Source organism: Nansenia antarctica (assembly GCF_963989245.1).
Source record: "Nansenia antarctica genome assembly, chromosome: 2".
NCBI lineage: Eukaryota > Metazoa > Chordata > Actinopteri > Argentiniformes > Microstomatidae > Nansenia > Nansenia antarctica.
The window spans coordinates 63,772,844-63,828,675 of record NC_137675.1 but is presented as its reverse complement, the minus strand read 5'-3'; the positions used below and the strand labels follow the sequence as shown (position 1 = coordinate 63,828,675).

The 55,832-nt window shown below is 43.0% G+C and overlaps 4 protein-coding genes across 4 annotated transcripts; 3 read left to right on the top strand and 1 right to left on the bottom strand.

Moving 5' to 3' along the window:
• Positions 1–2,414: 2,414 nt before the first annotated feature.
• On the bottom strand, positions 2,415–5,779 carry LOC308150426 (G-protein coupled receptor family C group 5 member C-like; the record flags this gene model as incomplete). Its single annotated transcript, XM_080523260.1, has 4 exons — positions 2,415–2,447; positions 2,610–2,732; positions 2,891–2,991; positions 4,798–5,779. The coding sequence occupies 4 exons, from the start codon at positions 5,777–5,779 to the stop codon at positions 2,415–2,417; spliced, it is 1,239 nt and encodes a 412-aa protein (XP_080379386.1).
• Positions 5,780–11,832: 6,053 nt separating this feature from the next.
• On the top strand, positions 11,833–19,521 carry btbd17b (BTB (POZ) domain containing 17b; the record flags this gene model as incomplete). The annotated part of the gene is made up of 3 exons (XM_080524151.1): positions 11,833–11,920; positions 17,901–18,183; positions 18,447–19,521. The coding sequence occupies 3 exons, from the start codon at positions 11,833–11,835 to the stop codon at positions 19,519–19,521; spliced, it is 1,446 nt and encodes a 481-aa protein (XP_080380277.1).
• A 1,352-nt stretch (positions 19,522–20,873) lies between these two features.
• LOC308152010 (dual specificity mitogen-activated protein kinase kinase 6) lies at positions 20,874–29,793 on the top strand. Its single transcript, XM_080524913.1, has 12 exons — positions 20,874–21,191; positions 24,574–24,643; positions 24,952–25,000; positions 25,132–25,245; positions 25,585–25,704; positions 25,878–25,994; positions 26,148–26,199; positions 26,363–26,490; positions 26,613–26,690; positions 26,822–26,961; positions 27,196–27,241; positions 27,563–29,793. The coding sequence occupies exons 1-12, from the start codon at positions 21,173–21,175 to the stop codon at positions 27,638–27,640; spliced, it is 1,011 nt and encodes a 336-aa protein (XP_080381039.1). The 5' UTR covers positions 20,874–21,172; the 3' UTR covers positions 27,641–29,793.
• Positions 29,794–47,119: 17,326 nt separating this feature from the next.
• LOC308150425 (kelch domain-containing protein 10-like) lies at positions 47,120–48,232 on the top strand (the record flags this gene model as incomplete). The annotated part of the gene is made up of 1 exon (XM_080523259.1): positions 47,120–48,232. One exon carries the CDS (start codon positions 47,120–47,122, stop codon positions 48,230–48,232), a length of 1,113 nt encoding a protein of 370 aa, XP_080379385.1.
• Positions 48,233–55,832: the final 7,600 nt, after the last annotated feature.

Genomic DNA, 55,832 nt, shown 5'->3' with positions numbered 1-55,832 from the left:
TCTCTTACTGCCCACTCATCTCCTTTATGTAACAGCTACATGTGCTGCCTTCTACCCCTGCCACCATACAATTGTTCTCCAACACACTGAAATGAGTCACCTGTTTTATAATCAAAAGTAGTTATCATTTTCCCTATTGAATGTGTGGATTTACTATACTATGGAATGATGATTATTCCATGCTCAAAAATAGAATTATACTGATGAATGCTGCTGACATATCCTCTGATAACAAAACTGGGGGTATATCGATCAGTTTCATATTTGAATTTAAGATGAATCTATAGCTTTTGTTATATACCCCCAGGATACAAATATGAGTGAACATTTGAGATTTTAAACTGCACGCTTTGAAAGAAGACCTATCATCACACTGTATGAGCTTATGATGTAGCGTGTTTGGCTGTGAGTCAGAAATAGTAAACACACACCATGTACACTACCTAGTAGGTAGACTGCCTCCCAGGCATAGCTGCTGAAGCTTATCAGATCCTCATATGTAAATATCTGCCCAGAGAAGTGGACATTATTTTCCTCAGAGCATTTCCTCTTACAATGTTCGCAGTCTGCCTCTTCAAATGTATACTGGTCATTTCCATCTTGTACCACTGTAATAAGCCTCTGAGGGATATAAGAATCAGACCAAACATATTCACTTGATTTAATTATTTCTTTAAACAAAAACAAAAAACATTTGTTGGACATTTCTATTTACAAAAAAAAATACTAATAAGTAAGAAGTATTCTCTGAAATATCTGTTATGGTTACGAGAAAATAATGTAAACAATCTGACAACATCTTTTTACATTTCTACACAATAAAATACAAACACAAAACACCCAAACATATGTCCCTTACATAGGGAATTCACACTGCCAATATAGTAACATATATTAACAATCAGTAATTTATGTGAAATAAATAGCATATTAACAATCAGTAGATGTATGTGAAATAAAAAGCAGACAACTCTTAACTAATACAAAAGGCGTACTGTATGTATACATTCAAAGTCATCATGGTGAAAATACAATCAATTATGATAATTGTGTGTAAGTAGATTGTGTAAAAATGAGTTAAATGTTTCTTTGCAGACCTTTTTAATATTTCATATTTGGTTATGTACATTGGGAGGGCTTGGCCCCTTGACAGCTTACACATTTAGGCATACAGCATGAGAACAGTTCCTTGTTTAACTTTTTTTTTTTATTATTAGCTCAAGTTTAATGATACACTCATACTACTCTCCTTTGCCTCATTTTCCTAACCAAGAGTACTGAACTAGGGATTCAATGCATTCTCCTGACAGACTGTCGATAAAACAACTAAACTCTAAAGGGCAACCACTAGGGCTTGGAGCCAGGGGTGAGACTGATAACCAGAGGCACCAGTACGGTAAAAGTAAATAAAATAATCCATCATCCCTCCTTCCCTCTGCATCATCCTAATAATCTCTCTCTCTCTCTCTCTCTTTCATAAAATAACATTAGGGGTTTAGCCTGGTCACACTGGCGTGTTGGATATCTCACATCAACACATGGCGTTCAGGCGTTGGCACCCAGAGGTGGAGAGTCCTGGCTGGGTATAGTATACAGTAGGTGGAGGGTTTAGGGTGGGTACTGCCACTGGGATAGACTGGGGGTGACTAGAGAGAGGTGAGAGACAGCCTCCCCAACAGAGGGCCTCTTGTTCTGGGTGCAGACTACATGGACCCTGGCCCTGGCAATGGTCTCTCCCCAAACACCAGCCCGTTCACTCCGCGCTTCCACCTCTGCTGGCCGACTGGCTCCAGCGTCTCTACGCGTATGCGGCAGTCGCGCTACCCGGTCACGTCTCTTCACTATACTGGCTCCCCGCTGGTGGAACGAGCTTCCCACTGTTGTCAGAACTGCAGAATCACTCCCCATCTTCTGCCGTAGACTGAAGACCCATCTCTTCAGGCTACACCTTAACTGTCCTTCCTGAGACATCTACTTATCCTCTAGCCCCCTGTCCCCTGTCCCCTGTATGTGTCATAATAAATAAAATAAAAATCTCTGAACCTCCTTCTAGCATGTCGACTGCCAATGTCCCCAGGCCTGAGCACAGATTACTTTTTCCTGCTATGACTGTTAGAGGATGATTCACTTACTTAGTCAAATGTATTCGTTGTAGTCACTTTGGATAAAGGTGTCTGCTAAATGCCAAAAATGTAAATGTAAATGCCTCCCAGTGACCACCTCCAGCCCTGTATCCTCTACAGTGGTCAGGGTCCAGGTCTGAGATACACACACACGTGCGCACGCACACACACACACACACACACACACACACACACACACGCACACACAGCTAGAAGTAACAGGGGAAATCAGAGCAAGGACTGAAGAGGAGGTTGGAGAAGAACATGAGCCAGGTCGTGGTGCTGCTAGATTCACCACAGAGCTTTTTTGTGCAAACCACTTCCCTGAGAAGGAGAAGGGGGGATTATTAGATGTGACTAATCTACACCTACATGAATCCCTGCTAAAGAATCATAAGGAGTATACAAACACCTGAAGGTATTTCATCAGTGTGGTTTGTCAGTATTTATGCATAATGATGGCAGTTAGCTATACTTGCTACTTACATTGCCTGCAAGTGAGAGTCCAGTGGCAGATAGGGGCTCTGATGATTGAGGCAGGGGGCTGCTCCCCTGGCTCAGAGGGGGGGCTGTGGCCCTGGGGAGGACCGTCTCATGGGACTTGTCTCTCTGTAGAGGAAAGAGCAAGACCGAACACACAAACACATTGTAAAATAAAACAAAGCAGAACACAAACATGCTACTGTAGTTTTCATTTGTACATTACAAATAAAAAGGTTTGAGTAGTTGTGTGTATGTTTACTATGATGAAGAAACAACACACTCACGTTTGCCAGGCTCTTGGTAATGAGGGCCAGTTCCGTGGGCTGGTACACACCGCTGCGCAGCTGACCTTTATAACCACCATACGGAGACACTGGCTTTTTGGCTATCAGAGAGGGATGGGTGGCAGGAAGACAAGAATCAACAACTTAAAGTGTGGATTTAAGAGTGGATTTACCTTACATTTTGACCATGTGGTTGTTGTTAAACCTGTCAGTTCGATCTAAACATCAATATCAACTGCAGTCAGTCATAGATATAACGACCTAGGAACAAGAGATGCATCCATTCATTTCCTTAGAAACATCTGCCATTATTTGAAGAGGATGAGAATAACAGTGTCTCTATGGCAACAGCAACATACAACTCTGTGTTAAACCCATGTTGAACAGCCCAGTCATTCATTATCATCTCCTCCACAGTGCCTCTCAGAGTACAGCAGTGCTAAAGCTGGGTATTTCATTATAACATAAACATTTCTTCAATGATTATTTATTATAACCCATTTAACATTCATTCCTGTGGTACATTATCCTATGTGGTGGGTGGGAATGGCGCTGGAAACACAGACAGTTGTGTTGTGCCTAATCTGGGTGCCCCCCCCACACACACACACACACACACACACACACACACACACACAAACACACACACACACCCCCTCTCCCCCTCTCCTTAATAGGTAACTCTTATGCCATCAGGTGAAGCTCAGCAGACACAGCAGGTACACCTGACACTGGAGTGAGATGGACTATGATAATAGCCCTACTGTTTAGAATGAAATGTCAAGGGTAAGAATGATACTGTGCGTGTTTGTGTTGAAATCACAAATAAGCTCCCTCACTGGTCAATACATTCAAGTAGATGAGATGACATCACTGCAACTGTGTGGAATGCAACACTGGTGACGCATTCCACACAGTGGTCACTGAAATAGTATTAATACATCTGTGTGGCTCTATTATCAGTTCAGTCAACATTTAAAATAGAACCTAAAATGGTGTTCCTCTGGCTTCTTTGCATGGTGGCCAAATAAGACAAACTATGTAGATACAGTATACATAACTTACACTAAAAAGAAGTGGCCCATGGGAATATGGAGAAAACGGAGAATCCCACCAAAAAGAAAGCAAGCTGAGAATCGCACCAACACTGGCATATTCCCTGGGGCATAGCCAGACAAACATAATGCATGTGAATAGAAAACAATTCATCATTTTGTCAGTGGACTGAGGTCAGTGGAAAGGCATATTTAAATATTCTCCCTTGTGTGGTAGTCGGAAGATGAACAGGAAAGAGAACAATGTCTGTTACATCAGAGGCCTTATCACTACCATTTTAATGACCTGTAGTCAGGAGATGGCATCCAACATGCTAAGCTTGCGTGGGATGAGAGACACAATATTCCATGTCTGCGACAGGTTGATAATCTTGTTTTGTTATATCAGCATACTGCTGGACGAGAGAGGCCACATATCCAGCACACATCAAACCATTATTAAACATGGCCTTAAAGGGGAAATCTTTAATGATAAATGATAAATAAATGATGCATAGCCATTGATTCTTGAGTTTTTGGTTGAGGAGTCGGGGCTTGCACTAAATTGATGACAATGACTTTTTTTTTTTTTTTGCTGGATGTCCAGGGTTAACAACGTCACTGCTGTAGCTGTTTACTAAAACAGTGGCAGGGAGACCACTTTACTGTAGTTTCAATCCCAAGATGTATAACGATGGGAAATTCAATGTGATAAGAGTGGGAGAGTATTTTCTTAGCGGTAAAAGTGAGAACTGATGTAGCAGGAAATATTTCATCAAAACAAAAACATGGAATAAACCATGCCCATGACATCCAATAGATAGTATAGAGAGAAAAAAACAAGGGCACTGATGAACCACTTTCATACCATACCTGCACCGGGTTCGTCCATGGAGAAGGCCTTATTCTCCATGTATATGTTCTGATGGACAGGGTTCTGCTCCTTCAGGATGTTGTCATAGACCAAGCTCCTGGCGGGGTAGATGTGCTCCCCGTCATGGGGCTGCTCATGGTTCTCCTCCTCCTGGGTGAGAGAGCAGATCTCTGGGACGGTGTAGAGGATGAGGAACACCCAGGCGTTGGACACCAGGGCGATTGCCAGGGTGGGGTCATCCCAGCTGGGGTCCCCAGCCACCTGGTTCCCATGGATGTACATGACGATCCAGGCCACCCAGATAGCCATGGTGAAGACCCCGGTGGCCAGGATGAAGGCCCCATCCCTACGCAAGTGCTTGTGCTTGTGTGTCAGCGAAGGCACTGCCATCAGCACTACAGCCAGCAGCAGAGCCATCACGTAGATCAGTGCCATCACAAAGTCCTTGTTGCCGATGTTGCAGGTCAGGTTGGGCAAGATGGCGACTGGAAACGGATACCGCGCCACCGTGATGATCAACCACTCAGTGTTGATGATGACCTCCACCAGCCAGAGAGCCAGCGCCCCCAGCCAGAGCAGCCATGCCCTAGGCCCCCGGCCTCTCTGCTCCAGCAGCACCAGCCACAGGCCGTGCATCAGCAGGCAGGACAGGCAGCCCGCAAACAGCACCCCGAACAGGAAGCGCCGCGCCGCACAGCTGGTGAAGTCCCGGCCCACGATGAATGCAAAGGTGAGGCCGAAGAGCCCCATTGTGAAGACCAGAACAGTGGCCTGCAGGGCCACCATACCCTTCCTCAATCTGTCAGTCACAAAGGGCAGGCTGGCCATAACGATCACCAGCAGTACAAAGGTAGTCACCACACCTGCAGCAGCGAAGGCCTCCACCACCACGCCCCACACCACAGCCAGGTCACACAGGTTGTAGTACAAAGAACTGATGGAGGGGCCGCACCCTTTAGGAGCACTGCTGGTGGCTTCCATGGCATCACTGTTGGACCACAGGGACAGGGCTTGCTGCAGCAGGATTAGCCTGATAATGACTTCACTCATGCTCGTCAGTCTGGAACAGCAAACACACATACAGCATGGATAGACAAATATTCAGACTAAGACCAGTCATTATAATCAAATGAACAAAGAAACCAATACAGAGGGCTTATAAGGTCATCCAAAATGTTTATGTAGTAAACAGTTTAACAGTTTAGTTTAAGTAAGTAATAAGTTGGTTAATGTTCAGATTGAAAGAATCACTCATGATTATATATCATCTTATTATATTATATATTATGACAACCAAGTGCCACTTCTAGATTGACATGCAATCGCCTGATCAAGTTATTCTGGCTCCTATTGGGCATTAAGCCCATTTGCACTTAGATAAGCTAGTCCATGAAAGAGTGGGTGAAGGGAGGAGCAGGATGGCGCCAGGTAACTGAATGGCACCACCCACACAACTGTTTCCATGGCAATTATGCCAATAATGAATGCCCTGACCAAGAATGTATCTGACATTAATCTCTACTGAGTTTACTAAGGACTGTTCACAAAAGGTCTAATCTGGTTACGTAGCTAGATCTACCAAATCACAATTATAATGCTGAAAAACATAAACCAGAAAATAGGGGTGTATTCAAGAATGTCCAGACCAAAAGGTGGGTCTAGCGATGTTACTTATTGTTGCAGTTCTGTAGTGATTGAATGCATGGCACACACACACACACACACACACACACACACACACACACACACACACACACACACACAAGCATATTTGTTGGTGCAACAGGTGGTTCTACAGGCCCAAAATGAACAGACTCACAGAGTTACTTCCTGAAATCTGTCTCCATGTCAAGAAACCTATACTTATCATAAACAGATTAATAATGAGCCCTTTTACAGAGCGATGAGGCAAGAGGATTGCATTCAGGAACACAAAATCAATTCACATTCAACTTCATCACAAGAATCCTGATTTACATTTAAAGATGTTAATGATTATCATATGAATCATTAATATATTTAGGCTAATCATTATGAACATTGGTTCGTTCCAGTTTTCAATCAGTTATACAGCACTGTTTCCTTGTATTAGTCTTACCTGCTGCCAGGGATGGAGGTGTGATGTGCGCTCGTTCTTGTGGCTAGTCTCAAACAGCAGACAGAATCGAGGTAATTTGCCCACGTGTACTTTTGTTACAAAGCGGTAGAATCCCTTCTTGAACCTGCAACAATTATACGAGTTATTATTTAATTTGAAATAGTTTACCGGTATTTAGTCTTTCGTGAAGTATCGATAAAGGCAGACTGTGACCTCTTCTTAAATCCCAATGTAGGCCTACTATAATCTAAATTCGCTCCTCGCGGTGTCCACGGTTTGATAGTTCGGTGTGTCTCCAACGATTCGCACAGGTTTTACAGGATGACTTCTTGGTCCATGCCAGTGTTTTCCCCACCCACTCTCACTCTCACTGTACAGTAATCATCCGCCGTTCAACAAGCACCATCATATCCTCCAAAAGTCACTCCAGCCCTACGCACTGTCACTCACTCAGTAACCATTCGAGATTGTCTACCTGTGTTCTTTTCTTTCTGCCATTGCCACTTTACCACGAGTCTTACCTCTAATTAATTGGTCGCAGTAAATCCGCTAGAAAAGCTTTGCACATTCTGTGGGATTAATTTACGCACTTCCCGAACCAGCTTAGGTTTCAACAATAGTGCACTCTAGAGTTGGTGCCCAGTACGCAATTAAGCAAACCGTTTTTTGCTATGGTGTTTTTTGGGGGATATTCGCAATGCTTTTCTCACCTCACCTTATTAGTATACGATTAAATGATGACAGTGGAAAGGAGAGACTATTGAGATTCTGTAGTATTTCTCTCCTTTGTAATAACGATTTAGGTAGGAAATACTCAATTGCATTAGCAAAATATGGTGAACCCATAAACTTAGTTTGCAGAGCCACCTGGTGGATCATATTGATACAAGACTTGAACGGTCACTACGGCCAGAATGGTCAGGAATAATATGGTCCATGACATAATCATAATATCTCTCTTTTGGTTTCTTTGAAAACCCAGGCTTGCCTCCTGGCCATGTAATTGACCTTTTTTCTTCCAACTCTCTCCAAGCAAATGTCTCATAATATCCCTTGTTATGAGTCTGCACATACAGTATGCACCTACGTTTGAGTATTGAGAGTAATTAAGCAGTGTTAGTTTTTCAACTAAACGGTATCAAATAAAATTAGCCTACATAACACAATGGACCATACAGTAGGTATTGATCCACTAAAGGGTATTTCAATTAGGAACCGTTTGATAAGAGTTATTGAGTCACTCCTATAGAGTTATAATATTGATCTGGCACTGTTATGTTAAAGTACAGACTCTCTCATACTGTCTGTGTATGACCTCTAGAAAACAGAATATATAGGTTGTTGATTTGTAATCTTATTTGATACCATTTAGTTGGAAAACCCTGCTTAACACTGCTTAATTACAATGTTTTATTGTGTATCAAAATATATATATGTGTGTGTGTGTGTGTGTGTGTGTGTGTGTGTGTGTGTGTGTGTGTGTGTGTGTGTGTGTGTGTGTGTGTCTCTGTGTGTGTCTGTGTGTGTGTGTGTGTGTGTGTGTGTGTGTGTGTGTGTGTCCAAATAATGCTTTGTGTAACCCTAACCATAGAGATTGAACAAAGTACTATATGTATTCATGGTATATGTTCTATACAGTATTTTTGGTTGGAACACTATCACATCATCAGTTTAATTACATATTACCATTTTTGTTGTATAGATCAATGAACTGGCTTTATTTGAATGTTAGACAGTAGACAGAATGTTGATCTCGCTTTAGTTTGTTGCCCCAAACCTGTGTAAAACATGTAATAATAATAACTTTTATTTGTATAGCGCTTTTCCTGCTAACGTTGCAGCTCAAAGTGCTCCAATCTTTATATAATCATAATTTAATTATTCTTTCATTTAAAGGCAATATTAAAAAGATGGGTTTTTAGTCTTGACTTGAACATATTTGCTGAGGTTGCATCCCTAATGTAAACTGGCAGTGCATTCCACAATCTGGGTGCATAAAATGAGAATGCAGCCTCACCAAATCTCTTCTTTTGTACATGTGGTACACAGAGAAAGCCAGCGTCAGAAGACCTGAGCGCTCTATTGGGCTGATATGCTAGCAAAAGGTCTTTCAGATATTCTGGTACTATGCCAGTGAGAGCTTTATAGACAAGCAGAAGGATCTTGAAATCTATTCTGAACTTAGGGAAGCCAGTGTAGAGTTTCTAAAATAGGAGTTATATGAGCTCGTCTGCTTGTTTTGGTTAAAACTCTCTCTGCTGCATTTTGGACTGATTGCAGCTGTCTAATAGCTTTCTTCGGAATATGACTTAATTGATTTGTCATTGCACAGCAATGGGGCTTTGTAGGTTTGGTGGAATACAACAGGTTCCTTATTGCACATGTAATAATAATAATAATAAAAACACAACTCTATTAGGCTACTATATATGCAGTTACGGAACAAATTACAATACTTTAAGGGTTACTACACAGGTACAGGAGCCACTTCATGTAAAGATGCATCTAAATATATCCAAAATACAAAATTCATTTGTTTGGCCTTCCCTGGTGTGATGTTTTCAAGGTAATAAATGTACCCAAAAAGATGGTCGACCCCTTATGGTTCAACACCACTGATATGTCGCTGATTATCTTTGCATTGGCATTTATTCTGTGCTAAACATGGCTGTTAAACAGACTGTGGTGGGGCAGGAAAGGCCCCCCTATGGCTCATTGATCCGTCAATGGATGTCCTCCCCAGGGGTGCTTTTAAAGATTTGGCAGCTTGCCAATCTGACCCCCCCTGTCAGCTCATTCTTAGCCATCTCTGCCCCCAATAAAGAGGGCAGTATGACCTTGATGAGGAGGTTCTGAAGGACATCAATAGTTCATAGAGAGTTATAGAGTCCAACTGAGTGGGACTAAAGTGTTTTTCCTCTCCCATTCTACCCCCTCCTTCATTGTTAAACTTGACAATTGATTGATATTTTTCTTGTAACCCATCACAATATGGACTCAGAGAGGAGGAGAGGCAATCAAGTACATCGATTTCCCTGTAAGCTAACACATTATACTGTATCTGAGGTCACCTAAGGGACAGATTATTGTGATGTCTATGTATTTACATCACAGTGAACTGAGCCTTGGATCACATACAATCACCTCTCATGTATAGCGTGAGTCTAACTGTCCATTGGGAGGCAGGTAAGGCCCACAGTCTTCTCCCTGAGACGTGGTCCTGTAGCTTGCTTGCTGTTCTCCTGTATCAGGTCTCATTACAGCATCTCAGCCCAGCTCTGTCAGGCTATTCATAGCAGTAGCTGAGGTGTGAATCTCCCAGGACAACAGTGGACTTGCATGCTTACCATCCATCACGGTTCCTCTGCAACCCAGTTCTCTCTCAAATGATATATTTACCTTGTTTGTTTTATGGTAGCCTCAGAGGATTACATTGAACATAAGACAAAACAATATCTGGTTTTATTTCATATTAAGGTTGTTGTTACTCATTAGAGCTGCTTTGTCTAGACTGAAGTCTAATTTAGCTTTAGATGCTTTCTTATTTGTTTCCATCTCAGTTGGGGATCTGGCTCACTTGAGCTCATCTCTCCCTAAGAGATCTTAACAACGATCTGGCTATTGACTGGCCAAACCCCTGACGGATGGGTCGATATCACAACGGTGTGGCAGATAAAGGGTCAATCTAGCACTCTTCCTTTGATCTTTAGGTCATGGCCACACAGTCCTTGTGTACCAATGTCATGGTTTGTGTATGCTGCACCAGCTATCGGCTGTAACGTGTCAGTAGAGTTGAGGGAGAGTCTTTTAATGGGTTTTACCCCCTCCCATCTCAGAGTAGACAGTGTGTGTAGTATTGATTCTAGTGTCCCCTAATGGAAATGATCATGGTCGCCATCTGCAGCAGCCATGCCCAGCTGATCCTGTGGCATTGTGGATCACGCATATTCGTTAAGCACTCAGCTGCAAAGCACAGTGGCATACACACACAAACGCACACACACACACACACACACACACACACACACACACACACATACGCGTATACACACACGCGCACACATGACTATGATGACCTGATTATTGGGGACCTGGTGCTGGTAAAGATCTACCATGAATTGCAGTGTGCAATTTTCTTTTTTCTTGAAATGCATTACAAAACATTCTTTTTACTATGGGCATTGCTCTAATGACAGTGCATATGTCTTTCAATTACTAAGATTAAGAGGCATTTAGAATGAGAGGCATGCTGTAAAAGGATTTTATTTTAAGATTGATTATAGTTGGTTCCCGACAACTCTGGGGCAAACTAATTAGTTAATTCAGTAATGATTTGACACATATTTGACATACCGTAGTCTTTCTCTAAAACCAGAAACAAAATGCTCCTGTACAGTAGTCTGCCACTGAATCATATAGATTCCTATTCACCCCAAATCATTTTTAGCCACCACCTCTACCCCCTCTCTCTCAAACTGATTCCCTAACTGAACCTCTCTAAAACAGATTCCCTAACTGGGCCCCGTGCCACAGATCGATTCCATGTAACATTGGAAAGGGAGAAATTCAAAATCAAAGCCGTCGTCATGGCAACGGCCCTGCCAGATTCCACCAATCAATGGAGTCCGCAAGGCTGCGAGATGCGCCAGGGAAAGGCCGGTGTCCTACATAAACAGTGCGGGACAGGGAGTCGGGGCACCACACCAGGGGCAACCCACCTCTAGCACAGACACACACACACACACACACACACACACACACATATATACACACACACAGCAAAGACAAGACACCGCAAGGAGAAGACGGAGAGAGAGAGAGAGAGAGAGAGAGAGAGAGAGAGAGAGAGAGAGAGAGAGAGAGAGAGAGAGAGAGAGAGAGAGAACGGGACAGCAGAAACAAAGAGAGAATAGAGAGAAAGAATAAATGACCAGTTATGGCTTATGAAGGAGGAATCTCTGCCCAGGTCTATCTGGGCACCCTGATGGTGATGCTCTGCTTCCAAACCATCACAGTCGGAGGAGGTAAGGGGACATACTGCATAGCTGTCAACTGTTTAGTTGGTCTGTTGGACTTGCTCTGCCACTTTCTACTGACTAGTGCATCCGTTGATTAAACTGTGTGCTACATGATATCCCTAAGAAAGGAAAGCAGTAGTAACACTGTTTTAGGAGCAGTTTTCCACCACACTGCCCATCAGAGTGGTTGTAGGGCACATTACTCTGTATGTGTATTGCTCTTATCCACCCTGGGGCAGTGGGTTCCCCCTCTCCCATGCACTGCTCATCTGTCTGTGTGCTGTTTGGACAGAGAGCACAGTGTTACTGTCTATAGGTGAGAATCGATTATGCTGTCTGGAGAAAAGGTTTCTTCCTCTGGCTTTAAATAGATCAGTGCAGTTGAAGAGGGGACATCAATTGATTTAAACGTAATCACATGTTGTTAATGCATCTAGGTATGAAGTATGATTTTATACCATTTCATCTTCCTCCCTCATATGAATTTAATGCTTACTCAACTCCTCACATACGGTACGCAGCACAAGCAGATTTTAGGGATGTTTTATTTAGTGTATTCAGCCCTTCTGAGTTTGAACAAAGGAGACAATTCATAATGCTTTATTCATAACTGTCAGTTAACTGTCAATTTCTCTACATGAAAACAATTCAATTCAGATTCTGTTCAATGAGTGCTTTTTTTTACCAACCAAATTCCCTAAATTCATTTGAATGAAAGTGTACTTCAAAATAGACTGAACAGATAAACCAGTGTTTCCCCTACCATTGCCTTGCCTCCCCAAGAAAGAGGAATTATTACGGACGTAGACACCAAACATCTGACAAGCAAGCTAAAATATCCGCTTTTTTTAAATGCACCCAACCCGAATCTGGCGAGTGGCAAGCCCATGGGCTCGTTTGTAACATTATAGTCCAGTCAATCTGTGGTTTAACCCAGGGGAAATTGCATTAGTAATCATTCAAGTGTTTTTGTGATCCCTAGGGACAACCAAATAACATATTAAAAGTCTTAGTCTTCTCGATACATCTTCAAGACAATAACGGATATTTTCTACAGTAGGCCTATGTATTTCCATTAGACTTGATTACCATCCTCTCTTCCTCTACATCATCTCTCTTCTCATTCAGGGGCAAAATGTTTGACAGTGCCTATGTTACATTGATGGGAACCTCTGTCTTGGTAGGCTAATCTTTGTGTGTGGTGGTGTATTCAAATCCAAAACAGAGTTCCAGTCATTTTAGGCCCAATCCATGTCACCCTGGTGACAGTTAGGCCAGCCGCAGAAAACACTCGCACCGAGGGCACCGAGGTTTCGGGTCCGCGCTAATTTGGCCAACGAGGAAACCTTCTTTCGTTTAATTTCCACCAGTCAGTTTAGTTAGTTTAGTTAGTTTAGTTAGTTTAGTTAGTTTAGTTGGGTCGCAGTTCAGGCGCAACTGCGTTGCGAAATTCAATGCGAAGGCAAATGCAAAGTTCATTTCTCACACATAACGTGGACAAACTAATTTCCATTATTATTATTATTATTATATATATACAAAATTAAAAAAATCCAATTTCTTAACGATTATCGAGCAAAATATTTTGTGATCGACCAAGATCCTTATCGATCAATTATCGATCGTCGATCATTGATGCCCACCCCTAGTCTTAATATTTATTGGATCACGGTAAATTCAGGGGTCGAAAATGTGGGTTTTTGTGCCAGGCGCAACACAGCCAGTTAATAGGATAATAAAAATGATTAGTCCGCCCGCATAGTCGGACCTATATCTCTCCACACTTCGCATAGCCAGACCTATCTCTCCACACTTCATATAGCCGGGCCGATATCTCCACACTTCACTTCCCGCTGTACACACTCGCGTAAACAAGATTGAAGATGGCACACTCGCGTATAAGATTTTGCGCGCGCGACGGGAGAGAGTTTTTGCAGGGGGAGATGTCTGCACAAAGTAAGCAAGTTGAAACGTTAGCAAATATAATTGCTGAGTGTTCTAACAGAGCAAGTTGATTCAAATTGGTCGTTATTATTGTGACTAGAAAGTGTAAAATCGTGTCAAAGAACTAGCACGCTAGCTGGCTAGCTCAGAGGTGATGAGATGAGCCAGTCTGCTGCACATGCCAGCCAAAGAGCTAACTGGATGCACTTTATTATTTTACTTAAAGTAGATATACAATCATTCTTATTCTGCTAGAGTTGGGCTTTATGGTAATACCATAATGGCATATTTACAGTACATCAGGCCAGGCTGGACTGGGACAAAAATTAGGCCCTGCCATGTGGCTCAGACCGGCCCAACACAGTCGGTCCGACACCGCCGATTAACATGCTGGCAGTCTGTTGAATATAAGTGACATGGACAGGAAGCAATGCAAGTGTGAACCAGTGTACTCACTCACTGTTGACGTACTGTTGGTTGTTGTTGAATCTTAAATGTCTGATTGTTTGTCTGTTTATTGATTGAATGTATACATGGTGTTGTGTTTTTATAAAAACCAATAAAAAACACCTGTTGACGTACTCCACGGTGAGGAGACATGGCTGCTGTATCTGTAGTAGGCCTAGCCCCCAGCATGTGATATTCAAATCCAAAACAGAGTTCCAGTCATTTTAGGCCCAATCCATGTCACCCTGGTGACAGTTAGGCCAGCCGCAGAAAACACTCGCACCGAGGGCACCGAGGTTTCGGGTCCGCGCTAATTTGGCCAACGAGGAAACCTTCTTTCGTTTAATTTCCACCAGTCAGTTTAGTTAGTTTAGTTAGTTTAGTTAGTTTAGTTGGGTCGCAGTTCAGGCGCAACTGCGTTGCGAAATTCAATGCGAAGGCAAATGCAAAGTTCATTTCTCACACATAACGTGGACAAACTAATTTCCATTATTATTATTATTATTATATATATACAAAATAAAAAAAATCAAATTTCTTAACGATTATCGAGCAAAATATTTTGTGATCGACCAAGATCCTTATCGATCAATTATCGATCGTCGATCATTGATGCCCACCCCTAGTCTTAATATTTATTGGATCACGGTAAATTCAGGGGTCGAAAATGTGGGTTTTTGTGCCAGGCGCAACACAGCCAGTTAATAGGATAATAAAAATGATTAGTCCGCCCGCATAGTCGGACCTATATCTCTCCACACTTCGCATAGCCAGACCTATCTCTCCACACTTCATATAGCCGGGCCGATATCTCCACACTTCACTTCCCGCTGTACACACTCGCGTAAACAAGATTGAAGATGGCACACTCGCGTATAAGATTTTGCGCGCGCGACGGGAGAGAGTTTTTGCAGGGGGAGATGTCTGCACAAAGTAAGCAAGTTGAAACGTTAGCAAATATAATTGCTGAGTGTTCTAACAGAGCAAGTTGATTCAAATTGGTCGTTATTATTGTGACTAGAAAGTGTAAAATCGTGTCAAAGAACTAGCACGCTAGCTGGCTAGCTCAGAGGTGATGAGATGAGCCAGTCTGCTGCACATGCCAGCCAAAGAGCTAACTGGATGCACTTTATTATTTTACTTAAAGTAGATATACAATCATTCTTATTCTGCTAGAGTTGGGCTTTATGGTAATACCATAATGGCATATTTACAGTACATCAGGCCAGGCTGGACTGGGACAAAAATTAGGCCCTGCCATGTGGCTCAGACCGGCCCAACACAGTCGGTCCGACACCGCCGATTAACATGCTGGCAGTCTGTTGAATATAAGTGACATGGACAGGAAGCAATGCAAGTGTGAACCAGTGTACTCACTCACTGTTGACGTACTGTTGGTTGTTGTTGAATCTTAAATGTCTGATTGTTTGTCTGTTTATTGATTGAATGTATACATGGTGTTGTGTTTTTATAAAAACCAATAAAAAACACCTGTTGACGTACTCCACGGTGAGGAGACATGGCTGCTGTATCTGTAGTAGGCCTAGCCCCCAGCATGTGATTGGGCCAGCCCATGTGTTAGTATAAACGGGGGCCGTCGCTTGATTCAGCGCTAGTTTGGGGTCGGCCGCGCTAGTTTTATATATATATATAACATTTTTTTATTAGATTTTTTTTTGGGGGGGGGGGGCAGCCCGACCGGCCCAAAACTGTCGCGGCCCACCTGCCAGCGGGCGGGTAGATTGTATGGCCAGTCCAGCGGTGCAGTACATGGACAGTGGATTGAAGCATTGGAAATGTCTGTTTTTATAGTTGGACATACGCTTTTTTTTCAGGTGAGAGAGTAAAGTCAAAATGACATTATCTGACTGCATTGCCCACAGCAATCCAATATTCAATTATAATTATGTTATAAATTGATATGGATCAATTTATACCTCTTATTAGATTATAAATACTCTGGTTGTTATGTTTGCCTTTTGGTTGACTGCAAAAGAGGGAGAGAGGAGGATAGAGAGGGAGAGAAGGAGAGAGAGCAGGATGGTGCACCAGAGAGAGAGAGCAAGAACCAGGTGAGAAAGTGGACAGGTAGTCAAGACCACATAAGTAAGTAGCCTGCATAACGGCCCATAGGGCAGGAGCCTATCTCCTGTTTCCGTAGCGTGAGGCGGCTTAATGTACAAGTTAGTACACCCCCTGGACATGACGCTGGTATGTCGCAGGGTCTTACCCCCTGGGGGGGGAGGGTCCATGCCACGGTCCATGCCACCCCCCCAAGGCAGCAAACCTAGGGGAAACACTGTAAACCTTGTTACAATTACATTTCACATTTACCATGATGTGCTTCCAATTTGTCAAGACACATTTGCAAATATAGAACTGGGTGAATGTAAAGCAAGGAACTCATGACAAGTCATTTGTCGATGGCCCCCAAGCTCAGCTGCACCAAGATGCAGGACGGTTAATGATTAGAAGTCATTGAAGTGAAGGTGTGTGATTACAATACTGATATGAAGACCGAGAGGTGGCATGACACGGGGACTCAGACGTCCTCCCCCTGTGCCTCATTAAACCCACAGTAACAGGCACAGGCAGCTGGTTCTAGAGTACACATCCAATGTACAGGTACATAAATTATTTATCTATTTAATAGTAAACCTCTTAGGCTTAGGTTCTTCAACACTGGCAATGCAGCAAGGAGCAATCCATAGTCATTGCTGAAAACACACAGATCATTTTTAAACACCATCTTCACTTTTTTGTGTGTCTGCCACCTGGCTAAAACTAGTTGGCTGAAACTATGAAACTATGATATATCAAGATCAGCTGAATTTATGGCAGGGGATAATTAAGTATTTAGGTTTTGTTTTAAGTATTAACAAATAAAAAAATCGTTGAAATGACTGTTTTAGACGGTTTTATGTCCAGTGCTTATACAATGCAGCACTGACTTCGATTCGTAGTGTACTGTGTGCTCTACACTGACCTTTAGCCATTCCACTGGGGTAGGATTTTCTCATTAGCAGCCTGGCCAGTGACTTCTGAACTGCAGTGGAACTCTGAGACTGTCTCTGAGGCTGTCTCTGAGGCTGTCATTGCTGCTCTTAATTAGCCTTTGAATCGGCAGTGTGCCAAGACTGGAAAGGGCCTGTATGAATGGCTTGTCATAACCGATAAATGGTGGAGCTTATAATTAATTGTCAGTCCCATCAGTTGACCCGTATCAATGGGGTTGACAGGGACGTCAGGGCGTTAAGGTTTTAGGAAACCATGTCAATTGCCTGGATAGGACTTGGAGTCTCAGTATTGTAAGCGTAGAGGATAGAACAGTGTTCTATGTCTATGATTGTAAGCTACGGCAGGACAGGAGGTAAATCAAGGTGGCTCTAGTCTGGAGATGTGACATTTATCTGAGAAGGTCTCGTGTTGATTATGCATCAGACGACTAAGTCAAAGGTCACTGAAGGAAGGCTTTAATATTCAATGACAAAATGTGTAGTGACTCAGCTACACCAAGGGATTACGCTGAACGATACGGAGTTGATAACCAGTGCCTCTCCTGGTCTAAAGAGATCCTTGTATTCCCCTCCCACAGCGGCGCTGAAGCAAGAGCAGCTGGAGAATGGCGCCACCATGCTGAACCACTCCATGTCACTGGTGCAGCGCATGGAGGCTCTGCTGGCCCAGGGGAACGGCAGCGACGTGGCCCTCAGGGTGCAGACCATCTACACGGACGAGGTGAAGATGATCCAGGCCCACACCCTGGTGCTCTCCCTGCAGAGCGAGGTCTTTGAGGAGATGCTGCTCAGACGTAATACCAGCACCCTGGTCCTGAGGGAGACCAATGACTGCTCTGCTGTCTTTGACAAGTTCATCAGGTGAGAAGAGCACAGGAGGTTGAGAGAGGGAATTGGGACATGGTACTGTGTACGTTTCCATGTTCACTATAACATTAGAAAGTCGTAATGAAAATGATAGCCAGACCTTGTGAAAAATCACACCAGATATGAGTGGCAGGTACAGTATACAGAAGCATCTGAGTGTGCGTGTGTGTGTGTGTGTGTGTGTGTGGTTAACATACAGTATATGCTCTTCCCTTCCCTGCTCCGATGACCAACCAAGCCTTTTCTTCTCTCTGCAGGTATCTGTACTGTGGTGACATCTCAGTGCGGCTGGACCAGGCCATCCCTCTGCATAAACTGGCCAGCAAGTACCATGTGTGGACCCTCCAGCAGGGCCTGACCCAGTACATGAGCCAGCACCTGTCAAGTGACTCCCCCACGGGTCACGTGGTGAGCTGGTACCAGTATGCCATGCAGATCGGGGACGTGACCCTGAGGGACAGCTGCCTGCAGTACCTGTCCTGGAACCTGTCCTCTGTGCTGCAGAGCGGAGAGTGGGGCTCCATCAGTGACGACCTGCTGCTGTCCCTCTTGCAGCGCTCCGACCTCATTGTTGTCAGCGAGCTGGATCTCTACGAGGCCCTGGAGGCTTGGATCGGCCAGAACCATCCAGCGAGCCTGACAGTGGAGAACGCTCTGCGAGCCGTGCGCTACGGCATGATTCCTCCGCAGGACCTCTTCCGCCTGCAGAAGCAATCGGCCCTCATGCTGATGTACTATGAGTCTATCCGCGACCTCCTCTTCCTGGCCTTCCAGTTCCACGCCGCCTCGCCCATCCAGCTGGCCAAGTACTTTGACGTCAACTGCAGCATCTTCACGCCACGCAACTACCTGTCTCCGTCCTGGGGCTCCCCCTGGGTGATCAACAACCCCACCCGGGACGACCGCAGCTTCAGCTTCCAGACCCAGCTGGGTCCCAGCGGTCATGATTACAGTAAGAGGGTGACCTGGAATGCCCTGTTCTCCCCTCGCTGGCTCCCACTCAGCGTGCGATCCACATATACCGAGCACAGCGCCATGCAGCCGACGCGCACCGACGGAGGCCGTCCACGTATCATTGTCACCCCCGCCACCTCCAGCCCAGATTTTGCAGGTGTGAGCTTCCAGAAGACGGTGATTGTGGTGGCACGGCAGCAGGGGAAATTCGTTGTGCGCCACGTCTACAACTTCCATCAGAGCACAGAGGAGGCCGGTGATTTCCTGGTGGATGCCGACCTTCAGCGTAGAGCATCAGAGTACCTCTGCGACAGCTCCCTCTTACTGCACATCGTGGTGAAGCCGCTCTATCATACCCTCATTGTCGCCAGGAAATAAGGGCAATAAGTTGTCGCCTTAGTAACCATCCTCTCTGATAAGTGTCCTCCATCCCTCCCTAGCCCACGTAGCCACACACACACACACACACACACACACACACACATCACTATTCCAAACACTGTTTATTGGCCTGGTTTCTCTATTCAACATTAGTAAAGGATTGTTTTGGCAATTATGCTTATGTTTGTGTTCCAACTGTTTAAGCTATGTTTAATGCCAGGTGTAACCACTGGATTCTCTACTGTAATAGCTGTTAGATGGCTCAGCACTGGAGAGTTTCAGATAAGAAAAGTAAGCACACATTGTTTTTTTCCCTATATAACTTGCATGCTAATATTACTGACTGTTCTACTGTATTTTTTGTGACGCTTCTTTTTTTATGTTAAAACATGTGAGTTTCCATGGTTTTCTCTTATTAGAAGGAAAGTGAATTTTTTAATGATTTCACTTTTGTAGTATAGGTATAATAATTGTTAGTATACAATCTCAGTTTGATATTGATTTCATCTGACTTTATTGGTGCTACCGCAACCCCAGGACAGATTTTTTTTTATTTTTTTACCATCACCATCTAATAGATTCTATGACATGCAGACGTACACAAATACTAGTACATTATGTATGCAACCCATTACTTTACAGTAGCTTGCACTGTATTTTAGAGATCTATTGTTTGTATTACATTTCAATTTTGCTAATTGGAGCTATAGCTAAGAGGGTTGTGTTTGTAATTTTAGACTATACTGTAGATAACAGTGTTGGCCTCATGCTCATATAAATAGAAGTATGTTTCTTTTGGCCTCAGTTATGCTGTAAGTTATTTAAAATATTACTGTTATTTGTACAAGGAACAAACTCCCTATTTCCTCTTCCCATTCTCAATAAAATCTCGATATATTTTACCCAACAGTCTATTGTTGTTCTGTTTACCCACTTCAACTATGTAAACAATTTCCATTTGTATTTCTACAAACACAATGTGGAAGACAATTGTGAATTACTTTATATAAAGTTTGACATCAGGTTACATTCAGGTGAAATGGATGACCACATCATCTATTTCACACATCAAACAATCTTACTAAATCAAATGAGATTCTGGGTTCCAAGATTAGGTTAACCCAGAACGTGTCACCTACTGAATTAGATGTATCATACAGAATATCTGATATGGTATTGGGTATTATTATCTCTGGTATTATCCATAAACTTTTATTATCACACATGTTGAAAATGACATCAGATACTACATGTCCCATAAGTCCGTATACACCGGACCGGAAAGACGTGGGTCGAAGTGCACGCCACCAGGGATACGGTCTTTGACGCCACACAGGCGTTCTCGAGCCTTCAGCTGTCAGACTTTGGCCATCCTGAAAGTGCAACGTTTTTCTATTTTACAGAGTGAAAGTAACCCAGGACGTTGTATTTAAAGCTGTGCATTCGTTTGTTTAACTTTTCGATACGAAGTCCTGCACAACGAAGACAAAAGCACGCAGTGTGCATGAACATTCATCTTTCATTGTAGATAGTTGCAGGACACGCCGCCGCCACCGCAGATCCTGAGCGGGGTAGATGCAGGGAGGGAGGGAGGAAAAAAGGCTAAAGTCTTTGTGCTTCCCCTCCCCCTCATCAAAGCTAAGGGGAAATGTCTCTTTCTAAAGGAGGTAAGAATTTTCTCCTGTTTTTCCCACCCAAGAGAATAATCTTGCAGAATGCATTGCATGAGGGTTTGCGTCAGCAATTGCATGTTACTTATTATTGAAGCTGTAGCTTACTTGATACAAAAAACACGGTTGCGTTTTCTGCTTAGATATGTTCTTATGCAAAGTTAGCTAGCTACCTAGCAAGGCGATGTAGTCAGCCTATCAACGTTAGCTCGAAGTTGTGTGTTGCACTGTGCCCAAGGCATTCCCCGAACCTGGAATTCCCACATTTTGCGGATTCCCCCCCATGGCCATGGTTCTTTCTCCTGTTAACTCCTGGATCAAATCGAACGATGCCTTTTCGTCAGGCAGCAACTGTTGCATGTTAGCGTTCAACTTGACAAAAATGACAACTGCGTAGCTAGCTGTAAATCCATCGGTTGCTGGCTATAACGTTAGCTAGATGTCGCCTCTTTTTGTGTGATAGATAGCACATAACAATGGGGTCGGCGGCCCTGGCTCGTGATTGTTTTGTCTCTTTGGAAAACATGACTCATTGCATGTGCTGGATCTTGCTGATTGGGTTTTCCTCTCATACGTGCAATGCCCAGTAATAGAAACGTGTTCAGGTTTCCACCAATGCATTATTGTAAAACATGTATTTATTTATCCCATTTGGGATATCAACGTGAAGGGCAATATGTCACATATCCTCTCAAAAGCAATGCCCGTAAACGTACGACCTATCACACACTTGGCCTCGTGCATCTGTTGTGTAATGTGTAGCAACAGGCAATGTTGAATAAAACACACACCTGGTGGAAAATCAAGGTCCTCCCTACGTCAGACATAGAAGGCAGGCGTGATGATGTCAATTTACATTTCGAGTTCATTGCGTGCTATTAAACAATCATACTAGCGTTACCATGGTCAGAGAACACATTGTTTGAGAGGGCTTGACTGTATGTTATGCAGGCCATCAAAGCCCTAGGCCTAACATGCATGTTTAGACTTGTACCTCCCAATGAGTGGTGCAGACGTTCTTTGCTGACAGTTCAGTCTGTAAGCTGTCTGCCTGTGCATAAGCTGATACACTGGTTTGCTATGCTGATATAATTAGAGCTGATGGCCTGTCTTTCAGGAGCAACAACATGCAGCTTGCTTTTGATCAAATGCTAGTCTAATCCCTAGTTTTGCCATGGTGTTGGAGCTTTTCTTGATCACTTGAATTAGTTTAATTTTGCCTTATGATATTGAGGTGGAGTATAGCTAAATGCTTTGCAATGCACTTGTTGAATTCAAGTAGGTCGGCCTGTTGCTGAGGCAGGTAGACAACATGCCACAGATTTGAGATTGTTTTAACATTGAGATTTGTGTGGAAAAAACATGGTGGACTCCTCATTGCCAGTAAACATGTCCAGTGCCTGTGAAGCCACGGTGACTCGTGACCCAGCTATTCACACTTTGATCCCATGCTCCGTCCAAGAATTCAGAGTATTCATCTTCATATAGCCTATCGAAGCCCTTATAAGTGTACTGACACCAGAGCATCTGTCTACTTTTAAAGCCTGGTGGGTATTTTTTTTCCAGAAGGCACTGAATCACCTGTCTCTTGGTGAGCATAGACCACAGCCCTGACTGATGTACACAGATTACTGTCAATGCTTACATGTAGGGACCACTATATGTGTGCATATGGTCTACTCAAAAAGGGACAGACAAGATCATAAGGCTTAGCGTTTGAGAAAGGATAGGGTTTGAAAAGGGATTTCTATAAGGCAGGGCCTGGTCTTCCACAGAAAGCCAGAGAAAAGCTTGGCTCAATGACATAATACTTCCCAAAGGGTCTTCCTGACAGCTGTTCAGAAAGGATGCATCTTGTTTAGCAATGAGTCATCTCCTACCCTGTCAGAAGCATCAGATGGGGCTACACCTGCCCCAGCCCTGACTCCCGGAGAAGGGAGCAGTATCTCCCATGCTATTTGCTAAGCCCTCATTTAAACAGAACATGGAATGACATGCAAGGCCTCTGTTCAAGATGGCAGTTCTGCACTAGGTCTAACTGCAGAAAATGTTATTGATTCACAATGCTTAGGCCTAGATGAAACTTCCACCTTGTGGAAACATCACTGAATGTAACTGAATTTTTTGTTTCAGAGATCATATGAAAGTGCATTAGACACTTTCCTGCCATGTGTTTTAGATATGCAATCTATTTTTTTCTCTGTACTGAAGTGTTATATGGTTCTTGCTCTGCTACTCTAGTTTTGTTTGTACAAGCCTTCAAGAAGGTCTTGAAAGCTCATGTTTTAGTTTGCGCAGAAGAAATACACAATCTATTTTGGTGTATGTGTGAGCAAATGGCACAAGTCAGTCTTTCCCTACCATGCTGCCACACTAGTACGCAGGGTGTTTGAAGAACTATGCAGAACTATCAATCCAGAGGCTCTACTGCCTAGGCTGAGTGTGGAGCAAAGATCAGGCTACTATGGAGCATAATGCATTCCCAAATGCTTCACTTGGAGATGCACTGCATTGCATTAAAGAATATTACTGTTTGCTGGCTGTTTGATGCTCCAGTGCTTTGCAGCTGTGCCTGGAGCATTAAACGATAAGGAAGCTTTGTTTGAATTTATTCATGACCCTCCTAGCTAATAGATCTTGCCAAGTCCTTGAAGTGCTAATTTTCCTACATATTGGCCCATGTAAGCGGGACAAGTATGTCCCAGTCAGGTATGTCCATGGGAAGGACAGTCAAGCACAACCATTTGGATGACTGTGACCCAGCTGGTCATGAGGTTGGAGTGGCTGTGTCAGGCCTGCAGCATGGCCCTATTGTCATAGGAAACCCCCCCCAAGTGCTTTCTGGTTAAGCGTGGTTATGACTCAACTACAGTGCGTGTGCTGCCCAGACTGGGAAGTCTCAAGGGCAAGCGTCATGGTGTAGTGGCCTACAGCAGGTGCTAACATGTTAGTCTATTGTCTGATCTATTACCATAGAGGATTCCGATTGTCATAACAATTCAAAAGTGTTATATTACAATAGTAAATTAAGGGCAGTGCTTGCATAAGTGTCTTTGGAAAAACAGAAGAATAATGAATGAGGTAATTTGTTGTGTGTGTGTGTGTTCTCTCTCTCTCTGTTTGTTTGTATGAGTCATCATGCTGGTTTTAAGGTAGTCAGTCACTCACCTTCTCTCGATTGTTGAACAATGTCCTGTTAGATAACACATTATGTTGTGTGCGTACAGTCAGGGTAACTGTGGAAACCGAACCAAAATCAAGGCCAGCATTCTCAGAAGAACGGCTTCTTTGGAAGTCGCTCTGAATAGTTGAGACAAAGTGAAGAATGACTGAACAGAACAGGACGACTGAAATAACCCAATGCCTCTTTTTTTCCCAGGGAAGAAGAAGAACCCAGGCCTCAAGCTCTCAGCTCAGGTGTTTGAGCAGCCCCCGCCTGCAGCAGCAGCGTAAGGCTTTTTGTTCTTCTAATTATTTTAACTGGCAGGGAGAGAGCAATTACCGTCATGGCAGAGGCAGTTGCACATGCATACAACAGGGTGGCAGTAGAGTGGCATTTTGGCCATAGCTATGCATATTTCATTATCTGAATTGCCTCAGTTTACCAACCATTTTCTCCATGTGTTCCTCCAAAGCATCCTTGTTAATGCCGAGTGCAACTTATGGTACCAACAATGACAGTTACATTAACTTTTGAATATTGATATGAACGCGTATTGCTGTATGGTTGTTGTAAGCCTTCAATCTCTCTTCCCAGGCCTCCTCGAGACTTGGACTCCAAAGCTTGTGTTACTATCGGAGAAAAGGTAGAGAATGGAGCTATGATCAATATGGATGGACTTTCTCAGCTGTCCCTGAATGTATTTGCTAAGCATGGAGTTTACTGACTTGATTTCCCTCCACACACTCTCTCTCTCTCTTTTTGTGTTCTGGCCAGAACTTTGTGGTGAAGGCAGATGACTTGGAACAGATTGGAGAGCTGGGGAGAGGAGCGTACGGGGTTGTGGACAAGATGAGACATGTGCCCAGTGGCCTTATCATGGCTGTGAAGGTAGGTCGGTGCTCAGGTTACCTGGCTGGGATCCTCAAAACAATGCTGCTGGGTTTGAATAGTGATGGTTCGCCACAGATATGGGTTTTGTTCTCAAATCAACAATGAACTTGAATGAATGCATTATTTTGATCACTCAATCATGAGGTAGATATGTGAACGGCATCTGTAGTGTTGGAAACGTACTGCCACGTGTGTGCACCCTGAACCTATTGTAGCCACTCGTATCATAGTATTTTGGTCACACATTGAGAGGTACTCTGGAGTTTGCCGTGCGGTGCCCGGTGCAGTGTGCTACAACTTGGTCTGATAGTTTAGTCTGTGTGCATCCTTCTCCAGAGGATCCGGGCCACAGTCAACACCCTGGAGCAGAAGAGGCTACTGATGGACCTGGACATCTCCATGAGGACAGTGGACTGCTTCTTCACTGTCACCTTCTACGGCGCTCTCTTCAGAGAGGTGGGTATCACATCCTTATCCCATTACATTGCTGTCACAATAAAATCTGAGATCATTTCACATATGATCACAGATCATCTCATTACAAGGTTTACTACTCCTGTAGTGGTCTATGAAATGCCTTCTCTTCCTTTTGTCTTTACCCGTTTTGATGGGCCTCTTTGTGTTGCCAGGGTGATGTGTGGATCTGCATGGAGTTGATGGACACTTCTCTGGATAAGTTCTACAAGCAGGTCATAGAGAAGGGTATGACCATCCCTGAAGACATCCTGGGGAAGATCACTGTAGCAGTAAGTTCCCTCCTGCTGGCTTATTGAACCAACTACGTACTAGCTATATACACATGCCCATTTACGTCATATGTTGCCATTCATACTGGATGAACTGGACGATTCATTCTAGTCCAACAGTTAGCCCTGGTCTTTCTCTCTCTCTCTCTCCAGATTGTCAAGGCTTTGGAGCATCTGCATAGCAACCTGTCAGTGATACACAGAGGTAAATAGAGGAGCAGAGTGACCCGTAACTTTGCAGACATCTGTATGTTTGCTAATATCACATTTGATGTTATTCAAGTTCATGTTGTCATTACATTGTTGGTCTGTTGTCCCATTTGCTCAGTGGTACCGTTTCATGCTGATCAGATATCTCCTCTCTGCAGATGTGAAGCCCTCCAACGTGCTGATCAACACCCAGGGCCAGGTGAAGATGTGTGACTTTGGCATCAGTGGTCACCTGGTGGACTCAGTGGCGAAGACCATGGATGCAGGCTGCAAGCCCTACATGGCGGTGAGCAAGGACGGGGGACAGTGCTGTGGCTCGGAGAGGGTTTCCTCTGACCTGAAGAGTTTTGGGACTACTTAACTGTTAAATTGCTAGGTGTATTGATGTTATTCTTCCTTCTGCTCCAGCCTGAAAGGATAAACCCTGATCTCAACCAGAAAGGCTACAGCGTCAAATCAGACATCTGGAGTCTAGGCATTACAATGGTAAGACAGTCACCATCGCAGACATTTATTTTCTATTTTTGGAGAAAATAGTGTAGCTAATAGATCTTGAGCAATGTGTTTCTCCCCACGCTTGTTGATAAATGACTGTAAATGTCTGATCCTCTCCCCAGATTGAGCTGGCCATTCTGAAGTTCCCATATGACTCGTGGGGAACCCCCTTCCAGCAACTGAAGCAGGTTGTTGACGAGCCCTCTCCACAACTGCCTGCAGATCGCTTCTCCCCTGAGTTTGTTGACTTCAGTTCCCAATGGTGAGCGCCTCTTTCCCCGCAACCTCTGCTACCTCGTTGTGAAGCAATGGCACCTTAAGACCACCAGGGGGCACTGCCCTACACACCCTTCATGTAGACATGAGGCACAAGTCACTTTGGAGATATGAATGATGCTCATTATATAGGTGGTATCAGAGTGATATATTGTAAGACATATCCAGTATTGATTGATTTAGCTGTAAAATGATATTATTATTTTTTTCACCTTTGCAGTTTAAGGAAGAAACCCAATGAGAGACCTGCCTACACAGAACTAATGGTAGGTTTCAGATCATGCTTGAAACATACATCATTTGCAAATTGCAATGAAAAACTGTGTGAAAATGGCATTCATTAAAAAAAATATATATATATATTTATCACTACCACCACTCGTTTGTCAAAGATCTCATAATTATGCTCTCACTCTCTTTCCTATTTGACATACGTCCACAAGAGGACAGACTTACCCAAATGATGAGATGTGTGTGCATGTGTGTTTGTGCCATGAATGTTTACATGGTATCTCTAGATAGATAATCTCTTATTCTTAGTCTTTTTTTTTGCCATTTTTGACATCCTTTTTTCCCCATTTTTACAGGAACATCCCTTTTTAACCCTGCATGACTCCAAAGACACAGACGTTGCCAGCTTTGTCAAGGTCATCCTCGCAGACTGACTTGCCCCCCCCCCCCCACCACCAGGGCAGGCGGGACCTCTCCACCAACACACCAATGGCCTACCTTGAAGCGCACTGGAATGATCGGTGACACACTCAAACTACTTCTGCAGACCCACACAACAAGGGGTGTCCCAAAGACTGAATACAGCCCATCAGAAGTGGCACGGGAGAGAGAGTTGGAACTCCAGATATCGCTCATCGTTCACCAGACTGGAGATGGATAATCCACCATGGGTCACACTACCTTTCACTCCCCTGAGTTCCTCTGTGTACGTCTCTAGCTCTATAGACTGAACTCAATGGAACTCCTCACTCTGAGATTTCTGAATGGACAATGTCAGCAAGTAATTTCTTGTCACACATACTGTATGTTCATATTACTCTGAATTACACAAACAAAAATCAGTTAATATATGTGTATGTTCTTGTATAATGAAAGATATATTTGCATCTGTTTTCTCATGCAGTTTCTCTATACTGTATATTTGCATTAAGTATGAATTGCAAGGGAGTGGCCTTACTCATAGAATCATGTCATGAGGTGAAGAGGGGTGACCTAATTTCACCTCTGTGGTGATTAGTCACTTCCAGGTCTGCACCTGTTAGAGGGCGGGGCTCAGTGAGGCTCTCTGGGGGTGGGGGCGGGGGGCGGTCAGACGAATCAGACTGCTTTTAAGGAAAGGTCAATGGTTGAAGAGACCTGTGCAGGAAGAATTGCAAGTCATTCCTAGATGTCTTGGTGTCTTTCGCAGTACGGGAATGTGAGGCATCCTATGTCATCTGACCTTGAGCGCTCAAAGACGCTGACTCCCGCCCTACTAGTGCGCCCCGCTTTGCCTTGCCCCCCCTCCAACCCACTGTCGTCGTCATCCCCCCCCCCCCCTGCCAGCGTTGGAATGCTGTAAGACTGGGTCTAATCATGTAAACAATACAATCTCAGATATTATATGGAGGTGTTATGGGGGAAACTATTCAAACGTACTACTTCACCCAGTCCTCTCTGAGCCTTTTAGAAGATTATTGTTATTATGAATTATTATCACTTATCATGTTTCCTGGACTTTTTTGGCTGCTGTTTGACCCATTTTCACCCTTTTTTTTCCTTTTGCTTACTTCTTTTCCATGTGCAGGAGCATGTCAGTATCGTGTTTCACCTGAGGCACTTATGTTAGCAGAGTGGCTCATGCCTCATGCCTTACCCGTACAGTATGTTAGGGAAATAATTTATGTGTTTAAGATGTAAATACTATTTTGGACTTTTTTTTCTATGTAACGTGGCACTATGGAGTGTTATGGAAGCACCAATGTGCCCAGCTTGGTTGGTTGATATAGTGCTAGTTTTAATGCAGTGTGAAGCGCGCGCATACACACACACACACAAGCACACACATTCATATTCACTCTCTCTCTCTCTCACACACACACACACACACACACACACACACACACATACATACATATATACATATATACATACATACATACATACACACACACACAGAGCCCGCTGTCTCCTGTATTCCTGTTTTGGATTGATGTGCTGCCGGTGGCCCCCTCTCAGGTTCAATGCCTTGCTTTACATGGAGGCAGCCCTGTGTCCCCCAGGTTGTACTCCCCTGAGCTAAGAGCTGTGTGTATACCAGCTACTATGTGGGACCTGGAGGGCTGGGACTTGGTGTCAACCATCTCCTCTGTCCCTTCTAACCAGTGCCCACTCCCCACCCCCGCCATCTTGGATGAAGATCATAAGACCCCTGCCATGTGTGTGGAAGCCATGAGCAGTGATGATGGCACTTTTCCCCTATTAAAGTGTTTAAAGACTGTGACCTTAAGACCCAATCCTGTCATGGCTAATACACATGGGTGAACACTAGTGTGCTCCTTGTCAAAGGCAGTGAATCTTAAATGAGGAGTATTTATGATTGTGAATAAGAAGGGAAAGCTAGCAATGCTACAAAGAAGCTGCTGTGATTTGACTTCTCTCTTGTTGGCCTTCTTTGGAGCCATTCCATCTGTGTTTGAAAGTGAGCATAGGCAGGTCACAGCAAGAACGGAACAGTTGCTCTACCTCTCACTCACTCTATTGGCCACCACTTCATTTGGTGGAACTGACAAACTTGAACTGTGGGAAAACATAATAAAGGCTTTATTCTTAAGTACATTTGTGTTAGTGTTCTTAATTGCACAAACTTTTCAGAAAAAGTAAATACACGTAATTTAGTGTATTTCTGTGTACACAAGTGACTGGCCAGTTACTCTGACAAAGGTGTATTGAGTTTATTATTTAAGCCTGTTATAACTGCACACACATGACTCACACCCATGGCTGAAAATAAAGGCCATATTATCAGGGAAAGCAGGAAGTATACAAATATACTTCAAAAGGTCCATTGAGACAATCAGGTCCTCAATCAAACTCAGGCCCTCTGATGTTCTGCGTCACTAACAGGTTCCACTTAAGTTAGTCCTTCCTGAAACCACGCACCTGATAGAGACGGGAGAGATACTGGATCTGTCTGATCCACCAGATAAAAGGAAACAATCTCACGTGTTCTGCCTCTCTCACCTCCCTCTCCTTTCCATGTCTAAACTTGCTTGATGGATCTCAATTGATCCTCTCTTTCCATTCTGTTCTCCCTCTTTCTTGCATGTGATATTGGGTGGTGCTGCAATTTTAAAAAGAGAGACAGCAACGGTACCCCACCAGACACCCTGGTATCACATTAGATCTGAGCTGTCAATCCTTTAAGCCTCAGAGGGGTAGAGGTCGTTTCCATGGCAGCCTATCACCCATCCAATTATTTTCTTCATTTGTTTATTACCAAACCTGTGCTCATTCCTGATGATATTGCTGTGATGTTTATCGTTATGTAAGCAGGAATCTTTACAGAAGAAAACCAAGAAGTGGTTGCACACATCTCAAGCCTCTTACTTCAAAGGCTTCATGAAAATAAACAGTACATTTCCATGGCCCTTTTTGAGTGCACTTGCTGTGAATGTAACAGAAGAGGCAAACAAAGGCTCACTTGACCAGCCTGTGGGACCACTCCACTCAGAGCGTGTCTGTCAAAGCACAATCTATTCACGGCAGGATGAGGAAACTCAATGGCAGGAGACTGCAGCCACTGGTTCAGAGTGGCGGGCAAGGCAGGGCCATCAGCCAAAGCAGACACTCTTTAGGAAAGAGGTCCCGCAAGGGTAACTTACATAAGAGGTCTAAAAAAGAGGAAAAGGCCCAATGTCCAGAAGAATAGGGCCAATGTCCAGTTGAATGATTGTCCCAAAGTGAACCTTCATGCAGAAAGAACATTTCCTTGTCTTTGCTTTAACAGGTCATTTGAGGCCCTTCCATTATCGTGAGAAGGTGTGTGTCAATGTCAGTCTCAGAGTCTGTATACATGATTGCTCCGTATGGACAGGATTGGTATAATGTGCATGTGTGGGAGATTGAGGAAGAAGTAGTCATTACAGTGTGTGGATGCTCAACACTACATTAAGAAAATCTGGGGGGGTTGAGGATTTCCTAGATTTGGACCCTGTAGGGATTTCCTGGATTTTTACTATTAAAGAGATGTGTGCAGGCCTAGTCCCAAAACGTATTCCCCTGATCTCTGACATTGCATTTGTGTATGCAAGTGTTTTTGTTAAAGAGAATTGCGGGTCATGGGCCCTAACAATAGCCTTGATCAAAGAGGTTTCCTGATTCCAGAACTAAATCACTAAATCTTCACGGAAGATGCCTTTTAGTGTTGGATTCGGCTTAATAGGAAACCGGCTTGATGAGTTAGTGGCTCTGGAGATGCAGGGGTTGACAGCTCCCACACTCAGCTTATGATCCCATACAGTTCCCCCCTTTAGGGGAAGAAACTTTTAAGTATCCATGGCACTGTCATGGAGCATATTAATATAGCCCTGTAGCATTCAATGGTCTTTATGTATTTCACCTTTATCTACAATAAAGTTATATAGCTGAGTGCTAACAGACAAATCTGGAAAACAGATTTACCTGCAACTGTAAACAACATTAGGTACTGATGATAGAGGTGGCCTATAGAAATTCACTTAGTTGCAGGGGCAGAAGGGTGGGTTTAAAATAACTTGTTTTCATGACAGAACCATACAACAGGTGGGAAAAGGAAGAGAGCGGATACCCCCTACAGCAGTCTGTGTGGTTCTAAGTTCAAGCTCAGCTCAGCTCATACCTCAGACTACGGTATGTCAGCCCTAATGATTTACACACACCCCACCCCCCATAAGCATATTCCTGTCTCTCCAGTCATGCTCAAAGCCGGTCTCACCTTGCTTACAGACCCTCAAATGCTTACTACGGCAGAAGCAAACCAGAGTGACCAACAGTCAGTGTATGGTATCACTTACCCAAGCAGTGGGATTGTATGTGTTAAAATGTAAAATGATGAATACTGTACATACATACTGTGCATAAAAATACATTTAACAAGACAGTCATCTTTAGTGATTGGTTCTCTGCCAATTTGTACATTATGAAATTAAGACATCAGCTCTGAGTTTTACAAGGACACTTTATTTATGACAGGCCGCTGAGACCCAGATGGATTAGACAGTGTATGACAAAGGCAGGGCAAATATGCTACACTCAATTTTGGGACTTTCCTTAATGCCAGATCTCACGATCTCTTGACCCTGCTACAAGATCAACATGGCCATCTGATGGCATTTTTTAATTATTTTTTTAAAGTCTGAGCAACTCATTAGATAGACAGAGACAAAAGCCAAGGACAAAAGCCGTTTTTTCCACCCTAGTGTTATGCTACCATAATCACCTCATACTGTTGTCTGGTCTAGGATGGACAGTGGGACTCCTGAATGAGGGCACTCATTGGAATAATTCATTTTAATGGGAATAGTGCCAACCAACCCACCAGAGTGTGTCTGCCTCTCTGCAGAGTTGGGGGAATTATCTCTCTCACTCTCTCTCTCTCTCTCTCTCTCTCTCTCTCTCTCTCTCTCTCTCTCTCTCTCTCTCTCTCTCTCTCTCTCTCTCTCTCTCTCTCTCTCTCTCCCTGCCAGGGAATGCCACTCCTTCCTACTCACTGTGCCCTTAGATGGCAGAGCTACAAGAGTCTCTGAGATCAGACCATCTCTTATAGCCAGCACTTCATGGTCATAAACAGCTCAAGCATCACACAGGATGTCCCCGGCTCTGGGATTAGTGGGTGAGACATTTCTGAGGAATGAGAAGAGCTTGGAGAGCCTCACAACTCAGCATTAGGAGTATTAATCTGGAAAGAGATCCAGCTGGGACGTGGGCTGTCAGTGTGTGGGGGCCTAGAGCTGTCTTATGCAACTTCTGTAGGGGTCCTGTTGCACCTCAAGGGCTGGCTGGGAGAGGGAGGGACGTGCTGGAGGAATGTCGACCTGCCAGACCTGGCATCAGAAAGCGATGATGTCTGAACCCCACATACTCACACATATACAAGCAAGTACATACAGATACATTGCAGGTACATACATACAGACAAACATATCAATTATGTTACCAAGCTGTTCACCAGTTCACTGAACGAAAAGAGGCCTATGTGCAGTGTTACATGACATATAATAATATGTACTGTATATGTATAATCCTTAGGTTACTGTATGCTGTCTAACCTGGAACTATTGTCTTTATTATTCTATTGTGCCTACACACCATCATCACTGAAATGGTTCAGAATGAGGTTATCATAGTCTTTGAAAAGTGTACTTACAGAATGCACGTATAGCTTATCCTCCCCCCTGAGAAGCCTGTAGGGGAGTCCCGTCCTCTCTGAAATCTAAGGATTAGGACACAAAGCAAACCTTGTCTACAAATTAAACACTTTGACCGAAAGGATACATGTATGTCTCAGGGGGTTCAGTGGATGAGGCAATTATGTAGCTAATTACATTTTTGGAAATGTAGTTCTTTAAACCACTGGAAATGCTATAGAATTACAGGGTTTTAATTCATTACGGAGGCTCAGCTTAATTCGTGGCTGTTGAAACAATCCCCGTCTTGACGTCCCTGCTTTAATGTGGGCGGTAAAGGCGATAGCCTGGATAGATTAGTAGATTTGATAACCGAGCCTGGACAGTACTACACCGTAATTACGCCCAGAGACACCGGTGGCAACCATCCATCACAAATCAGCATGCCAAGGCAGAGCCCAGGAGGAAATCTGGCCCGATGCAGTTTCAATGCAGTCCACAATGGGTACTGTGTGTGTGTGTGTGTGTGTGTGTGTGTGTGTGTGTGTGTGTGTGTGTGTGTGTGTGCGCGCGCATGCGTGCGTGCGTGCGTGCGTGCTTGCTTGCTTGCAGGCGTATGTGTGTGTGTGCGCACGCACACGTTGATGACAGTCATCTGAGCACATATTATTAGCAAATATCTGCTGTTGAAACGTCATCCATACAGAAAGGTGATGATAGTTTATTTCACCAGACTAGAACGAGGAGTGCTATCTCCTTCCCCTGGCACAGCGACAACATTGTTTTGAGGACATGGAGACATTCTATTAGAGGTGTCACTTTGAGCAGGGGCTGGCAAGTACTCGGGAACCTACCATTTTAGAGCAGGCCTTGAGGTTCTTATCTTTAAATGGGTCCAGTTGTGGCACCAATTGTACCGTGCTACCTCAAATGCACATGATACGAGCACCAGGACCCCACTGACTTGAGTCAGTCGCTGGCAGCGTTCTGCACTGGTTAACATTTGTAATTCAGCACTGCAATGGAAGAACACGAAACCCTTACAGAGAATTAGGCATGTCTCTGTCATGTGACAACATTGGCAACCATGGGAGGTAGCTGGGGGCCATCAGAGCCAAGAATATGTAATTGGTCCCATTAGAGATCAGTAATAGTCACCAGAGCTTGAACAGGGATGAGAGCCTCGAGGTGAACCGTTACATGATACAGCAGGGGTAAATACGCACCACCACTTGTGTTGTTTACAGCATAGTTTGGAACATTTGGACTATTTAAAACCAGGACAGCCCAACAAGGCGAAATGTAATATCTCTTCATTCAGTATAGAAGGAGAAGCGGAGGCCCATGTTTGCGACCTGAACAGTTGCACCAGAGCTCCCACGCCGCACCCTGGCTGACACTCAATAGTTTTCCCTCATCTGGAATCAGCTGTGTTCCTGTGGAAGGAAGTAGAGACCCGTTCATATTTTCTGCCTCAGTCCAAGACAACTTGACCGTCTTTGTTTTCTGCCTTTTTGTGGCATTGTTAATTATTAATCGAAAATGTAACTTATGCCTCTCACTAGATTACAGAAAGGTGTTTTCATTCATGACCTCCAGCTTTACTGGCCCGTTCTTACTGATCTGACTGTGAAGCTGCTGTGGCTGACATACTGCGGCTCGTGCAGACAGACTGGCCTGTACTCACAGAAACCACTAGAATGTGTTTTCGACCAGCATGAACGAACTAGAGATAGGTTTGACCAAGTCACAAACATGACAAGGCAGTGACAGACACACACGAGTAGTGGTTACATGACAATTGTAGTTACAGTAAGACAGGTTTTTTTCTTCCTGTAACTGCAGTCCTTGCATCATGGTTGGTTTGGCTCATATTCCATGATGCAATTATTCCAAATTCGAATGACAACGTCTTTCTACGAAGATGCTATTTATTATCAGCTGAGTTTTCCCATGCAACCTCTGTACACCTGCTGCTGTTGACATTGAAATGAGGCCAATGACAGATGTATTTTTTTATTTTAGGATGTTTCTCACGGTGGGGTGCAGGGTGCAGGCAGCAGGCAGCTCAGCTCAACCTGGTCTTGTCTAGTGGGGGACAGAGGAGGGAGCTGGGATGCCTGACCCGGTGGTGTGGTCCTGAAGGAAAGGCACTGCTTTTAGAGACCAGCTGTTCTAATGGAAACATCCTAGGTCCCCAGCGACAGAGAGTGAAGAGAGAGCTCTACTCATTGAATCAGCCTCCATACAAGTCTGTGCCTGTCTATGCCTAACAACAGGGCTAAAAGAGAGATGGCCCCATGGAGATAGATGTATAAATAATCATCTTGAACCTCTCTGTACCGCCCCCTCTCTAACAATCTCTTCCTTCTTTTCCCCTTTTGGGTCTAGACACATCTACGAAAGCATACCGTACAGTCACTCTTGTCCTGAGAGTGAGAGTGTCTTGAGAGTGAGAGGCTGTGTGAATGACCTATATATGCCATTTAGCTGACTCTTTTATCCAAAGCAACTTACATTGCAGTGAGTGCATACATTACATGCATTAAAACAAATGTTGTCAGTATATATGGTCCCAGCCGGGAATCAAACCCACAACCTAAGCTTTGTTAGCGCCATGCTCTACCAACTGAGCCACAGAGGACCACCTGACCTGTGATCAGGAGGTAACAGAGACAGAGATTATGTGCAGGTGGGCTCAGGTAATGTTGAAAGTAAACCAAGGATGCAGGAGAGAAGAGAATGAAAAGGGTGTGTAAGTGTTCCACAGGAGGGCTATAGAGTTGCAGTAGTGACGGAGGCAGGTGGATGTTGTGGGATTAGGTTGCGCATTGGACAAGTGGAGGGTCTCTCTTTCCAATCATATGATTCACTTCTAGGACCAGAGCCAGTTGCTCTGTATACTGTAGTTACTGTAGGTCTAGTGGGGGGTTGATTAGTGTTATTTTTGTTTGACTTGACTGTGCTGTACTGTGTCATGTGTTTATGTTATGTGTGGACGAATGGGAATCCTAATAAAGTAAAGAAACGTAACTAAACTATAGCCACAACCCCCTCCCTACTGTACCACATAGAAGGACGTCTTCTCCCTAGTACAGGCATCATAGCATCTGACATTTGACCAGATTACTTCCAAATCTACCAATATGTAAACTACACACATAATCCAGGATTTCGAGAAAGGGAGGATTTCGTATACTGTCTCCCTTTGAAAGTAATCTCCCAAGTTGGCCCGAGACACAGCGTGGAACTTCACCACACAGGAGGGGCTACAGTGGGTAGAGGTCTTCCACACCAAAGCCCTGAGTAAATGAGGGACTATATCTGTAAGATGTCCACTTAATACAGTATCTTATCAGGCATGTTCACGTGGACCCATCAAGACTACTGCTGGGCAAGAGTAAATGGTATAGATGATAAAAAGATTCTTCATTATACTGTACCGTTGTACAAAATCACCTGTTGTGGTCATGCATTAGACATTTATGTCTGTGATATTTCTCTCTTTCAACCTTGAAGTGAAAGATGAGGTTGAATTTGATCATTGCTTGATTGTTATTTTTTAAAAAGAAGAAAAAAAAACTATCTTTATCACTATCCACGCCGCCTCCTCTATTGTAACTGTGCCCAGTTTGACTTTTAAATGTCTAGGTCTTCACACTGCTTGCCTTGTGCTGTAAGGGAATAGCAGAGTCAAAAGACCAGCAGAGCATTGATTACGCACAACCTGGTGTAACTGAAAGCTCTCTCTCTCATCGGAGGGCTTCCTGAAGTGGCACACTAGGCCCTCTCCCATTACCTGCTCTTGAGATTGGACATGGAAACAAGTTTTCAGTGCTGTACTACAGTACGGCTCTCAATTACACCTGTCCTGGATGTACATTGGTTTGATTATACCATAGAGTATGCCAAGCTTTTCATATCATCAAGTGTCTGTGCAGTCGGCTCGTACCAAAATGGATGTCTGAATAGACAAATAATATTTGTTCAGGTGTTTTCCTTTTATGTGTGGTTAATTTCACCTGTTCTTGTAAAAAGCACGATTAATTCTGGATAATTCCGACGGACCCTAGTGGGATATTAGACGTCACGTCAACCTTGGCTCTCTTTTCAGGAGTCACTCCTCACTGTAATCATTGTTGTCTTTCTTTTTTAGTAGTAGCTGGGGCATTGTTTCCGTTACTGTATCTGTGCTTAAACCCAGCATAACACAGCCGTGTAATCTCAGACAGAACAGGGGACAAAATTGCGGGATGACGCACAGATCTGTAATCTCCTCGTGGAGGGGGCAAGCAACCTGGACAGGATTTATGAGACCCTCTCTTAACACTGTAATAGGAATGATTATCTATAATAAATCGATACAAACAGTATGGTTACAAACAGTACAGCTTTACATTAGTGAAAACACATCTTTCGAACTAACTAAATGACTACACAAACGTGTGACTACACAAATATGACCACGACACCACTACACCACTTCCAAACTGTAGCAATGACAAATAAAGTCCATTCCATTCCATTCCATCATTGCTACCTCTCATTTTTCTTATGATCAGCCAATTCATTCTATCATTTGGATCAGACATCCTGTATACTACTGTGACACAATCATAACCTAAACCTACCAGTCCTTTCTTCTAAACAGGGGAGGGTTGTTGTCTGGTGTTTGAGTGTGGGGGTAATAGCACCATCATCACTAACTAACCAGTGAGGTAACCCCTGAGGACCCCTCCCCACCCCAGCTGGGACCTCTGTCTCCCTGCCTGTCCCTGAGCAACCTGTCACCCTGGGAAACCCAGCCTGCAGTAATCAGCCTGCAGCAGCAGTCCAGGGGAAAGGCCACCTTCACATTTCATATCGACGGGAGACGTCTAAAGTCAAGGAGATAATCTCATCTGTAATATCAACCATCTGCTTTAACCAAGGGGATTCTATTCGCCTGACACGGCAGTAAGGACGATTATGGTTCCTGTATCAATTTCTGCCAGGGTTTGGGCTCAATGTCACCACTGATTGGAATCCTTTAATCTTGTTCTATGTGAATTAAGGTCTAAAAGTGGGAGGCCGATCTGATCTATTCACTCTCTCTCTCTCTCTCTCTCTCTCTCTCTCTCTCTCTCTCTCTCTCTCTCTCTCTCTCTCGCTCTCTCTCTCTCCCTCTCTCTCTCTCTCTCTCTCTCTCCTCTCTCTCTCTCTCTCTCTCTCTCTCTCTCTCTCTCTCTCTCTCTCTCTCTCTCTCTCTCTCTTTCTGTCACTCCTGTGATAGTATACAGGGAACTCTGCCTCTGCCCCAGACAGGGATCTGTAAACCACCCCTCAGACAAGCAGGCCTCTCTGTTAGTAATCTGACTGATTAAAGTGGAAGAACTTTAGATGTTGTGTTTTCTTACACTGTTGCCATGTCTGTGAAGACAGACAGTAGTTTGAGCCTGCCATGAAACACTATGGGCTTTAGAGGAGCCTCAAGAAAGATGGTACAACCCCTCAAGAAAGGGTTATATGAACCGATAACGGACCCAACAGCGGAATAGTTACGTTTAGTTGGATACAGCCAATTGTGGGATTTTTTAACTGCGTAAAGCACTAATGCTGGTGGTGGCGCCAGGGGGATATGTCTGAAATATTGCTGCATTTATCAAGGTTTCAAGGTCAGACGTTTTCATTGCCACTGATGGCATTTGACCTGCTTATTGTTGTCAACACACATTTGTTATCGCTACTCGACCCACCTGACTGCAGGCAAGACAGCGCATCTGTTACTGCTGACATACATTTCCAATGACGCCTGCATTTGAAAATGCAGCTCGTAGAGTTGCTATCAAGTCAAGTGTTAGTTTGCTCCATGTTCAATCAATTGATATACATGAATTTACAGAAAAGTCCTGAAGTGTTCAGTATAGGGCTCCTCACTTACTGAGGCATCTGGTGACCTCAGAGAGAATGACCAACAGGCCGAGTATAGCAGGCAAAAGGGAGCAACAGAGGCATCTCAAGTGACAAACAAAGATTTGGCAAACCCTGCTGCAAACCCAGCTCTATTTACTTTCTGATTGGTCGCCAATATTGTACTAAAAATAGTCAGCAATGGCATATGATTTACTTTCAAACATCAACAAGGACAATACACTCCATACAGACAGCAGAAAATAAATCTCTCTCTCTCTCTCTCTCTCTCTCTCTCTCTCCGCTGGGCCTTCGGAGGATTCAGAACAGGAGCCGACGTCTATGGTTGCCAGGATGTCACCCTGGTAACCCCACATTGCTCACACCTGAAAGCAGCCTGTGGTGCTCTCGTTGTGCTACTTTTAGTGTAGAGAGAAGTTTGTCCTCAGGGGGGTTGTTCATCTCATATTCAGTGGGAATTATCACATTTCTTGTCTTCCTCTTCAATTAAAAGCTTTCTGTGGTAAACACATACACCCAAAAAAGTCAGGCAATTGGTTAAAAGTTGGTATTGTGTCTCAGACTCAGTGTGGGCGGGAAATACAGTAGTCACCCTGGTCATTCATGGTCTTGAGCTCATTCAATGGCTTTGGTTTCGTCCTTGGAAACATTGCAACAGAACCCCACATTCGTTATTTCTCACCTGTCCCCATCAATGTACTGTATCTCAATTACAAATGGCTCGGAAGTCAATTTCTAAATACTTCAAGATAGTATTAGTCTATTTACAGAACTAAACATATGCTACATAGCATTGGAAATTGTTATGCTATTTTTGGCAATCCCATACTCTGGCATACAATCCCATACTCTTCTTTCATGAGACACCAAACAGTCTCTGGTAAGTTCAAGGAGTGTGTTACGGCTCACTGTGTAGTTGTGTCAAATAATTTATGTCGAATAATTCTTAAACTAACCTGGGAGTTAGATGGAAACTATCAGGCTTGGACAAACACACCAATACAAATAGTAAATTAGAGCAGAACATATGAAACATAGTGTGCTCTGCATAGATAATGGGACAGTGAAGCATTGTTTCCTCATTTTCTTCTCTACACTCCAAAAGTTTGGATTTTTAATAAAACATTTATTGAGTTTAAAACAGAGATTCTCCGTATTTATTTTATGGCATTTGTGTACAACACAACAACACTTTTTATACATAGACCCCTTTTAGGGTATACCCAAAAGTAATGAGACTTGACAGGTCAGGTGTGTTCCATCACATCATTTGTGACACGGTCTGGTGAAAAGGTCTGTATGTCAGCAATTCTCAAGTCGATGACCAAATGCTTCTTTTTACATTTTATTTGTTTTCAGTTTTTTTGCATATTACGAATGTTGAAGTGTTGAAGAGCCCACTCAATATAACAAACTTAAGTTTTAGGATCACTAAATCCCTATAATTTGTGAATTGGATTCACTGTATCATCTGCTGTAGGCTACTGGTAAGTGATACATGGCTTGTAAACAAACTTAAGTTTTAGGATGTGTTCAAAAGCAAGGACTGTGTGATCATCTAATTATGTTATGTGTTTTTAGCATAGTTGATGTTCTATCAGCATGTTGTGATGTGCTAAACATGCAGTTAGAGGTTCATAGCAATGTTTACTTTTTAGCTGCTACCTACTAGCAGCTGTTTTCCGTGTGTTTTGATTCAGAGCTAAATCTCTGGTATTTGGTTTGAGGTGTACCAACATTCAAATAAGCATATCTACTTCAACTATTTTCAGATTTCAATGACACCTCATGTGAAAGCTTACAATCTGCACTTTCATAATCTGGGGGGGGGGGAAATGCAAACAAGCTGGTAGGTCAAGGAACACTTCCACAGTGGATGACCGAAGATTGCTCACCCTCTTTAAAAAAAAAAAAACAGCAGATAAGGAACACTCTCCAGGATTGTAGGTGTGAATGTGTCAGAGACTTCCATCCACAGAATACATCATTAGCCAAAGTACGGAGGTGTCACTGCATGGTGCAAACCTAGTTAAACCTAGTTATCCTGTCAGGTTACAGTTAGCTAAAAAGTACCTAAAAAGCCTGCAGAGGTCTGGAGCCTCATTTATAGAACGTGCTTAGATCAAATCAAATCTGCCCAAGATTTACAGCATACCACCTTATCTGTGAAACATGGTGCAAGGGGTGTTAGGTTTGGTCATGTATAATAGGTACAGATTTCTGATTTTCACAGTGTTGGCATAAGCCCTCTGAGTACAAAAACAATAAACTGTTTTCTGGGAATCTTTAATTAACTGGGTTAAAATTATGAACAAAAATACGAGCTGTAAAATTATAAATAATGGGTATTTGTCAGAGAACATCCCATTATTAAGAGGAGTCCAACAAGGTTCCCCTCTCTCACCATACCTTTTCATAATAGCTATTGAAATATTAGCTATTAAAATACGATCAAATAAAAAGATTAAAGGGCTGGAAATTAATGGTATGGAGGAAAAGGTCTCATTGTATGCAGATGATTCCAACTTTTTACTGAGCCCCTCTGTGTCGTCCTTGCAAGCACTCACGAGTGATTTAAACCTTTTGTCTGTGTTGTCTGGTTTAAGACCCAACTATGACAAATGCACTATTCTCAGGATTGGGGCACTGAAAGGAACAGCTGTCTCCTTACAATGTGACTTACCAATTAAATGGACAGATGGTCCAGTAGATATTTTGTGGATTCATGTACCACTAATCAGAAATAATGACTGTAAATTTCACAAATAAAATGAGTAAAATGGATAAATCATTACAGCCTTGGAGGGGTAAAATGTTAACAGTCTATGGCAAAAAAAAAAAACTCCTTCAGAGCATCTTTTCAAATGGTATGAACAAAAAACCTTCAAATTCATTTGGAATAATAAGCCAGATAAAATAAAAATAAAATATGTATATAATAGTTATGAAAACGGTGGACTGAAATTACTGAATATAGAAGCCCTAAACTATTCTTTAAAAGCTAATATTATTCCAAAAATATATGAAAATACAAAGTGGTTCTCAAGTAGATTATTACAAAGTGCTCATCCCCTTTTCAAAAAGAGATTATTTCCCTTTCTACAGATCCATCCATCTATGTTTGCCCTAATTGATAATAAAATTACGGGAATCTACACCTTCCTGAAGGATGCCTTGAAGAACTGGCTATGGTTCCAATTCTATCCACCTGAGGGCCGAGATGATATTCTTCAGCAAATAATATGGTTCAATTCCAATATTCTAATTCAGAGAAAACCATTTTACTGGAAAAACATGTTTGAAAAAAATATTGTATTTATAAAAGACTTTTATTTTAAACATTTATTATTTGTTTATTTTGACATTTTAAAGTCATCCACAGGGCCTATGCTACACCATATAGAAGATACTTAATGAAACTACAACCCAACTACTACTGTCAATTCTGCCCTACCCCCACACCGGGTTCATTTCTCCATATGTTCTGGGAGTGTCCAGTCGTGGCCAATTTTTGGAACCATGTCAATTCTGTAATGTCCAAGTTATTTAAGATTGACTATGTTCCTAATCCATGTTTATGTTTGCTCAATGATGACTCTGATTTCGATTTAAGTATTACGCAAAAGAAAATGCTATTTGCTGGTTTCACCTCTGCAAAAAAAACTATTCTTCAACATTGGATGACACCTGATTTCAGTATGAACACTTTTTGGTTTTACTCTTTACAGAGGATTGTGAATCTTGAGTGCACAACGGCCAGATTGAACAAAGCAAGGCCCAGTACAGTTGATGCGTGGAAGGCTTATTCATTGAACTTGACTAACCTGACTGCTCTATGATTTGATTTTCCATTTACCCCAATTCGGATTGTGTTGTATTTCTACTATTTGGCTGTGACTTGTCTGCTACACTACCCCTTTTCTTTTTTGTTTTCTTTCTTTTTTCCCTCCCCTCCCTTCTTGTTCTGTATTGTCATTGTTATGTGTTGATAAAAGCAATAAAAAATCTTGATCACAAAAAAAAATCATGCACATTGGGCGTTCGTAAACTCGCTCTGGAAATCTGATCAGCACTCATGGAATGCCTCTTGTCCAATCAAATTACCTGGTCTCTTTATTACGTGTGAACCCAGTGTGTGCTCCGGCGCTCTTAGTGCAATTTTACGAACGCACCCTGGGAATTCATTGCCAGCACCAGCTGGCGAGCGGTACAGAGGACCGCTTTTGACTGAAATATTAATTTATACATATAATATTATAATTCCTTAAATACACAGTATCAGAAAATTACTGCATGAACACAACACTAAATTACAAATGTGTGATAGACTCATATTTTAAACTTATTCAAAGGCGTAATATTGCTACTAATATTGAAGTCTCAACAAAGCGACGAATGATGACAGTTTAGCATCAAATGAAATACTTTTTACATTAAACTATAGGTGAACATAAAATAGGAATAATACAATAGGAATCTAAACAAACGAATCACTTTAAATTTCTCTATCCTATTGGAAATTCCACTATTTGAATTTAAACTATTGCTCCCAGCATACTTTGCGATAATCATTCAGGAAAGCTCTCTGATTGGTCCGTAGATGCACAGCCTGTGCTGTGCAGTTCGAAACACTGACTGGGTAGGTCACGTTTTCTACAGGGTCTGAGATCGAATATCGTTTGAGAGATTATCAATGTACCTATGTTTTATTTGAATGTTTGATAAGTAAGATAGCTGTTTTGAGTTTCCCCATTCATAGTATTTTAGTTTGGAACATATCACAAGTTTGTTAATGTGAGTTTTCTGTTGTTAACAATGATGGCGCTAACGTGAATGTCTGTGTGTAACATCATTTTAGAATCTAGCCTGATGACCCTGCAACCGTGTCCACAAATTGATGCACTGTATGATTTCTACAGGTAATATTACTTTTGTGTTATTATATGTCTGTTGTTCTGTTAGTAGACTGCAGGGGAGGCTGGTTCATTAGGGGCAATTGGACAATGCCCCACCAAAGGGAGAAGAGAGAGATTTTTTTTCTATGACTTCTAGAGTCTAGACAGTGTTGCTTCTGAATATCATAGTCCAATCAGCTAGTGTTCTGTGGAGTATATCATAGTCCAATCAGCTAGTGTTCTGTGGAGTATAATCCAATCAGCTTCAAGTCCCGCCCCTTTCAGTGCAACTTTAACTCTACTCGAAATTGCACTAGGCTGTTCTCGTAGACTTGCTTGTAAAATCTATTTTGGTAACTTCAGGCCATTCGGTCATTTGTCTATGGGGTTTTGGGACATGCACAAAGAATCGTACGTGCTTACGTCATGTCATACGGCCGGCGTAGCTTTAGACGAACCTACATTTCAGACCACGTTCGTTCACCTGCTTCACCATGGCTATGGCGGCTAGTAATGTTCTGAACAACTCGGTTGAATCTTTAAAAGAAACACAGTTCAGCCGTCGTAGCAACCAGGAGAAATTAACAGTAAAGGAATTAGGACCACCCAGACCAAATTTAATTATAAAGCAAGTTTATACAAAGGCAGGGAAAATTGGAAAATCGTATAACCGAGGATTTACGAGGGGTTGACATTGACGCAGTCTTCATAAAACATGCCGTCCACAAGCAGCATGCAGGCCATAAGGTAAGATCAAAAAATATAGTTTGTACCTTCTCCGTAATATAGAACTTTGTAATAATCAAATGTATGCATGCTATGATGAATGGGAAAGGCGCCGGTAAAACTAGTAGGCTTATATAACAATGAGTTTAATTAAAATTAGGGCTTGCCCGAGTAATTGGAGTAGGATATTCCACTATTCATTTGGTAGGTTGCTATGCGAAGCTTCTTTTTTGCAACAAAACTTTGCATTAAATGTATTATGTTACATTATATTAATATGTAGTTACTTAATGTAATGTAGTATATTACATGTATCAAACAATACATTTTGTCAGCGAATTACAACTAAGCATTTTTTTGATATATGTATTAGGCTAATATATAGAACATGTCTAAAAATGTCTGAGGTTTAATTTGTGAATAGATAGACCTACATATTTATATTCAAGAATAAGCATATCTACCTAAATAGCTCCAAGATATCTAAGTGGTCGGGAGTGACTCATGTGCACAGCCTGTTAAAGCTAAAGTCAACTGTTATACTTAAAACAGATCCCTCTCTCCTGGAGACCTTAAATCATCGTTAGACTACATTTCAGAAATTACTGTAGATACAATTACAACTACAAGACAGCAGATTGTTCAGCTACATTTTCTTATTTGAAATCTTAACACTGTTGGTCTGTCTGCCTTCAGGGACCAAAGCTCATCTCAAGAGCAGCAGCAAGAAGCCACAGGAACCAGAACATCAAGGAGGGTCTTGGGAGAAGAAGAGAAGCAGAGGCTGTCTAAAGAGGTAGGTCCAAGTTTTGAAACACAGTGTTGGAAAATCACCACCAATCAGAGTTACATTCAGGGATGGGATGGTAGCAGTCTTTATTCAGTGTTGTACTTCCAAAGTGCTTATTTCCACATTTTCTTTCACACCCCATACTTTTGACAGATCTGCGACACAATCCTGGCCCACTCCAAAGAAAGGTTTTCTTTCACCAACCACCTTGTGAGTGCCACGCTGCTCCAAGGAGAGATGTTCCAACAGCACTGCCATGCATTCCCTGTTGAGGCTCTGAACACCACTGTCAAGGCATACCCCATGCTGAACCAGGTGAAGCTCAAGACTGAGCTGTCCCTTGTCTATGAGAGTGCTGAGTTCAAGGGCTGCTCTGGTGCACTGGCACTGTACCAGGTTCTACACAGTTACAACCTCCAGGAGACTTTCTCTGAGACTGTAGCTCTGTTGAACATCCTAATTACTACTCCCATGACAACAGCTGAAGCTGAGAGGTGTTTCTCGACCCTTAAGAGAATCAAGAACTTCCTGCGAAACACAATGGGCCAGGAGCGCCTGAATGCACTGGCCATGCTTTCAATGGAGAGGGAACTAGTCAGGAAGATGCCTGATTTTAATGAGAGGGTCATTGATTGTTTTGCTGCTTTGAAAGAGAGACGAGCTAAATTTCAATACAAGTGAGCAGTATGTATGCCGTCCATATTTTGTATTTTGTAGTATGTAAATAGTTTTATCCATCCATTGCACATTATCAGCCCCTGTGCCACTGCCCTTTATCCTGGATTTGCTGCACCTAAAATAAAATATGTGATAACTGAATACCAATGGCTGTGAGAGTCAATTTATTTAAGCCCGCTGATTTAGGTGAATTTACCCTTGAACGTGTCACCTTAACCATCAACGCAACAATTGCCCCCCCTGAGAGATTTGGCAGGAGCCGCCACTGGTAGACTGTATTCTATGAGGAGGTTGGATTTTCCACCTCACTAGTTTGCACCACGCTCGCAGCTAGCCAACCATCAGGTTGCAGCCATGTGTTGCACGTGGTGTGCATGCGTGTATTCCAGTTGCGCTGTTTTTCTATGCATTGTATTGTTATTGTTAATATATATAATTGATTGTTTGACTGTTCAAATACCACTATACGATCACACAAGAGAGGATTTATGTAGTCTACACATTTTGTATTTTTGTTTCATATTATTGTTATAATTTGTGTAGTATGAGGGACTACTTTATGCTCAGTTCATCTGAAAACACTGACTGGAATCTAGCCTGATGACCCTGCAACCGTGTCCACAAATTGATGCACTGTATGATTTCTACAGAATAAATGAACGTGAGCCATCCAGCTGAGAGTGATTCATTCAGATACACCCCGTCACACTGGGAGCAATAGTTTAAATTCAAATAGTGGAATTCGGTTGACTTGGATCTGGGGAAACGATGGAGGACCAGCTGAATATATTCGAGAAGCTGTCAGACCCTCCTCTCCGAGTAGCAGGTACTCCCCCCGAGCGGAGAGGCCATCGCTGCGTGGCAGACAACACCAACCTGTACGTGTTCGGAGGGTACAACCCCGACTACGACGAGTTCAGGGAGCTGTGGAGGTACCACTTCGCCACGAGCACCTGGCAACAGATCCGCACAGAGGGCTACATGCCCACGGATCTGGCCTCCATGGCAGCCGTTCTGCACGGCAACAACCTCTTAGTATTCGAAGGCACCGGGATCCCGTTGGGGATCCAACACCGGGAACAACGGTACAACGGGAACGACGTCCACGTCTACAACGTCAAGTACAAGCGGTGGTCGCTGCTCAACTGCCGAGGGGAGAAGCCCAACAGAATATACGGACAGGCCATGGTCATCATTAACGGCTTCCTGTATGTGTTTGGAGCAACCCCAGGGTACAACTACAGCACAGACCTGCACAGGCTGGACCTGACCACCAGGGAGTGGATCCACCTCAAGCCCAACAACCCCCTGCCGGGGGGACGGCACAGGACCAGGTATGAGATGGCACACGACGGACAGAGGATCTACATCCTGGGAGGGGGGTCCGCCTGGAAGTCCTACCCTCTGGACAAGATTCACGCCTACAATCTGGAGACCAACTCGTGGGAAGAGATCGCCACCAAGCCTCATGAGGAAATAGGGTACCCGGCTAGGAGATGTCCCAGCTTTGTGCAGATGAGAAACGACGTGTTCCTGTGCGGCGGGTACAACCGCGGGGGGCTGATCCTGGCGGACCTGTGGAAGATGAACCTGCAGACGTTCCAGTGGACCAAACTGCCGGCGGTGATGCCGGAGCCCACCTACTTCCACTGTGCTGCCGTCACCCCGGCTGGCTGCATGTACATCCACGGTGGCGTGGTGAAGTACATCCACGAGAACAAGCGGACTGGCTCCCTGTTTAAGATCTGGCTGGCCGTGCCCAGCCTGCTGGAGCTGTGCTGGGAGCGGCTGCTGAAGGCCTACCCCCACCTGGCCCAGCTCTCCACCATGCAGCTGCTCAACCTCGGCCTCACACAGGAACTCATAGAGCGCTTGAAATAGGGGAAATAGGGGGGGGGGGAATCTTTCACCTTTTCAGAATCTACGACGACGGCACTCTCACTCGTTTTATTGTGTTGTTTTATTATGTCGTTTTATTACGTTGTTGTTGATAATGGTGATAATGATTATGTTTATTGGCTGTTGTGGTTGTTAATGCCAGCGAGGAAATTAGGGATTATTTTTGTTGTTGTTGTTGTTTGTTTTTTCTTCTTTTACTTTATTGTTATTATTTATTTTTAAGAAAGATATTCATGGACTGTTATTCCTTTGCGACTTACCCGTGACACCATTATGTAACATCAATATGTTGTGAAATATTGTTTGACTGCACTTGATAAAAGAAAATGATAATAAAAATGTAAAGTTCAACAAAAAAAAAAGCACTTGAGTTGAATCTAATTCTGTATCACACTCCTCATGTCCACGTTACACTAATAAACTTTATTAGACGTACACGCTGGTGTCTCCATCCTGTCAAACAAAGACCAGTGAGGTCACTTTATTTCTTCTCTGTGTGCTTGCAGTAGTCATTTGTAAAAACCAAATCATCCATCACTGTGAATATGGTGCTCCTTAAAATTACTTTAAAAATGATTTTATTCAAATAAAACCTATGCTGATTCTGTTCAATCCTTTACTCCCTTTAAAGATGAATTAATAACACTGAGTTTGCGGGATCCGTTTTAAGTAGAATACTAACAAAAAAAAGGAAGAAGCGGGGGGAGGAGGGGTGGGGGTCATTGGGTATAAACTGTAGATTTCAATTTGGAGAATGATTCAATATACAGTGGAATTTGTGGACGTCATCAAGACTCAATTCCAATATTCTAATTCAGAGAAAACCATTTTACTGGAAACACATGTTTGAAAAAAATATTGTATTTATAAAAGACTTGAAAAGACTAGATGAAGATGGACGGATTATGACCCATAAGCAATTTGCTAAGACATGGTAGCATTTGCCCCATCCAAGACTATAATCAGTTGACTGCAGCCCTCCCCCCAAATGGAGGAAAATAATCAATAATGACACCCGAAATATAATTGTCTGCCACCCACACATAAAAAATTGGAAATGGCTAAAAGGGATTAAAATAAAAAAAACAATCTATAATTTTTACACAACCTCAAAAGATTTAGTGGCCATCCCATATCGATTACACAATAAATGGGAGAACCTGTTTGATTGTCCACTCCCATGGTACCAAGTTTTCAATCTCATTTATAAAACAACTGTCGATTCCCACATAAGATACTTTCAATTCAAGTTAATTTATAATTATTTAGCAACAAAAAAAAAGTACATATCTGGGGCCTAGAAGAAACTAACCTATGTAGGTTCTGTGACGAGGAAATTGAATCCTCCCCCCATCTATTTTGGTATTGTCCTTGTGTAGCCTTATTTTGGACACAAGTACAAAAGCTTTATTCCAATAAAAATAAAACTCTTAAGTTGGACCTTGTGAAGGTTTTAATTGGTGATCTTGACGAGGAAAATAAAATGATAAATAATAAAACCATTTTATTAGGTAAAATATTTATATTCAAAACACAAAAAAGAATCCCTAAATATAAGTAGATTTAAAGAACTCCTTAAGCACAACTTTATTATAGAAACATACATTGCTGAAAAGAATGGAAATATGGAACAACATTTGTGTGGGTGGGGCGCAGTCTCTATTGGAGAGGTCCTTGATATGTTCGCTTGACCTCGGTCGGAGTGATATGTCGGGGACCTACATTTGTAAAAAAAAAAAAAAAAGTGTTGTTTGTTGTTGATTATGTTATTGATTATCTGGTGGTGTTTAAGGTAGTTATTATTATTATTATTATTATTATTATCCTTATGTATTGTTTTATCCACTGTTGTCCTCCTACTCTAGTTTCGTTCTTGCTTACTGTTGTGGTTGTTTCCCTGTCCTTCTCGTTGTCTTGTCTGTCAGTCTGTTGGTTGATTGTTTGTCTTGTATAAGTGTAGTCCCCCTTTCCATCCTCCCCTTTCCCTCCCACACTGACCTCCCCATTAACCCCCCACCCCCACTCTCCCCTTGAACCCCCTTCCCTCCTTCCCCCCACCACACCCCCCCCATCCCTCCCACTTCCATCCCTCCCCATCCAGACCCTGGTCTCCCCCCCCTCTCCCCACCCTTCATCTTAAATATATCTAAATAAATAAAAGTACTATGGTCCCCCATTCTGGGGGGGGTGGAGGTAAGGGCCTTATGCCCGGGGGAAAAAAAAGAAAAAAAAATGTTCAAAGGATATGGGACCTTTAACCTTTCAACGCTAGAATGCCAGAACTCCCAAAACACTAGCATGAAAAAAGAACAGGGTACATATTATTATTTATTATTTTTTAATTCTTCTTCTCTCTGTAGGTCTGTGATACCATACTTGGACACGCCAAGGAGAGCTTCTCCTTCACAAACCACCTGGTCAGTGCCACCTTGCTGCAGGGGGACAGGTTTGAAGAGTACAAGGGGGCCTTTCCGGAGGATGCACTGAACAGCTCCTTGAAGGCCTACCCAATGCTCAGTGGAAGCCAGCTGAAGACCGAGCTTAATCTCCTCTACAGCAAGGAGGAGTTCAGAGCCTGTCGTGGTGCTGTGGACCTCTTCCAGCTTTTTATGGAGAACAATCTTGGAGAAGTGTTTTCAGAGACTGTCACTCTCCTAAAGATCCTCATAATGAATGAATGAATGAATGAATGAATGAATGAATGGTCTTTATTGTCATTGCTACAGTACAGGTACCAAACAACGAAATTTAGGAGGGGTGGCTCCCCTGGTGTTAGGAAAGAAAAAAAAAAACTTTAAAAAAAATCACAAGAAGGGAAGGAGCTGGTTTACATAAATAAAGGCTATGTACACTATCCACTATACTATACTGTACAGATAGACGACTAGGGTTGTCATATTGCACAATAGTGTTATTGCACATTTATTTAAAGTGTCGCAGTTTGCAGGCTTGAAATGTACATATTTGTGCCTCAGCACTACACCTGATTTTTTCAGTCCAGCATAACCACACCCATGACCACGGCGGAGGCAGAGAGGTGCTTCTCGACCTTGAAAAGGATCAAAACCTTTCTCCGGAACACCATGACAGAGGACAGGCTGAATGCATTGGCCATGATGTCAATGGAGAAGACACTGGTGATTGAAATGACAGACTTTAACCAGAAAGTCATTGAGAGATTTGCAGGCCTGAAGGAACGAAGGGCAAAATTCATGTTCAAGTAGTGTAACTGGGGAGGGACACAGGGTTTGAAAGTAACAAAGAACACATTTATTATCACAATTGCATTGTGTTCCATGTCTTTCTCCATTGAATAAATAATGCCTAGTTGAATGGCTAAACAAGACAACTGTCTGGACAGTACTGCTAGAATTATTCACCTTACCGCTGCACAGATAGACAAAGGGTTTAAGTCCATTCTGTTAACATTAGGTCTACTCTGCTAACAAAGACTATTCCAGTTGATTTGTCAGTTGTTGTACATTATATTTTTGTTGTGTTTGCAGTTTGCCCTTTAATACAAGTTATATATATATTCTCATGCTAAAATCCAGATTTTAAAGTTGATATTCTTCCCCGTGGAGCATGCCCCCATAACCTGTGCCCCACCCAAAATGTTTATCACCAGCCGCCACTGTTGCTATGTCTTAATTGATCATTGTACTGTAACTGCTGACAGCACCAGCAGAAAGTATTCTGAAGTGTACAGAAACATTATGTCCTGAGTGCAAGTAAATACCTCCAACTGCATTGGAACATACTGCCATAGCAACTAGGGAGTTTTTTATGGCCAAAAAGTGGAAAGGTCTTGAATGGCCAAGTCAATCTTCAGATTTAAATCCAATTGAACATGCATTTCATTTCTTGATGATAAGATTTTCTGCAAAAATACAGCAAAACAAACAAGGAGACCTGGCAGAGCAGCACCACAGAAGATATCGGGTGTCTGGCGGGGTCAATGGATCGCAGATTTCAGGCAGTTATTAGATGAAAGGATTGTCCACCAAATACTAAACATGAGTGCTTAACTTTTGGAGTGTGGAGCAGAAAGAAGAAATAATGCTTCACTGTCCCATTATTATCAGCCTTTTATAATGCTAAATGCTATAAGTCTACAACAGGGGATAAGCAGAAGTTGACAGAAAGCTTTGGAGAGAGCGCAAAATGGCATCTATGACACAATGTGCTCACTGCTCACTATGGGCTGAATGCTGTTTGCTGCTGGTCCTGCTGTAACCAGACACGGCCCATAGTGAGCAAATATACATATTGTCTTTCAGTGGGCTCAGTGAATGGAAAAAGTCTGTATTGTGTCCAACATACTGTACCTGTCGTTAGTTTCTCTCCTTCCTGTCATGAGACTCTCAGCTGTCAAAGATAGGGCCAGTGTGAGTGTTGGCAGGTGTGTGTGTGTGTGTGTGTGTGTGTGTGTGTGTGTATGTGTGTGTATTTCAGATTGATTTGCCAGCCCCCCCTTCCTTCCTCTCTCTCTCTCTCTCTCTCGCACACACACACACACACACACACACACACACACACACACACACACACACACACACACACACACACACACACACACACATGCATACTGTGTCCTAATCTCTATCTGAAAGCACCATTAGCCTCCATCACCTCTTTCTCACTGAAACATGCCAGTGGACCATCTCCCATGGAAGTTAGCTGAGTGTTTACATCAACAACCTCAGAACCTCAGAGTTAATACTGTAGTATAAAAAATCATTACAAGAATGGCACACATTAAAACACAGATTATGAGCGTATCAATTGATCTATATCCTTGTTCGATTATACAAACACACTTCATTTGTTGCTGACTGTGCCCTTAGGCATATTACATTCCTCCTACTATACCTGTGTGTGTTCAGTACACACCAGTCGTAGAGTAAGAAGCAAACAGCAGCTGAATCAGAGTTAGGAGGGGGAATCTTTTTATAACGATACTAAGTGGTTTAACATTTCTGCTTGGCGAGTGTCTCAAAGGTGAATGGCAACTCGATCACTTTGAAGATGGAGTCTGAAGATGACAGCTGAGGTCCCCGTCAACACCCTGGCTCCATGCAGCAGGTCCTCATCAATCAAACTGGCAGACAGGCAGGTCCAGGGTCAGGGCCAGGGCCATGGGCCAGAGCCCAGTCCAAGCCAGCATGACAGGCATGAGACGCCCCCACCATGCTACAGATTTTTCTGATCATGCAAGAAGTCTTAAAGGGGCAATCTGGTATTGGTACTACATACATCTTTGGAATATTACATGAATGATATATAGTCATGGATTCTTGAAGAATACAACCTGTGCCTCATGAACTTCTGTCTTGCCCCATCTGAACCCAGAATATAAGCTTAGCATAGCTACGTCTATGAATTTGAGAGTGCTTACATTCTCCAGCGGGGAAAACCATGTCCCAGATTGCCCTTTAAGCAATCAGCATGTCATAGTCATTTAATAGGCCCATCAAAATGATTTAATTAAGTGATGTACTCCCTCTGCACACACACACACACACACACACACACACACACACACACACACACACACACACTCCACCAGGTTCTGTGTGATGCAATGAGAGTAGCATAGCATTAGGGTGATTTGATGCAGAATCACTAGCCAGATTTCAGCTTCAGTCTATTAACGTGAGCACCTTGGCCTAATAGAATTTCATTATACTTCATTATATCAAATGTCAGGTAGATCAACATGTTTACTGGGGGTCACCATAAAGGGATTTCCACACACTGTATCCTATAAGAGTTATAAGCTTGTCAAAAGCAAGGTCAAAACTCCCATCAACCACATCCCTCAGAGGAGTGGATTGGCTTTTGTCTTCAGTGAGAGAAAATAGCTGTCTGCAGGTCTGGTGCTATGTGCCCTAGTTTTAACCATAAGCTGTCTGGGTAATTCATTGCCCATCATTTCAAGAGATTAAAAATAACTCCAATAGTACATAAGCACAAGAGCAAATGTACTCTTTTTTTTCCAGAACAGTATAACTTTTTGAAACATTATGAGAATTTGCAGAGAAAGTACCTGCAATATAAGCCCAATATAGCCTCTGACGATGGCTCAGTTAGTAGCAGGTTGCAAACAGTAAACTGTGTTGCATACTGTATACATTGGATACCTTTTTCTAATGCTGCTGAATGACATCTCATCACACATATGGCTCGTTCTCTGCTCGGACCATGCATATGGCCTGATGCTGTACATTCAGAATAGTTTATGTCAAACAGTCTGGATCGACTGGAAGACCTCACATCACGCATGTGTAGGAGGAAGAACAGTGCACCAGAATATACTAGCCTACCCCTGTGCTTATGTATCCCATTTCAAGGAGAGTTCCTTGAGCCTACTACTTCAGTGCATCTGCAGCGGAAGGGATTTCAAATGATTCGTCCATAATCCATGGAGCGTTGCCCACCACGGCGTCCATGTGATCCAGCTTTAATTCAGCAATCCGTATGAGAAGGCCAGAAAGGTCATGACATCAATAAAGCTTGTTATAAGGTCTATGTAAAATACAGCCCACTTGTATTTTCATCTACTGTATCAAGGTCTTGAAGCTCCAAGCCCATTCTACGATTGTAAGATGCTGAGATATCTCAACATCATTGTAGTCTTATATATACTGTACAGTATATGTACAAGGGATTTTTGTGCTCAAAATGAAATCTATTACACTTGGTGGGATGGATTCATTGGTACGCAATGGAGGAGAGATGAAAAGCTTGGCAGCCTGTGCCTGTTCACACCTGTGAGACACTAATGCAGGTCATAGTTACTGGGCTATATAGCTGGTTTCTACTGCTCCTGACTATGAACATGACAGACAACCATGGCTTCTCAGATGGACCCTTTAATATCCTGGTAACATTCCGATTTTCCCCTCATTGACACACATTGTGTTGTATCTAAATATGTCAAGTAAAGACATTGTCCAGGCAACATATACTTCTTCCTGAGTAATAAAAGTGTCTATGATTTGAACACTCTGTAGAAATATAAACGTTCTCTTGTCAAGAGTCAAGGAAATTATCCAGATGTGCAGTACTCAAAGCTTTTACAGGTTACTAAAGCAAGAAAGTTACACTTGTTTCAGCTTTTATGGCACATCAGGTCACACTGAGGTCCTTCCTGGTGGAAATGTGGGTTTTTAACGTTTCCTTTAGGCTAGTCAGAGTAGTCAGTGTAGTTACATTTCATTTGACGAAGTCCATGACGACACTGATGAAGGCGTGAAAGACAGTCCAGTCTACATAGATAAAATACATTCTGAGAGATGCCCTTCCTGAATATTATTATTATTTATTTTTTAAACCTTTATTTTAACAGGGAGTCCCATTGAGACAAAGATCTCTTTTACAAGGGAGCCCTGCATACACAGAGTTTACAACCATACACTAAAATACAAAACACAAAAAAACAAAGAGGTCCTCAATCAAAACGTTAAACTGCTCCAGTGGCACTAGACTCGAGCATGCAACTAAAACGTCATCTCCAGCTTGTTCCAGCAGTGAGGTGCACCACAACTAAAAACGGATTTACCCAATTCAGTAGAGACCC

Coding starts and splice junctions, on each gene's coding strand:
- LOC308152010 (XM_080524913.1), top strand. Junction 25,705..25,877: donor ACGGCGCTCTCTTCAGAGAG/GTGGGTATCACA, acceptor TTGTGTTGCCAG/GGTGATGTGTGGATCTGCAT. Junction 26,691..26,821: donor GGAGTCTAGGCATTACAATG/GTAAGACAGTCA, acceptor TCCTCTCCCCAG/ATTGAGCTGGCCATTCTGAA.